This window comes from Bos mutus, chromosome 1, assembly GCF_027580195.1.
Source record: "Bos mutus isolate GX-2022 chromosome 1, NWIPB_WYAK_1.1, whole genome shotgun sequence".
NCBI classification, from domain to species: Eukaryota; Metazoa; Chordata; class Mammalia; order Artiodactyla; family Bovidae; genus Bos; species Bos mutus.
In genome coordinates, this window is record NC_091617.1 from 143176720 (window position 1) to 143248808 (window position 72089).

Below are 72089 nucleotides of genomic sequence, written 5' to 3' on the forward strand. Positions count from 1 at the left end.
GAAATGTCCTGCAGCTGATTCCAGAGAAATAAATTCCAAACACAGCCGACTTTCAAGAAGCCAACTGCCAAAGGTAAACTGTCCTCCCACCATTTAAGGGAAAAAAAAGAAGGTATAATCACACCAAACCTGCCCCACCAAACAAGACGCTCGGCATCCCTAATTGCTGCTGGAATGCCAATGAAAAGGAGACTGGGAAATCAAATCCCAACACTCACAATGGCCAGCATCACAAGTCTACAGACAATAAATGCAGGAGAAGGTCCAGAGGAAAAAGAATCCCCCTAGACTGCCAGTGGGAATATACATTGGTAGCAGGCACGAGAATGGACAGTCTGTGAATGCTTGGAAAAAGCCATCAAGTTGGGCTAAGCCTAGGATCTGACATTCCCTCACCTTGGCCTATATCCTGAGAACACCACCAACCAAAAGGCACAGGCACCCCATCATATACCTCCAGTACTACTTCCTTCCAGTAGCCAAGACACATAGTCTGCAAAATCCCCAACGAGAAATTAAAGCTTAAACAAGATGTGGTACATATATCTGGTAGACTATTTTTTACTCATAAAAAACAGACACTGAAATTAGGGAATCATAACACTGGGAGACACAAGTACGGACCCTGAAGGATCATAGGCAAAGGGAAGTCATCAGGCAGAGGAAGATCCTGGTATATGAGGTCTCATCCAGGTCAAATGAGAGCAGATATACCAGTCAACAAACTGACTACCCAAAAGAGACTCTCAGAACTCAAAGCCAAACAAATGGTATCGGGAAAAAAATAAATTAAGTGAAGGGTCTGGATTAGCACAAAAGTACCTAAAGCAACAACGAATCTGTACCTTTAATAAATAATCCACATGGACTATCCTCCTCCTTCCTTCCTTCCCTCCACAAATACACAGAAATCTGTAGTCCTAAGAAATGATCCTTAGAAATTTTCTCCTCTCATCCTGCTTTCTAGCACAGAAAAGTGTATCTGAGGTAGAAAAGGCATGAGGATCTGATGCTCAACACTCTGCTCCACCTTCAAAGGCAAAAAGTACCCCCGCCAAAACCATAGAGTACCCCACCGATGACTTAATGCCTGGATCAGGCAGCGATCTGGTGACAATTATCACAGTCTGGCAAATGGACTACACTGCTGGGAGTATTGGCAAGATGCTAAACAAAAGGGAGGGAAAGCAGGGCCTACTGTTCTATGTCCAACCTTCCTGACTTAAGATGCTATCCCATCCCTAGAGGCCGACCAGGCTTGAGTCCCACTGTCGAACTGGGGTGGGGTCGAAACAGCCTAGCAGGGTGTCCCTCGTTGAACACTATTTAAAGGCCTACTGTGTGCTACGTCTGGCTGGGACAAGTGTCCGGCGTGGCATCAAGGCCCTGAGGAATTTCAAGTCAAAATTCAGCTAGCCTCAACCTCTTCTGGTGCTGGGGATCCCAGCTCAAGCCTCCTTCCTGAGAGTGCAGCCTCCGAGCACCTAAGCACCCTTAGCGGTGTACCGTCGACCGGGCTGTTAGTAAGATGCTTTATGGGGAAGACGTAGTGAAACTCAAGCCCTTTCCTGCCTATTCAGGCACATTCCACTCTATTTCACAGCCCAGGAAGCCAACTTGTCCTAAGGCTCTGCTTGCCCCCAGGAACCAAAGGTGGGCATGAAAAACTGCTGCTGCCTGTGGACATTTTCTGTAATCACATGGTCACCGTTGCTAACAGGCACCTCAATTCAAGTGGCCTGGGGTTCCATTCATGACAGCTGCCCTCAGAAAATGACCTGTGGCCAGCACGGGAGGAAAACGTTCCAAAAAATCAACAATCAGGAAGTCAACAGTCTCTGAATGTCTGAAAAAATCTCTCAAGGGAGGCTAAGGCTAGAAATTGACATTCCCACAGCTGAATTTATATCCCAAAAAAAAAGTATCAGTAAAAGGTACATGAACCCAAACGAGCACTGCAGCACTAGTCTCGATAGCTAAGACAGAGAACCAGCAAAGATTCTGACAGATGAATTGCAAAACAGGTTGTGGTACATATCCATGAAAAACCGACACCAAAATTAAGAAATTATGACACTGGGAGCCACAGGGATGGACTTTAAATAATCATACACTAAGGGAATTCAGTCAGACAGAGGAAGCAATAATATACCATGTCCTTTCTAGGCAATATTTTTTAAAAAGAGAGAGAGAAAGATACAAAAGAATGAATGTACAACTCAACAAGAGACTCAGAATTCAAACAAAAGGATCCATGAAAAAAAATAAAACACAGTGAACAGCTGGGAATAAATTAGGAGTTTGGGATGAACATAGACACAGAAATCTGTATCTGTAGTTTATCATCAATAAGTAGTGTCCGACTCTTGCAACCCCATGGACCCGCCAGGCTTCTCTGTCCATGGGATCCTTCAGGCAAGAATACTGGAGTAGGTTGCCATTTACAAGGATTATCCACTTGGGTCCTTCCTGCTTCCCTGCTTGCCTGCCTTTCTCATATACACAGATACCTGTATCTCTAAGAGATTAAGCACAAGGGTTATCCCCTTCCTTCCTTCCTCACTTCCTTGTATACACAGAAAACTGTATCTGAGATTAGATAATCCGAAAGGGCCTGATGCTCAACACTCTGGCTCCACCTTCTATGGGAAACCGCCCCCCCAAAAAAAAAAAAAAGCCTAGAGATGCCTCACGGATATGTGACACCTGAACTGGGTGGCCACACACGGAGAACAAGAGCAACAGTACTCCAACACAGCACTGGCCTGGCGTGAAAGGAGAGGACAGAAAAGCAGTTCCGACTTGACTCCCTCTGATCTCCCTAACTGGGGCTGCTATCCCATCCCTGGAGCCCGAACAGGCTTGGGGCCCACTGCTGGCCTGGGGTGGGGTCCAGACTGCCTGGCAAGGTGCCCTTCATTGAGCCCTTTCTAAATCTCTGCTGTCTGCTTGGTTCTGCCGGGGACCAGAGTCCAGCGGTAGATCAAGTCCTCGAGGATACTGCAGGCAGTGGTCACCAAGCTTCCATTTTTCCTGGTGCTGGCATCCCCAGCTCAAGCCCCCTTACTCACGATGTAACCTCCTAGGCAGCTTAGCCCCCTCAGCTGGGAGCTGTGGCCCCCACTAGGATTAATCTGGGGGTTAAGGGTGTGAAGCTTTAGAGGGAAGAAGTACTGGGACAGAAGCCTTTCATGTTTGCCCAGGCACATTCCACTCTATTTCACAGTCCAGGAAGCCAGCTTTTCCTCAGGCTCTGTTTGCTGCAGGAACCAAGGGCAGGTGTGGAGAAGTACTGCTCTTTGTGGACACTTCCTGTGACTGCAGCGTGACACTGGTGCTTCCTGGCACATCTAACTCCCAAGGCCTGGGGCACAGCTGTGCAGCTGCCCTCAGCAAATGTCCTGTGGCAGAGATTGTCGAAATAAATTCCAAACATGCCTGACTGTCTAAAAGTCACTTGCCACTGGTGTCAGGGGACTTCCACTTTAAGGGATCCAATATGTTCTTCTTTTGTGTGCTGTTTCTCAAGGACACTCTATTCCTTATCAGTTCCTGGAAAACAAGAGCCAGCAGAGCTGCATGCAGTTCTCAGGACTGAGATCATGAGAAGGGGCACCTGCTTGGATTCCCTTCAGTGACCCTTCAGTGACCCTTCAGTGACTCCCTTCACTGACCTTACTTAAATTTAATCTATTCAGTTATGCCCCTCTTACTCAAGATATTGAATGCTTTCTGGCCCTTTGAAGATTGTTATTTGCTTGGCGTTGTTTTTGCTCCATTTTTTTTTTTACTGCCTAAAGCTGTCTTGTATGAAGATATATAAACATGCATTTCTGCAAATAAACCACCCTTGTTTCACTTGAGACTTGGGTCCCCTGTGTCCCTCTTCTCATCAACTCCAGTCCCCAGGTCCCGGTCTACAAAGACCATGACACACTGGTAAATTTTTCTCACACTCTTTAAAAAGAAATTAAGTAAAATACCACACAGCCTCATGGGACATGATGCTCAGCATTCCTAATTGCTGCAGGAATGCCGAACAAAATGACAACGAGAAATCAAATCCCACCATTCAAAATGGACATCCTCACAAGTTCACAAACAATAAAGGCAGGAAAGAGCCTGGAGGAAAGGGAACACACGCACACTGTCAGTGGGAATGTACATTGGCAACAGCCTCTATAAGGGACAGAATCTGCAGGAGAGAAAAAAAAAACTATCAAGAGCTAAACTAAAATCTGAACTCCTATTTTCATAAAGGAAATATAGAAAATAAAATTTCCACATACGGAAATACACACCCATATTTCACATAGAAAATACAAAAATCTGATTTTCTTGAATGGAAATATACACCCATATTTTCATATAGGAAACATAGAAATTTTGATTTTCATATATGGAAATAGTTCAGTCAATCAGTCATGTCTGACTCTTTGTGACCCCATGGACTGCAGCACCCCAGTTGTCCCTGGCCATCACCATCTCCCAGAGCTTGTTCAAACTCACGTCCATTGAGTCAGTGATGCCATCCAACCATCTCATCCTCTATCATCCCCTTCTCCTCCCGCCTTCAATCTTTCCCAGCATCAGGGTCTTTTCCAATGAGTCAGCTCTTCCTATCAGGTGCCCAAAGTATTGGAATTTCAGCTCCAGCATCAGTCCTTCCAATGAATATTTCAGGACTGATTTCCTTTAGAATTGGTTGGATCTCCTTGCAGTCCAAGGGACTCTCAAGAGTCTTCTCCAACACCACAGTTCAAAAGCATCAATTCTTTGGCACTCAGCTTTCTTTATAGTTCAACACTCACATCTACACATGACCACTGGAAAAACCATAGCCTTGACTAGACGGACCTTTGTTGGCAAAGTAATGTGTCTTCTTTTTAATATGCTGTCTAGGTTGGTCATAAACTTTTCTTCCAAGGAGTAAGTGTCTTTTTATTTCATGGCTACAGTCACCATCTGCAGTGATTTTGGAGCCCCCAAAAATAAAGTCGGCCACTGTTTCCACTGTTTCTCCATCTATTTGCCATAAAGTGATGGGACCGGATGCCATGATCTTCATTTTCTGAATGTTGAGCTTTAAGCCAACTTTTTCACTCTCCACTTTCACTTTCATCAAGAGGCTTTTTAGTTCCTCTTCACTTTCTGCCATAAGGGTGGTGTCACCTGCATATCTGAGGTTATTTATATTTCTCCCAGCAATCTTGATTCCAGCTTGTGCTTCATCCAGCCCAGCGTTTCTCATGATGTACTCTGCATAGAAGTTAAATAAGCAGGGTGACAATATACAGCCTTGACGTACTCCTTTTCCTATTTGGAACCAATCTGTTGTTGCATATCCAGTTCTAACTGTTGCTTCCTGACCTGCATACAGATTTCTCAAGAGGCAGGTCAGGTGGTCTGGTATTCCCATCTCTTGAATTTTCCACAGTTTATTGTGATCCATACAGTCAAAGGCTTTGGCATAGTCAATAAAGCAGAAATAGATGTTTTTCTGGAACTCTCTTGCTTTTTACATGAGCCAGCTGATGTTGGCAATTTGATCTCTGGTTCCTCTGCCTTTTCTAAAACCAGCTTGAACATCTGGAAGTTCATGATTTAGGTATTGTTGAAGCCTGGCTTGGAGAATTTTGAGCATTACTTTGCTAGCATGTGAGATGAGTGCAATTGTGTAGTAGTTTGAGCTTTCTTTGGCATTGCCTTTCTTTGGGATTGGAATGAAAACTGACCTTTTCCAGTCCTGTGGCCACTGCTGAGTTTTCCCAATTTGCTGGCATATTGAGTGCAGCACTTTCACAGCTTCCTCTTTCAGGATTTGAAATAGCTCAACTGGAATTCCATCACCTCCACTTAGCTTTGTTCATAGTGATGCTTCCTAAGGCCCACTTGACTTCACATCCAGGATGTCTGGCTTTAGGTGAGTGATCACACCATCATGATTATCTAGGTCATGAAGATCTTTTTCTGTACAGTTCTTCCATATATTCTTGCCACCTCTTCTTAATATCTTCTGCTTCTGTTAGGTCCATACAATTTCTGTCCTTTATTGTGCCTATCTTTGCATGAAATGTTCCCTTGGTATCTCTAATTTTCTTGCAGAGATCTATAATCTTTTCCATTCTATCATTTTCCTCTATTTCTTTGCATTGACCACTGAGGAAGGCTTTCTTATCTCTCCTTGCTATTCTTTGGAACTCTGCATTTAAATGGGTATATCTTTCCTTTTCTCTTTTGCCTTTTGCTTCTCTTCTTTTCACAGCGATTTGTAAGGCCTCCTCATACAACCATTTTGCCTTTTTGCATTTCTTTTTCTTGGGGATGGTCTTGATCCCTGCCTCCTGTACAAAGTCACAAACCTCCATCCACAGTTCTTCAGGCACTTAGTCTATCAGATCTAATCCCTAGAATTTATTTGTCACTTCCACTGTATAATTGTAAGGGATTTGATTTAGGTCATACCTGAACGGTCTAGTGGTTTTCCCTACTTTCTTCAATTTAAGTTTGAATTTTGCAATAAGGAGTTCATGATCTGAGCCACAGTCAGCTCCTGATCTTTCCCATTCTATTCAGCCCAATCTCTCTCACCCAATACAAAATCCCACTGTACTGGTTCCTTTACAAGTGTTGACACAGCCCACCCCAAAATAAAATCTTCTTTACTGTGCTTTGTTGAGGAAAATTCAATTAAGAATTAAGAAGAAAAGAGGGAATTTTTATTGGAGTCATACTAAAGATTATAAACTGGGAAGCAGATTCTCAGAAGCTCTGAGCCTGTTCTGCCTGTTAGAAATTGAGGGCATAGTCATATACATTTTTGAGACAAAGGATCATGCCTCAAAATGATACACTGATATTTTACAGAAAGTTCACCAAAGATACCTAGCCAGGTAAACTCAAACATAGCAAGCAGCAACTCATCATCGCCCCCTACAGAGCCAGAAAAGAACACTATTCTTTTAAATAGAATAAATTTAATTTAATAAAATTAAATTAATTAATAATTTATTAAATAATTAATAATTTATAATTACTTTTAATATATATTAATTTATATTTATATTAATATATAATATATATTTATTTTATATTAATATAAATTATAATAATTTATTAATAATTAATTAATTAATTTAAAGTTAAATCAACCCTTAAATATTCATTGGAAGGACTGATGCTGAAGCTGGCCATCTGATTCCAAGAGCCGACTCCTTGGAGAGGACCCTGATGCTGGGAAACACTGAGGGCAGAAGGAGACGCAAGCATCACAGGACTAGATGGTTGGATGGCATCACTGACTCAATGGACATGAGTTTGAGCAAACTCAAGGAGATAGTGTAGGACAAGGAAGCCTGGGGTGCTGCAGTCCATGGGGTCACAGTTAGACATGACTTAGTGACTGAAAGTGAAAGTGAAGTCGCTCAGTCGCGTCCGACTCTTTGCAACCCCAAGGACTGTAGCCTCCCAGGTTCCTCCATCCATGGGACTTTCCAGGCAAGAATACTGGAGTGGGTTGCCATTTCCTTCTCCAGGGGATCTTCCTGACCTAGGGATCAAACCTGGGTCTCCCGCATTGTAGGCAGATCTTTTACCGTCTGAGCCATCAGGAAAGTCCAACTTAGTGACTTAATAATAATTGCTAGCTTCAGAAGAAAAGGGAAAAAAGCAATATTGTGGTTGAGCAGGCACTCCTATCTTTGAGGAGCTCTGGCTAATGTGCATGCAAATTCACAGGCACATTATGGAGGGAGAAGGCCCAAACAAACACAGAGAATTTTATGTTTACAAATTTTATTTTATCAGCTTTAACAAATGTCACTGATGTTTCTTCTTTAACACTAACAGTATTTCCTGACAACTTTTTCTGACAACATTATTTTCCGACGTTTCCAACAAAGAAAGGTCCATCTAGTCAAAGCTATGGTTTATCCAGTGGTCATGTATGGATGTGAGAGTTGGACCATAAAGAAAGCTGAGCACCGAAGAATTGATATTTTTGAACTGCGGTGTTGGAGAAGACTCTTGAAAGTCCCTTGGACAACAAGGAGATCCAACCAATCCTAAAGGAAATCAGTCCTGAATATTCATTGGAAGGACTGATGTTGAAGCTGAAGCTCCAATACTTTGGTCACCTGATGCAAAGAACCGACTCACTGGAAAAGACCCTGATCCTGGGAAAGATTGAAGGCAGGAGAAGGGGACGACAAAGGATGAGATGGTTGGATGGCATCACCGACTCAATAAACAAGAGTTTGAGCAAGCTCCCAGAGTCGGTGATGGACAGGGAAGCCTGGCCTGCTGCAGTCCATGGGGTCGCAAAGAGTCGGACACAACTGAGCCACTGAACTGAACATTATTTCAGATAGCCGTGGGAATATAGATAAGGTCAATGTGAAAATACAATGTATTTATAAATCAATGACTTGAATTAGGAGATTGTCCACACTGTCATGGACATGACATGAAGTCCCCGGTGGTGAGCTCAGGGCTCGTGCTGCCTCCCTGGTGAATGGGGACAGAAAGGGAAACCCTGTTCTTTTTGGTTTCCATCGCCAGCGCAGACCACTTCCAGCGCAGGGAGGGCAGGAACCGCAGGGCCCAGCTGGGCCCAGCCACGTCCCCGCCGGAGGCCGAGTCCTGACAGGAGTCTCCAGGAGCGAGAGGTGATTTCAACTTAACCCGTTTTCCACACGGTAACAGGGAAACATCCCAGAATTTACTAGGAAAGGCCTCACAACTGTCAGCTCCGACCTGGAGTTGCTCGAAACACTTATCCCGAAGCCAGGAGGAAGCAGCCCCAGCGCCCGCACAGCCAAAGGCTGAGACTGAGATGTGCGAGCCCGCACCGGCCCGGCGGGAACCCGCGGAGGGCAGGGCGCGGGGAGTCTCCGGCCGCGCCCACAATGTCCACCGAGAGGACACGCCCCACACCGCTCCAGCCGCCCACCGCGCTCAGGACACGCCCATCCTGGGCGAGGCCTTCCGAGGCTCCGCCCAACCCCGGCCCCACCGCCCCCTACGGCCACGCCCCCCCTTACCCGGAAGCGGGTGTCGGGAGCACAGGGCCTCTGGGTGAGTGCAGTCCTGGGCACTTCTCGCGCTCCTCGGCCCCGCCCCACCCCTTCCTTCACACCGGGGCCCGAGTCCCTGCCGACGTCACAGACCCGCTCTCGCGCCGCTGGCCCGGGGCTCCCTGACACTCGCGAAGCCGGGAGCTCCGCTGCCGGGTTCGAGTCGCATCCGTTTCCGGATCCGAGGCCATCCTGGTCCGACCTTCCGGCCTATGGTCTCTTCACGGGGTCCCGCCCCGTGTCAGGTCCCCACTCGCAACGTGCGCTCTCGCCCTCTGTGCCTCTCGGGGCCGCACGGGACTCCGCGCCCTCCGGCTGCTCCAGGAATCCGCAGACCCCCGTCTTCTCCAGAAGCGGCCCGGCCCCGCCGCTCGCTCCCCTCGGCGGTCACCGCCTCAGTAAGGCCCCTGAGCCCCCTGGGGAAGGGTATCGGCCCTGTCCAGTGACGCCCCGTGACCTTCTGTCCCAAGTCCTATCCTTTGCCGGCACGGGTACCGCTCCCTCATGGGACAGTGTCCTCCTGGGCAGAGCATCTTTGCTCCATTCCATGGGTGTCGAGTGGGGCGGGCAGGCCGAGACTGAAGGAAGGAGTAAAGGAGAGTGAGGACTTGAAAAGCAAAATAGAGGAGGGAGGGAGGTGGGTGCAGTGGGACTGGAGAGACAAAATACCGGTAAAAAAGGAAAGTGACTGAATAAGTAGCATTGTGTGTGAGGTGTGAAAGTCGCTCGGTCGTGTCCGACTCTTGGCGACCCCATGGACTACAGTCTATGGGATTCTCCAGGCCAGAATACTGGAGTGGGTAACCTTTCCCTTCTCCAGGGGATCTTCCCAACCCAGGGATCGAACCCAAGTCTCCCGCATTGCAAGCAGATTCTTTACCAGCTAAGCCACCAGGGAAGCCATAAGAGGCATTATGGTACATGAAAACAGACAAAAAGGAGATCAATACGGAGATGGCCAAGGACAGAATGGAGGCGGGGACTTTCACCCGCAGTAGCAGTTGGGGAAAGTAGAAGGATAGATTCCAAATTCATTCAGTTCAGTTCAGGTCAGTTGCTAAGTCGTCTCGGACTCTTTGGACCCCATGGACTGCATGTGCTCAAACTCATGTCCATTGAGTCGGTGATGCCATCCAACCATCTCATCCTCTAAAATTTTCCAAATTACTTTGAGTGTATTGTGTCAGATTCAAATCATGAGACCTTGGTCCTTTTCTTGTCATTATTGTGTACTAAAAGTATTCTCTGGTGCTTAGTAAATAATTTGTACACTATTTCATGTGCAGTTGGTAGGGATATTAATGATTTTTGTCTTAAAAGTCAGTACCAGGTAGTTTAAACTAGTGGTCCAGTGTTCAACAGCATTCTTTCTTCTGTATGTGAGTTTTTAATTTATTGGTCTGTGATCTACAGTTTTCAACTAAGTATACGCTCTCTTCAAATTTCTTTAATTTTTTTGTTTGTTTTGCAAATATTGAATGATAGGCTGGATGATTCTAGAACTTGTTCTCACAGATCTCATTTGTTCGTGATGAGTACATTACTCAGAGCTGTTTCCATACCTGAACGTTTGTGTTTCCCAATGCCGTTATTTAAAAGTGTTCTTAATGTTATACTTTTTATATAGTCATAGAATTGTATATTTTGATATCTATTGTGGAAAATAGAAATTAAATGGTTTTAATCAAGATGATTACAACCATGAAAGACAACTTGCCCTTGCTCAGGAAAATGAAATGAGATCTGGAATCTTTAGGGGCAGGAGTGAGAATGATCCTGGACCACCCGGTGCCTGTGAGGCCAGTCATGGTTCCTCTTTCCTGTTCATGTGTCTTTCCACATGCCCCAGGACACATTCTCGCATAGTCAAAAGGCAACTGGTAGGGAAAGATCAAGAGTGTTTAAGCGCAAAACAGAGGTATTTCTCCAAGGAGGATGTGGCACTTGGTTCAGGAAAGGGAACTTGGAGGAGAAAGGGTGATCCACTTTGGATGTTAGAGAGTGAAAAAGAGCCTAGGAAGCTCAGCAACAGGAGAGGAGGAGACCTCTTCCCATCCTTATCTGGTGATGCTGTGCTCAGCAGGTGCTGGAAGACACTGTGAGGATTGACTTGAAAGGGAGGGTTGTACCAACTTGCCTTCCCATATCTGCTGTGTGATGTGTGGGCTTTACAGCATAGAGGGGCAGAGAAACTTAGCTGTTGATGCCCATGTAGGAGTTTATTGGCCCTGTTCCCTAATAGTTCAGCAGATGCAGAGGACCATTTTTTCCAAATGTTTAATTTCTCCCCTACATGTGTGGTTGTGGCCAGAAAGGGGAGAAGTTATTTGAAGACATGAATGGCACATTCCCAACACTAAAGAGTGACTTCTGGCCTGAGCAAGACACTCAGAGTAGGGGAAAGATGAGGAGTCAGGAGTAAATCTTTATCTGGGAAAGCTCATATTATCTGTTGCTTGATCTGCCCTCTCTTTCCTGTAATGCTGTTCTCAGGACTTGCTAAAATCTGACTCTCAGATGTCCTGCCTAAGACGTTTTCTCACTCATCTATGGCCTCTCCTATCTCCAGACCAATTCTATCTCACTGTCACCCAGTGACATGGAACTTGGGACGTGGTTCCATTTGGGGGATCATCATGAGCAATGCTGCATGCCCAGACATTGACTAGAGACAGGAACTGGACACCATGCAGTCAATAAGATTGCCAGTTGGGACTGCATAGGCACAAGAGGTGGATGTAGACCAAGATGAAAGAAAGTTGTGGAGAGGGGAAAAGTGTTCTACCTGGTTGTACAATGTAGCTAAAGCTTAACAACATAAATCTTTTTATTTGGCCTGTAATTAGAGACTTAGCCATGACAAATTAAGGTGGCATTTCATCCACATCATGTAGTATATTTTATTCTGTAATTGTTTAAAAACACAATCAACCCAAAATGTCTAATAGTAAGAGGATTTTAACATTGTTCACAGCACACCTGTCCCAGGGAGATGTTGGTGTTCATGGATTTGTAAAGAATTGACTTGTCTGCAGATACTGAGTGTTCCTCCTCTTTGGGTAAGTTGTGGTTTTGTTGCTGAGCCAATAGATGGCACATTTCATTTTGTAACAGGTTTTGGCACCGTTCTCTACACGAAGTACACAGTTGCCAAGAAATCCTCGTCTGTCTGTCCCCTCGTGCCTTAACCAGGATTCTTTTAAATATGTGTGTATAATTGTAGATTTGGATAAAATGACAACTCTTTGTTCCTAATTTCCATTTTACTAATGATTTAAGAGACTGAGTAAAGGTTATTCTTTATAGACATGTATATATAGAATGAATTTTCCTACTTATTTTTCTAATTTATGGTTTAGTTACATACACACAGACACTTTGATAATGTTGATGCAATGAAACCAAATCATGGCCTTTGCTTTTTTTCCCTTCGTAAGGTGTCACCTGTTTCATAGTATAAAATATTACGTTCATTTAGTCCCAATATATTGTTTAATATTGTTTATTTCAACTATTTAATTTGAGCTATTTTAAAGTTTCAAATAATATAGGTTCAAATGTAACTTGACTGATCTCCAGGTGTTTTTTTTGTTTTTTTTTTCTTTTCACAGTTATTTTGGCTATATCCTCATCCCAAATCAAAACTGAGACAAAAATCAACTTTTCGGATGTTTCTCATTTTTTATGTGAAATATTGCATATGATTTTTGGAGGGTATACTTGATTTACAATTTTGTTTTATATGTACAGCAAATTGGTTCAGTTATACATATATATACACGTTATTTTTCAGATTCTGCATATGACTTTTAAATTTGAGTTGCACCACATTTCTGCAGTCACAGATTTTTTTTGTCACCATGTCCTCTAGTCTAAGAATTTGGTTTGGCAGACTTTGTTCATGTCACATTTATGTCCTTAAAAAGTTTTAAAATTTCTTTGCATGAGTTTTCAAATTTATTTGAAGTTAGAGTCATAATATTTGGCTATTATACATACAGACTGGCTTTCATGTGTTTACTTAGGTTTTAAACTATTGTTACTAAATAGGAAACATTGATTTTAGTACATTAGGGTTGGATTTGTCCACTTTAAAAAGTATTATTAGGTATGATAGTTAAAATGGATTCTTATATATATTTTTTTAGTTTGAAATCGTATCTTCCAAAAATCATTACAATTTCAGCTCCTTGATACCATTTTTTAATTTCATCTTTTTCCTCTCTTTTCTGGGTTCTGACTCAAGCACCTGCACTGATTTCTAGGATACTTCTTACTTCTATTTTGGCACAGCCTGGTGGTTTCTTACTTCTATTTTGGCACAGCCTGGTGGTTTCCAGGCATTGGGAGGAGAGGGGAATGGGGACTGGTTGTTTAGTGGGTGCAGAGTTTCAGTTTTACAAGATGAAGAACATTGAAGATGGTTGCATAACACTATGAATGTATTTGACACCACTGAACTACACACTTAAAAATGGCTAAGATGATAAATGTTATGTGTATGTTTTATTTTACAATTTAAAAAATTAAATTCTGTGTACAATAAAAATCAGTCCTGAAACTAATCATTTATTCTGGAAATCCTTAAATTTTGTGGATTGCAGAGTTTTTCAGTTATTAGGATAACAACTAGGTCTGACTTGAAGAGACATACACTGAGCTTTTTCTTGCTTGGGAGTAAAAATGAAAGATATTTCTTTGGATAGAGATTTACTCAGCATAAATATTTACACTTATGCAGAGTCACCACTCTTCTGTCCTCAGTCTGTGAATATTGTTGTTAGATTACAGATCCTCTTACAAATAAAACTAAAGAGGAGGAAGGATTCATTTGCTGCAGATTCTCAGTGCTGCCCAGAACAACCAAAATCATAAAACACTGAAGTCTGAGAAAAGGCATAAAGTTTCCTTTTGAGACTTTTAGAGGACGCAAGAACTTAAGAATACAATTTGTTGTCCTTAATTTCATCTACAGGGTCTGCCTAATTTCCTGATTTTATCTTGATTGGGACCCACTTAGTCAGATACTGTCCTTTGGAGTAAAACACTGATGAGATTATCAACAGCATCAAAAGAGAATTCATCAATATGATGCATTTTCTGGAAAGAGAAAGATGCTCTGAACTCTGGAATGTTGTGGCAGTGTCCTCAGTGAATATTTGGCTTTACTGGGTTTTCCGTCTGTTTAGTTCTGGTGAGTACTGGAGACCATGTTCACCAAGAGTGAAGTATTCATTTTGGTGGGAATTCAATGAAGGGATCTCTGAGGACCTGACACTCAAACAGATTGAAGGAAATAAGTATGGGGTAGCAAGTTGTGTTTATGTATTTGAGTGGGAATGAAGGATGCTAGTGAACAGTGTAGAAGTAATAGCAATGCTAAACTGTATTTGTGATGTTCTGAGACAGCATCTAAAATGTTTACCCTTGGATGTCTGGTGGAGAAATTGAAAAGATTAGAGACTAGGTAAAGAGTAATATTTGGGGAGAATGAGAGATGATGTACTGAGATGTAGTTCATTTCTAGTATATATTAGTTTTGGGGGGGAAAAAGTGGTAAGCCCAGAAATGGAATTCAAACATGAGTTTTGTCACTTTCAATTTAGAAAAAGTAATGGAAGGAATCGAAGTAACTGTGTAAATATGTAGGCATACGTGGGCAATGCACATAAATAGAGAAAAATGAAGGAGGTAGGGTGGAGTCTTGAGATCTTCCAACAGTATCACTTGAGAAGTCCTTGGTAAGTGATACAGAGTTAGAGTGACAAGATTACTCTGAAGACTGTAGACTAAGAGAAAGTTAGGGAAAGTATGTTCCCCAAAAGAGCTTGACTTCCCATGCGGCTCAGCGGTAAAGAACCGCCTGCCAAGGCAGAAGACACAGCAGATTTGGGTTCAGTCCCTGGGTCAGGAAGGTCCCCTGGAGAAGGAAGTGGTAACCCACTCCAGTATTCTTGCCTGGAGAATCTCATGGACAGAGGAGCCTGGCAGGCTTCAGATCATGGAGTCACAAAGAATTGGACATGACTGAGCACACACACAAGTACCTAAAATAATTAACCCTGTCAAAATATATTCTTAATTCTCTTAGTTCACAACTAAATGCAGAAGAAATCTAAAAGTGAGTGTCACTGGAAATTCTTGGAAGAGACAGTGATTCCAGATGAGTGTATGAGGGGCTGAGAAAAGCAGGGATGTTTCAAGGAACTAGAGGGGTGGAATGGAGCTGGAGAAACAGTGCACAAAGTAAGAATAATTAAACCTGAGAAGTTCATGGTTGTTACTCAAGGTGGAGACACACGTGGCATGAGTCATTGATCCCTGTGATTTGGAGTTAGGAGGGAACTGGACACTTCTGAACATCGTGAGCGAATTAGCATACCAAACTCAGTGGTGTCCACATTCTACTCTAAACTGAGGGTGTTTCTACCTTCTTTGGGCTTCCCTGATAGCTCAGTTGGTAAAGAATCCACCTGTAATGCAGGAGACTCCTGTTTGATTCCTGGGTCAGGGTAATCTGCTGGAGAAGGGCTAGGCTACCCACTCCAGTATTCTGGCCTGGAGAATTCCATGGACTGTATAGTCCATGGAGTTGCAAAGAGTCGAACATGACTGAGTGACGTTCACTTTTATGCCTTCTTTACTAAGAACAATAGCCATGCCTTCTTACTTTTGATCCTAGGAGAGCTCTACCCGTATTTTGCGTGGAGCACACTGCATGTTTCTTTTGGTTGTCCTGGGAGCTACTTCCAGGTGAAGGGCTGGGGCTTCATGACAAGTGAATATGGAGGTTGCAGACAGCTGAGAGGCTCACGACTTTTTTCTTCTTCCTCAGCTCTGCTTCCTGTTGCCTGGACTGTGTGTAAGTGAAAACCCAGAAGACAGTTGGCAGCTGAACTAGTTACAATGGAATCTCAGGTGGGTAGGAAATTACTCTTTCTACTGAAATTGGCAGTAGAAATTGCTTTCTAATCTCTATCGCCATTGCTGGTGGTGGGGTATATGCTCAGATTTGTCCGGCTCTTTGGAACCCCACGGACTGTAGCCCACCAGGCTCCTCTGTCCATGGGATTTCCCAGGCAAGAATTCTGGAGTGGGTTGCCATTTCCTTCTCCAGGGGATCCTCCTGACCCAGGGGTCCAACCCGAGTCTCCCTCATTAGCAAACGGATTCTTCACCACTGAGCCTTCTGGGAAGCCCTATTGCCAGTGTATGGACATAATTCTCCTACAGGCACACATGTTCTAAGTGCACTTGAGAGGTTGTTCAAGGATCTGAGCTTCAGTTAAGTTCCCCGGAATTCTGGAATGGTCATGTTGGGTCAAGGACTCATCAAATGGTCATTCCTTCCCAACGTTATAGTAAGATATTCCAGTCTTTATTAATGCCATGTATTCAAGAAGAGATAAGAGAGGTTTTCTTTTCTTCATGCAGCCCATGGCCCACTTGGCAAAAAAAAAAAAAAGATTGTCATTAACCATTTTATTAACTGTGATGGGCTTAGGATTGAGGTGAATACAGGCAATGGAGATGAGTAAGAAGGAAAACGTTGCAACCCACCCACTGGAGAGACAGATGTTTCCACAGATGACATTGGTGAGTCCAGTGTTAGGTACTGAGGGAGTGCTGACTAGTGCTAAGAGAAAACAAATGATTATGCAGGAGAAGGCAATGAGGAGTCATTAACTTACATTTTTTCAAATTTAAACTTCTTAAAATTTTGATAAAGTATATTTGTGCTTTTCAAAATCTTCTAAAAAAGAAAACTAAATTTTCATTATTATCAATGTCCCAAGTCATAAATTTTTCCCTCTTTGTAATTTCTGCTTTTTCACATTTCATAACCGGAAACAGTGTATAGAGAATAGTGTTTTCTTAATTTGAGCTGTGATTCAGAAGAAAGAATATAGGAGGTAGAGTACTACTTTAAGCCCTGAGGAAGTTTTCCGTGAATGAAAGAGGCCAGAGCAATCAGGTGGCTTCAGATGTACTTGAGTAGAGAGACAAGACAAAGAAACAAAAGGACAATAATAACTGATATTTGGAGATCCCAGGGTAGTTGAGAAAGGGAGACCTCAGACATAGGAAGGTCGGGATAAGACTGTCCTTCCCTGCAGAAGTCTCAGACCTGTGGTGTGAGCTGCTGACTCATTTACCCTTAATAGCAAACACCTCAGCTTTGTAAGATGAAAGGGGTACCTGCTGATCCCAAGACCTGTATGAATGCTAATCAGTTAGGCAGAATTCTAGATGTTGCTTCAATATTCTCTACCATTTCCTGAATAATAAACCTAAAAGTTATATTTAAGAAATGGCTGCTAGATAGCACATCACACATTAAGTCATTAGATCTTTCAGAACTGATGACACATTATTAAAAACCATTTCACTGAGGAAGAAACTGAGGCCATATAGAGCAATAATCTAACCACAGTCATGTTTTAAAAGGGGCATATCATGGATACGTCATCCCTTGTGATGATTCTTAGATTTACTTGAAATTGAATTGAAGACTGTTCAGTTTTCAAGTGGAAATTTTATAATCATGATTTGGAAGTTGTAATTATAAATCTATTGGGAAATCTCCACGGTTTGTTACACCATGGAGATTAGTAACAAAAAGACTTGTATTGTCTTTTTATAATGAAGTTTTCTGTATTCAGAGTGTGTGTGTCTTCGTAGGTTGCTGAAAGTCAGAGGTTTGTGTCAACGATGAGAATGATTTGATTGGACCCAAAGTACTGTTTGAGATTCTGTACACTCACCTGCCACTTCCTTAGTGCCTTATACCTGTACTGTCCTCCCCTGGCAGAGATGGCCGTGTCTAAAACGATTTCTGTGATGTTTTAGGAATCAGTGACCTTCCAAGATGTAGCTGTGGACTTCACCCAGGAAGAGTGGGCCCTCCTGGACACCTCCCAGAGAACACTGTTCAGAGAGGTGATGCTGGAGAACATCAGTCATCTGGTCTCAGTTGGTTAGTCAGTTACTCTTTAATGATTGGTGTATGTATTCATTCAACAAGGATGGAGGAAAACTTTCCCATTTCTCACTCCAGATTCTGTTTTGACTCTTTATCATAACTCTTGGAACTACCTTATCAAAATTTTCTTTAATTTCTATATTTTTGGGGGCTTCCCTGGTGGCTCCCCTGGTAAGTAATCCACCTGAAATGCAGGAGACCTGGTTTGATCCCTGAGTCGGGAATATCCCCTGGAGAAGAGAAAGGCTACCCACTCCAGTATTCTGGCCTGGAGAATTCTATGTACTGTATAGTCCATGGGGTCACAAAGAGTCAGACATGACTGAGTGCTGCTGCTGCTGCTAAGTCGCTTCAGTCGTGTCTGACTCTGTGTGACCCCATAGACGGCAACCCACCAGGCTCCCCCATCCCTGGGATTCTCCAGGCAAGAACACTGGAGTGGGTTGCTATTTCCTTCTCCAGTGCATGAAAGTGAAAAGTGAAAGGGAAGTCACTCAGTCGTGTCTGACTCTTAGCAACCCCATGAACTGCAGCCCACCAGGCTCCTCCATCCAGGGGATTTTCCAGGCAAGAGCACTGGAGTGGGGTGCCAGTGCCTTCTCCACACGACTGAGTGACTTTCACTCATTTCACTACTTATGTATAGTTTGTCAATCCCACTACAATGTAATCTTCCTTACACAACTTTGAGTCTTCGTTGCTACTCAGTCTCTGATGCTCAAGCAATGGTGGGAACTCACTATTTTTGTATGGGTAAATAAATGTGATTTCTTAAAATTTATTTTACAGCAAGGACTGTGGTTTGATCAGATCACAGTGTTAAAAATAATAGATATATTGTTTTCCACATAGAACTTAGATTTTTCTGGTGGAAGTTGTATGTATTGGATTCTTTGGATATATAGTATTAAAGCACTGTGAAATGAAAATATTGCAGATTCCATAATCTGTCTTTGAACTTGGGCATGGGCATTAGTGGTGATAGGTCATTAATGTCTTTGGGAACAAGTTGAAGAGTTATCATTTTGCCAGTCAAAGCCTGTACATGTTGTTTTCAACATACTCTTCTCTGTTCTGACCTTTAGAGGTTACTGTATTCTTCCTCATTAGTCTGCTCTGTGATCATGCACTGTTATGAGCATGGAACTCAAAATCCACATATCTTTCTCCTACAAACAGGTAATCAGCTTTACAAATCAGATGTGATTTCCCATTTGGAGCAAGGAGAGCAACTTTCAAGAGAAGGGTTAGGCTTCCTGCAAGGTCAGAGTCCAGGTGAGTTCCAAGAACCTGTACTTCAATAGGAGGAGGAGCCTGGTCAGTGAGTGAATAGGCCCTAAGAAATCAAGTGAAAGTTGCTCAGTCGTGTCTGACTCTTTGTGACCCCATGGACTATAGCCTGCCAAGCTCCTCTGTCCATGGAATTCTCCAGGCAAGAATACTGGAGTGGGTAGCTGATCCCTTCTCCAGGGAATCTTTCGAACCCAGGTCTTCCACATTGCAGGTGAATTCTTTACTGTCTGAGCCACCAGGGAAGCCCAAGAAAACTGTTGGGTAGCCTGTCCCTTCTTCAGGGGATCTTTCTGACCCAAGGATCGAACTGGGGTCTCCCGCATTGTAGGCTGTTTTTAAAATTTAGACAGTGTCATGGGGAAGCATTTTTCAGATGTTATCATACATTGAAGGCATCAATTTTCTATTCACAAGGCTTTCTGCCATTGTCCTTGGCTTTACACAAGGTGAAATTTGTGTACCCACTGGAATTAATAAACATTCACAAAACATCCCTTTTCGTGGTCCTGTTCTATGAATAGGATCTTCTCTTTTCTTCCCCAACTTGCCATATTCATTTTATCTTCCTCATAATTCAGTCCTGAGAATGACAGTTGTTACATGTGTTTCTTCTCTCTTTACAGTATTCCCTAATTTGACATTCTTTCCCATCTGTGTGTTAGTATTTGAAACAGACACAAATGAGCATTGAGTCACTTCAACATTTTACTTCCACTGATATCATTATAGTAATTTATTTTTTTTCTAGTCATTTCAGATAGAGAAGATGATCCAAAAAAACAGGAAATGTTATCTATGCAACATATCTGCAAGAAGGACGCACCTCTAATTAGTGCAATGGTAAGCTTCACAAGTGTAAATATGTTCCTCCAGATGAAGACCTGGGACTTGAATAAGTTGGAAATTTGGCATACGTACCTGGTTTAACTAAAGTTGGCATCATGGACTTCCACAGGAGAAAATTTTAGTTAGTCTGGTTTTAAGGAAGAAAAGATTAACCAATAGTCAGAACTATAAACAGTTTATAGTCTTATAAACAGACAGTTATGTAATTATGGATTATATTCCTAAACACTGAAACGTAATAATGTCTTTAAAATTAAATAGGTATCTCTGCAGTTGGGATATTACAAAAGGTAAATCTATGCTTGCAAGAGAGTAATAGCTCATGTTTATGTAAATATTAAAAATACAGAAGCAATTTTAACTGGAGTCCATCACTGAATGATTACCCTAGAATTTATATGTAGAGAAAGGAAGGAATGAATAAATTGGGCAAATTTGTAACAATCTGTCATTTCATTTCAAAAAGCAGTGGTCTCACACTCAAGAGGATCCTTTGGAATGCAACAACTTCAGAGAAAAATTTACTGAAATCTTACCATTGACTCAGTATGTAATACCTCAAGTGGGAAAGAAACCCTTTATTAGCCAAGATGTTGGAAAAGCCATCAGTTACTTGCCATCCTTTAATATACAGAAGCAGATTCGTTCTAGAAGTAAATCATATGAATGTCATCAAAGAAGGAATACCTTTATTCAAAGTTCTGCCCATAGGCAACACAATAATACTCAGACTGGAGAGAAAACATTTGAATGTCATGTATGTAGGAAAGCCTTCAGTAAAAGTTCTAACCTTAGACGACATGAGATGATTCACACTGGAGTGAAACCACATGGATGTCATCTTTGTGGAAAATCCTTCACTCATTGTTCTGACCTTAGAAAACATGAAAGAATTCACACTGGAGAGAAATTATATGGATGTCATCTGTGTGGCAAAGCCTTCAGTAAAAGTTATAATCTTAGGCGACATGAGGTGATTCACACCAAAGAGAAACCAAATGAATGTCATCTGTGTGGGAAAGCCTTTGCTCATTGTTCTGACCTTAGAAAACATGAGAGAACTCATTTTGGGAGAAACCATATGGATGCCACCTGTGTGGGAAGACTTTCAGTAAAACGTCTTACCTTAGACAACATGAGAGAACTCACAATGGAGAGAAACCATATGGATGTCATCTATGTGGGAAGGCCTTCACTCATTGTTCTCACCTTAGAAAACATGAGAGAACTCACACTGGAGAGAAGCCATATGAATGCCATCTATGTGGAAAAGCCTTCACTGAATCTTCTGTCCTTAGACGACATGAGAGGACTCACACTGGGGAGAAGCCATATGAATGTCACCTGTGCTGGAAAGCCTTCACTGATTCTTCTGTCCTTAAGCGACACGAAAGAACTCACACTGGAGAGAAACCATATGAATGTCACCTATGTGGGAAAACCTTCAATCACTCTTCTGTCCTTAGACGACATGAAAGAACTCACACAGGTGAGAAACCATATGAATGCAATATATGTGGTAAAGCCTTCAATAGGAGTTATAACTTTAGATTGCATAAGAGAATTCACACTGGAGAGAAACCATATAAATGTTACCTATGTGGAAAAGCATTCAGTAAATATTTTAACCTCAGACAACACGAGAGAACTCATGCTATAAAGGTGATAAATGAAGATTCACCACCCATACCTTCAAAGTATAAACACTCTTGAGGACTCACACAATGAAGAAATACTATGTTTATTTTCAATGTGTAAGAGTCTTTATTCATCCTTATTAATTAACTAAAGTTAATTTACAGTAGACAGAATCCATATGTATGTCACCTGTGTAACAAAACCTTTAGCAGTGGACTCGTGGGAGAACAAACTGCAAATGGAATGAATGTGGAGGAATCTTCATCCTCAGCTGTAACTGTTAAATGGATAAATCACATTTCAGAGAAATTCCAATAATATATCTGTAATTAGTGTAGAAATACCTTTGGTTATGTTATCCTTTAAGTAAACCACAGAGGGGAGAAACTGGACCTGTAATCACTGTACTTGTTTACCTTAGCACCACTCCTGGCACGCATCTGAAGATTCGGTGTCAGGTAACTGCTAGTGGAAACAAACTAGGACATGAAAAATATGGAAGGCATTTGGAGTATCCCCTTCTGGAATGCCTGACATACATGTAATGAGAAAAGTGCTGCCCCTCCTAGTGATGCATGAAACACCCAGAAAGCAGGGAGAGCAGAAGCAGCCATGGTCCCCTGATCTTGCCCATATTGCCCTGTCAACAGCCATGAATCCACAGATCCCCAACTGGGAGTGAGATCCAGGAGTTCAGCCCCTCCCATACACAAACAGAAGGCTCAGAGAGGGGAAGGTGGAGCTTCCTTCCGCCAGGGTAACGAGAAGGCCTGGGCCTTGGTACCCATTTAAACATGTCTATTATCTATGTTTCACAGGTGGCAAAACTGAAAACACAGATGTTTGTAATCAGTTTATCCCATGTTTTTCTGGGACATACATATGGACTCAAAGGGATGGAAAACATACTCCACATAAATGGAAATCATAAGAACAGAGGTAGCCATGTTTACATCAGACGGACTAATTAAAAACTGAGTTCATCAAGAGGATATGTAACATTTGTAAATATGCCATACAATATAACACCCGGACTAAAGTGCAGAAAATACCTTATAGTGATCAAATAGAGGAAGCATTCCAAAATAAAGGGAGATAAGATGAAGGAAAGATTTGTATTTTATTGTATTGTATAAAAAATATAACTAAGATGAATCAGAGTGCACGTGTTCATGTATGTCTGTATGTGTGTGTGCACAATAAAACTACAGAATATAAAACAGTATGTGAAGTTACATGAAAAATTGGTCAAGTAGGAAAGTTAATTTACATGTCAAATAAAATGCATTAATCAGTCATCAGTGACATGGAAAGAGGAAAACCATATTCATCTTTTCACATGCATAAAAAGTAATGTAGTGTAAAGTCCTGTTGAAAGCTGAGTGAAAAGCCCACCTCCTGGTTGTGGATGAGAATAGCTTTAGGCAGTGGGTAGCTTACCGATTCAATGGACGTGAACTTGGGCCAACTCCAGGAGATGGCGAGGGGCAGGGAAACCTGGCATGCTGCAGTCCATGGGGTCCCAAAGAGTCTTGACACAACTTGGCGACTAACAACAAAGCTTGCCAAACTATCAAAATATGAATACAGCCTAGTTTGAATCAGCAAATGAACTCCAACTTGCCCAAAGCAGAGGAAAACTTAGACTTCTGCAGATAAATCATTCTGCTCAGAAATGGCCACTAAGAATTCCTTATGAAAAGAGTGTATCTTGAGATGGATGAGGGCTCAGGGAAGGCCATGAGTGACTGAGCAGATGTGTGAGGCAAGATACAGGAGAGAGATTAGCAGGCCCTGGGGAAAAAGGACACGTTAGGAAGAGAACACACCAACCAGAAGAGACGATGCTTCCTAAGAAGCACTCCTGACTCCTGCTCTTCTCATCTGAGCTCTCTAAGGCAAGATCAGCCTTAACTGGTCACTCTTGGGAATTGAAAATACATCTTTCAACATACCTCGTTCCTGTGACACAAGCATATACATAAGGACAAATTCTCCTTGTGGGTGTGATGGTCATCCGCTGTCCAGTAAAACACTGGGAACTCAAAGTCTATAAGCATGGAACCCACAGATCGGTTTTTCTGTCCTTCAGTTCCCTTTGCTAATGAAACCCACATGTTGCTTGGCAGCAGTGGGTATAAGAGAGGGACTGACCTACCTGTGAATTGGAGACACTGAAGATGCTTCTAATCCCTGATGAACAGCATATCCAGGAAAGGATGGGCAAAATTTTTCATTTGCCCTAATTCTCCCACCCAATCCTAGCTCCTTAATCCTCTACAGTGTTCTTTTCATTCTCCAAGCCCAGTTCACATAGCCATGTGGCCCCTCCAAATGGGAAAGGTAGTATTGTTCTCTGCTTAGTTTTAAAAGTCTTGGTCCAGATGACACCCGCACTGAGCACTTGCCTTGAAGCAGCTGAGGCATATTCTAGATAAAAGATATTCATCCTCAAGCAGCACCCTTTAATAACTAAACAGTGTCTCCCTTTGCAGGCACACTGTAAGTGAGAATCCTCATTCATAAGTAAGTAGGAGGATAAGAGAGAACCCAGACCCCGGGGTCAGAACCCAGACCCACACCCTGGGCATCTCTCTCGCAGTGTGAAATTTTGCTAGTTTGGACTCTTCCTCTGAGGTCACATTTGCAGGACAGAGAAACGTTTCTACTTCACTGGAGGTTGTCGTGGGGAATTACGGTTACTGTGCCACCAGGCAATTGTTTCATAAATAAAGACCTTCCCTTCTGGACAGGCCAAGCTCTGCCTTCACATCTGCAGTGGTGATGTCACCAAGCCTCTGCTGTGAGTGAACTCCTGCCATGGATGCTCTGCCCACTCTTGCTCTGACTGTCCTGGCCCCACTCTCCTCGGACACGCTGACCTCACAGCTCCTCATTAACTGTCTCCCTGACTTGGGCTCCTATTGTTGCCACATAATTAAACTATGATTTCCTTTTCCACTTCCATCTCTTCAAACTTGCTCCCCCACACCTCTGAGCTGTGGGTCAGAGCGAGCTTGGGCTGGGAAACAGGGCTACTGGGCTCTGAGGTCTGATCCAGGCTCCAAGCCTGTAAGTGGCTTCTGGCCACCCCTTTGTGCTCCAGTACTGTGCTCTGTCTCCTCTCATCACAGCAGAGATGGGCAACTGGGGGTGTCCCGGCTCCACACATTCTGAGGTGCTGGATGAGAGAGAAAGGACCTTGGCCTTCAACCCCTGCCAAGGGGTTTCCTCGGACCGCAGGGGGCCCTATAGCCAGAGGAGGCTGCTTATTGAAACCTGAATGGATGCAGTGGAGAAGGGGCTGCATGTGTCCCTGTGGCTGGTGGGGTGAAGGGGGTGGTCCTGACACTGTTAAAGAGCAGGCAGCCTGGTCCTGTTTACACTGTATGTGTCCTGGGATGGGACACAACCAGGCTGCAAGCCCCTCCCAGCCCTCCTCGTGGGGTCAGTACAAGGCTCTCTGGCCAGTTCTCTGAGGGGCAGAGAAGACCAAGGAAGACAGCGGGGTGTGGGGATGCTTGAACTCTAAGCAGTCCCCAATCCCCAAACCCTAGAAGACTAAAGGCAGATAGAAGAACTTCTAGAAGGATTGGAGGGAGTGGGGGGGTGGGCTGCATCTAGGGAGTGGGCGAGGAGGGAGATGGGGGAGGAGCTTGAGGGCTGCAGGGAGGGTGGGAACTTGATGGGCCCTGTTTGTGATTGATCGCCTGAGTGGACACAGGCCACGAGATCAGCAAGGGGACCCGCCCCTCTGGTCTTCCACCCGGTGGCCTCAGCGGTCACCAGGGGCAGGGCAGCAGCCCAGGTGCAGAACCCCTCCCCTGGGGAGGAGGCTCCCCACCCCCACCCTCCCGGTCGCCCCCGCCACACAGCACTGCTCTGACCAGGCACTGACGCGCTCCAGGTAACGCATCCCCAGACAGGCTTCGCTACGCTGGCCAAAGCCTAACCAGATGAAGAATTTAGTTCTCTTTGAAAACATTGTACTTTAGGCTAACATACTAATGTAATTTGTGGTTTAATAGCAGTTTATTTAGATTTTAAATACATCAAAGGCTAAAAACTACAACTTTTCCACCACTTTATACCCAGCACCCACAGCAATGCCTAGCACTGCCTCATTCATGGTCAGTAACATCAGAAAAAAAATCACTTTGTCGGTTCTACTTTCCTCTTTCTCGTCCATCCGTTGCCTCCCTAATATTGTCTGTCATGTGTTTCTTAAAATACAATAATACCCTGTTGAATTAATTCACAATTAATTAAACTCATCTCACAAACTAGCAAAGTAATGCTCAAAATTCTCCAAGCGAGGCTTCAACAATATGTGAACCAAGAACTTCCAGATTTAGGTGGATTTAGAATTGAAGCTGGACTTAGAAAAGGCAGAGGAACCAGACGTCAAATTGCCAACATCCGTTGGATCATTGAAAAAGCAAGAGAGTTCCAGAAAAACATCTACTTCTGCTTTTATTGACTACACCAAAGCCTTTGACTGTATGGATCACAATAAACTGTGGAAAATTCTTCAAGAGATGGGAATACCAGACCATCTGACTTGCCTCCGGAGAAACCTGTATGCAAAAAAAAAAGAAAGAAAGAAAGAAACCTGTATGCAGGTCAGGAAGCAACAGTTAGAACTGGGCATGGAGCAACAGACTGGTTCCAAATTGGGAAAGGAGTATGTCAAGGCTGTATATTGTCACCCTGCTTATTTAACTTATATGCAGAGTACATCATGAAAAATGCTGGGCTGGATGAAGCACAAGCTGGAATCAAGATTGCTGGGAGAAATATCAATAACCTCAGATATGCAGATAACACCACCCTTATGGCAAAAAGTGAAGAACTAAAGAGCCTCTTGATGAAAATTAAAGAGAGTGAAAAAGCTGGCTTAAAACTCAATATTCAGAAAACGAAGATTATGGCATCTGGTCCCATCATTTCATGGCAAATAGATGGGGAAACAGTGGAAACAGTGTCAGACTTTATTTTTCTGGGCTCCAAAATCACTGCAGATGGTGACTGAAGCCATGAAATTAAAAGACGTTTGCTCCTTGGAAGAAAAGCTATGACCAACCTAGACAGCATATTAGAAAGCAGAGACATTACTCTTCCAACAAAGGTCATATAGTCAAAGCTATGGTTTTTCCAGTGGTCACGTATGGATGTGAGATTTGGACTATAAAGAAAGCTGAGCACCAAAGAATTGATGATTTTGAACTGTGGTGTTGGAAAAGACTTGAGAGTCCCTTGGACTGCAAGGAAATCAATCCCAAAGGAAATCAGTCCTGAATATTCATTGGAAGGACTGATGCTGAAGCTGAAACTCCAATACTTTGGCCACCTGCTGTGAAGAGCTGACTCATTTGAAAAGACCCTGATGCTAGGAAAGATTGAAGGCGGGAGGAGAAGGGGATGATAGAGGATGAGATGGTTGGATGGCATTACCAACTCAATGGACATGAGTTTGAGCATGCTCAGGGAGTTGGTGATGGACAGAGAAGCCTGGTGTGCTGCAGTCCATGAGGTTGCAAAGAGTCGGACATGACTGAGTGACTGAACTGAACTGAAATAATTCACTCCATTCCAAAGGGAAAATCTCATTCACAAAACCAAATGCAGTTATATCATTAATTCACTCAGTGGTTTCCACATGCCTTTGACGGAGAACCTCTGGACCTGTCATGACTCTGGGCCCAGAACCCAGTCCTGCTGCCCTGCCCAGGCCAGCACCCCCACCTCTGCCCCACAGCCCCACCGCCAGCCTGCCCTCAGCTCCCGGGCACAGCGGTTCTGTTCACCACTGACACTTTACCCAAGTTCTGACACCATGGGGGGAAGAAACTGTAAAACTTTAGTCCTATTTCCAACTGCTGAAATAAAATTTTACTAATTTCACTACTGTGTGTTTATTATTTTATTCCCCAGCTCCACAAATGTTTTCCTTCAGAATCATGTCTAGAGGGTATTTTTGTTTCCTTAAATTTTCCCTTTTAAACTAGCCTTTAAACTCCAAAGTAGTTGAAAATATGTCCTTCCTATATTTCAGGCTAATTCTTCCTAAATGGCATGGGCCTTGTTCAGAGTCTTCTGGCTTATATATTAATTTCTAGGAAAAAAAAAAAATCATTTGCCTCACGAATGCTACAGCTTAAGTCAGGCTGTAAAGACACAGGAACGTAAAAGCGAACCATGTTTGTTGAGCATAGATGACACGAAATGGTTGCTATGAATACAATACACCCTACAGGGTTTTATAAAATGATCTGCCTGGAATCAAATATCTGTATCTAAAATGAAAACCGCTAGCAAGCTAGCAAGCACAGGCAGCTGCGACAGCGCACAAGAGTGGCCGAGAGGAGGTACCCCATGCCTGAGGTCAGGGGCCATGGCTGAGAGGAGCTACCCTATGTCCCAGGTAAGGAGCAGCAGCTGCACTTTGCTGGAGCAGCCGTGAAGAGATACCCCACATCCAAGGTAAGAGAAACCCAAGTAAGATGGTAGGTACTGCGAGAGGGCATCAGAGGGCAGACACACTGAAACCACAATCACAGACAACTAGCCAATCTGATCACATGGACGACAGCCTTGTCTAACTGAATGAAACTAAGCCATGCCATGTAGGGCCACCCAAGATGGACAGGTCTTGGTGGAGAGGTCTGACAGAATGTGGTCCACTGGAGAAGGGAATGGCAAACCACTTCAGTATTCTTGCCTTGAGAAACCCATGAACAGTATGAAAAGGCAAAAAGATAGGACACTGAAAGATGAACTCCCCAGGTCAGTAGATGCCCAATATGCTACTGGAGATCAGTGGGGAAATAACTCCAGAAAGAATGAAGGGATGGAGCCAAAATAAAAACAACACCCAGTTGTGGATGGGACTGGTAATAGAAGCAAGGTTCGATGCTGTAAAGAGCAATATTGCATAGGAACCTGGAATGTCAGGTCGATGAATCAAGGCAAATTGGAAGTGGTCAAACAGGAGATGACAAGAGTGAACATCGACATTCTAGGAATCAGCAAACTAAGATGGACTAAATGGGTGAATTTAACTCAGATGACCAATATATCTAATACTGTGGGCAGGAATCCCAGAGAAGAAATGGAGTAGCCATCATGGTGAACAAGAAAGTCCAAAATGCAGTACTTGGATGGAATCTCAAAAACAACAAAATGATCTCTGTTCATTCCCAAGGCAAACAATTCAATATCATGGTAATCCAAGTCTATGCCCCGACCAATAATGCTGAAGAAGCTGAAGTTGAACAGTTCTATGAAGACCTACAAGGTCTTCTAGAACTAACACCCCAAAAAGATGTCCTTTTCATTATAGGGGACTGGAATGCAAAAGTAGGAAGTCAAGGAACACCTGGAGTAACAGGCAAATTTGGCCTTGGAGTACAGAATGAAGCAGGGCAAAGGCTAATAGAGTTCTGCCAAGAGAACGCAATGGTCATAGCAAACACCCTCTTCCAACAACACAAGAGAAGACTCTACACATGGTCATCACCAGATGGTCAACACTGAAATAAGATCAATTATATTCTTTGCAGCGAAAGATGGAGAAGCTCTATACAGTCAGCAAAAACAAGACCTGGAGCTGACTGTGGCTCAGATCATGAACTCCTTATTGCCAAATTCAGACTGAAATTGAAGACAGTGGAGAAAACCACTAGCCCATTCAGGTATGACCTAAATCAAATCCCTTATGACTATACAGTGGAAGTGAGAAATAGATTTAAGGGACTAGATCTGATAGACAGAGTGCCTGATCAACTATGGAATGAGGTTCGTGACATTGTACAGGAGACAGGGATCAAGACCATCCCCATGGAAAAGAAATGCAAAAAAGCAAAATGGCTGTCTGAGGAGGCCTTACAAACAGCTGTGAAAAGAAGGGAAGTGAAAAGCAAAGGAGAAAAGGAAAGATATACCCATTTGAATGCAGAGTTCCAAAGAATAGCAAGAAGAGATAAGAAAGCCTTCCTTAGTGATCAATGCAAAGAAATATAGGAAAACAATAGAATGGTAAAGACTAGAGATCTCTTCAAGAAAATTAGAAATACCAAGGGAACATTTCACGCAAAGATGGGCTCGATAAAGGACAGAAATGATATGGACCTAACAGAAGCAGAAGATATTAAGAAGAGATGGCAAGAATACACAGAAGAACTGTACAAAAAAGAGCTTAATGACCCAGATAATCATGATGGTGTGGTCTCTCACCTAGAGCTAGACATCCTGGAATGTGAAGTCAAGTGGGCCTTAGGAAGCATCACTACAAATAAAGCTAGTGGAAGTGATGGAATTCCAGTTAAGCTATTTCAAATCCTGAAAGATGATGCTGTGAAAGTGCTGCATTCAATATGCCAGCAAATTGGGAAAATTCAGCAGTGGTCACAGGACTGGAAAAGGTCAGTTTTCATTCCAATGCCAAAGAAAGGCAATGCCAAAGAATGCTCAAACTACCGCACAATTGCACTCATCTCACACTCTAGTAAAGTAATGCTTCAAATTCTCCAAGCCAGGCTTCAGCAATACGTGAACCGTGAACTTCCAGATGTTCAAGCCGATTTTAGAAAAGACAGAGGAACCAGAACTCAAATTGCCAACATCCTCTGGATCATCAAAAAAGCAGGAGAATTCCAGAAAAACATCTATTTCTGCTTTATTGACTATGCCAAAGCCTTTGACTGTGTGGATCACAATCAACTGTGGAAAATTCTGAAAGAGATGGGAATACCAGACCACCTGACCTGCCTCTTGAGAAACCTATATGCAGGTCAGGAAGCAACAGTTAGAACTGGCCATGAAACAACAGACTGGTTCCAAATAGGAAAAGGAGTACGTCAAGGCTGTATATTGTCACCCTGCTTATTTAACTTCTATGCAGAGTACATCATGAGAAATGCTAGGCTGGATGAAGCACAAGCTGGAATCAAGATTGCCGGGAGAAATACCAATAACCTCAGATATGCAGATGACACCACCCTTATGGCAGAAAGTGAAGAAGAACTAAAGAATCCCTTGATGAAAGTGAGAGAGGAGAGTGTGCCGAGGTCCAGCCCCGGCTTATCCAGGGAGTTCGAAGCGGGGACGGCATCGGCGAGGATCAGGATACAATAGCTTCAATTAGATATTAATTAGAGATGTAAAGAGTAATAGAATGAGGATAGCTCAGTAGGAAAATTCAGTGGAGAAAAGAGGCTGAGTAGCTTGGTTTACGCGGGAGACCAATAAAACTTCAAGACAAGAAGTTTGCACCACTTACATAGGCTGCAGGCGTCCTTCCGTTCTCCCGAAGGAGAGGAGACACTGAGGCCTCCCCGGTCAGATCTTAGAAGCCCAGGCAAAATTAGTAAGCTTGGTGGGTTCCGTGCTCCAGATGGAGACTCGGCCAGAGTTTGAGAGAGAGAGCGACATGGGGAGACTGGTATTTCGAGAAACTGATCCCAATTCTTTATTTTCCATGGTCTACTTTTATACACTGAGATGTTATGCAAAAGTCACATGGGGTCAGCAGTCCTGACTTTTATCAAAGTCAGGTGCTTCATACAAATGTATACAGAGGTCTTAGGGGTATTACATCATCTTCTGGCCAGGGGGCCTGCAGACAATTTATGACCCTCTCCTTGTGACAGCGGTCAGTCAACCAGGACACTTATTTCTCCAGGGGTGATTATTCTTAAAAAAGACTCCACCTTCCGAAGGTACCAGATAAAGTTACATTCCTATAGGGTGAGGATGTAGTGGGTTTTAGTTAAGGAAAGAATTTACTTAACCTAAAGTCTAACGTGATGGTCCAACGTGATTAATATTGAAGGTTAATACTTATTTCTTCTATATATTCATTAATGTGTGTAAGGGCAGGGGATGTGGAGACTTAGCAACAAACATTGGCTCAACAAATGAAAAACCCTTCACCAATACAATTTCTAATCAGCCCACTACTTATACTAATGGTTTTCTAACTTTTCTAAGGAATCTGTTTTTAGAAGGTTTAAAGCATCTCGTGCCTCTCACGGTTGGGAGGCTGTGAGCAATCACATGTGGCCGGACAAGCCTGTCAGGCAGGCTAGAGAACCTTCAAAGGAGTTTGTAGGTTAAAACACTCTTGTCATGCCCAGGAGTTTTTATTAACTGGAGCTGTAAGTTAATTCCTTCTCCGAAAGAGGTGGTGGGGGACAGCCCCCCGTAAAGTCAGAGGTGTAGGTGAGAGCACAAAGTAGTAAAGTAGGCAGGCTCTGGTTATGGGGGTAGATGCTCGAGGATTTCCAGGGGGACTCCTGAGACTTGATCCCGCCTTTGCGTATGTCGAGCCTCCTTCCTCATGACCTTTGCCATGGGTGGAGGTCCTCACACCGGCTCCCAACAAGAGTGAAATAGTTGGCTTAAAGCTCAACATTCAGAAAATGAAGATCATGGCATCCAGTCCCATCACTTCATGGGAAATAGATGGGGAAACAGTGGAAACAGTGTCAGACTTTATTTTGGGGGGCTCCAAAATCACTGCAGATGGTGACTGCAGCCATGAAACTAAAAGATGCTTACTCCTTGGAAGGAAAGTTATGACCAACCTAGACAGCATATTCAAAAGCAGAGACATTACTTTGCCAACAAAGGTCTGTCTAGTTAAGGCTATGGTTTTTCCAATGGTCATGTATGGATGTGAGAGTTGGACTATAAAGAAAGCTGAGCATTTGACTGATGCTTTTGAACTGTGGTATTGGAGAAGACTCTTGAGAGTCCCTTGGACTGCGAGGAGATCCAATTGGAAGGATCTATGTTGGAGCTGAAACTCCAATACTTTGGCCACCTGATGCAAAGCGCTGACTCACTGGAAAAGACCCTGATGCTGGGAAAGATTGAGGGCAGGAGAAGAAGGGGACAACAGAGGATGAGATGATTGGATGGCATCACTGACTCAGTGGACATGGGTTTGGGTGGACTCTGGGAGTTGGTGATAGACAGGGAAATCTGGCGTGCTGGAGTGAGGTCGGACACGACTGAGCAACTGAACTGAACTGAAAATGAAAAGATCTAGCTTGATTTTTCTTCAAAGGTAATTTATGATTTATTATTTAACCTGTGTCCTATGATTGCCAAATTTTTTAATATTATTGGAAAATAAATGAGTTGAAAAATGACATTACAGGAAGATCAATTATACAACTAGATAATTTATTTCAGGATTCTGCAGTATTTTGAAGCTTGGAGAATATTCTGGTCCTTAGGTACAGCAGCTAAGTGTGATCTGAAGAGACCCACGCCGGATGGTTTTCTCAGACTTAGAGTACGACATGGGGTGCTCCAGAGCCCTGAAAACTGTATCTTTTTACAGCGCCAGCATTTCTCCTTTTGCCATCCTGGCTTGAGAGGATGCTGGTAGCTTAGGTGTTGTCTTGGGAATGAGGAGTAGGATGGTTCTGCTGCTAAGAACTAGTAACAGTCTCTAGCTGCATCAGGACAACACAACCTCACAAAGCAGTGAGGCCACTGGCCACTCACAAAACAGAGATGGCCACTCTGTCTGGCAGACTGAAGGAGCAGAATTCCAGGAAATGCCAGTTTTCCATAATTGTATCATTGCCATGTTCTGTGCCTGGGGGACATACTTTATTAAAGAGGTGGGGTCGATTAGATTTGTTCTGACTGGTATCCAGGTGGGTTACTCAGGTGGCTGCCCTGGATTACCTGCATGATGAGATTATGTGACCCAAAGGGTTCCATACCTGATGAGGTTATATCAATGATGGGGTTAAGCTGCATATAAGAGCTCACCATCTGAAAGGGGCTTAGTTTCTAGAGAGACACTCCATGGTGACAGTGACCCCAGCAGAGAACTGGCTTTGTCATCTTCTCTATAGATTTGGATCCTGGTAAGCATTCAAGACTCCCTGGTAGCTCAGCTGGTAAAGAATCCGCCTGCAGTGCAGGAGACCGCGGTTCAATTCCGGGGTTGGGAAGATCCCCTGGAAAAGGGATAGGCTACCTACTCCAGTATTCATGGACTTTCCTGATGGCTCAGATGGTAAAGAATCTGCCTGCAATGCGGGAAACCTGGTTTGATCCCTGGGTGGGGAAGATCCCCTGGAAGAGGGCATGGCGACCCACTCCAGTATTCTTGCCGGGAGGACAGAGGAGCCTGGGGGCTAAAGTTCATGGGGTTGCAAGGAGTTGGAAGACTGAGCCACTAAAACAATAACAGAATGGAGCTGATAGCTCTTCAGTCTAGCTGGAGTCCAGACGACAGTTCTTTCCCTGTCAGTTTAGAGACACAGGTAGGAGAAACTGAAGTAACTTGAGTCCTTCTTCTCCAGACCTGGGAACCAGGAGGTGTCCTGCAGAGCCGGCTGTCAGCAGCGGACAGGGACCTCACCCCCAGGCCTGAAAGATGGGGAACTGCATCGGCTCCAGCACCGGGGACGACCGGCCGGTCCCTCGGTTTCCGGCCCCCCTCCGCGAGCGCAGAGGCGGAGACGGCCCGGGGGCGGGGGGACCGCGGGGTCCGGAGCGGCGCGGGGCGGGGGCAGCCCCGCCGGGAGCGCCGCTGACCTTCCGTCGAAGGATCCGCCTCATTCAGAGCCCACCTCGAGACGTGTACGGAAGGGATGGATGCGAGACGAAGACCACCGAGTGCGCGGTCTGTCTGATGGACTTGGTGCCCAGGGACCTCATCCGGCCTCTGCCCTGCAAGCATGTGTATCACCTGGACTGCATCAACCAGTGGCTGACCCGGTCCTTCACCTGCCCGCTCTGCCGGGGGCCCGCGGACGCCGCGCAGCCTTTGTTTGAGGACGCTCTTGAGCCCAGACCCCTGGTGTGATTGCAAGGGACCCATCATTTTTACTGATTTCCATGTTCCGTACTGTGCCCAGATAGCCAGGGATTAGGAATTTAAATCGTGCACAAAGGTTTATTAAAAGTTCCTGGAATGTGGCAGATGTCCGGGAACCGTTTCTAATGTTTTAGAAAGATAGGGAGAAATAGCGGGTGAACCTTGACCAAGTGCTGAGAGGTATAATGACGTCTTAGCATTGTCCTCTTGCTAGAACTGTGCACCCTGTTTCAGCAGCTCTACGTGTTGCATTGCATCTGTTGAACCTCAGGGAAAGATAGTGGTTACTCTTCCTAAATGAAATCAGATTCTTCTCCCCCATCCAACTTAAAAGTTGCTGGCATTTAGGCCACAGTTTTATGAAAAGTTACAATTTATACAACTGAACTAAAATAAAATCTAAGTATGTATGAGTGAATACCTGAAGAATGTTATTCTCAATTGAGCCTTCTAAATGGTCTTATCCGTTTGTTCTCCATCATTTTGAGACCCTTAACCCTTTCCTCTTATAAATCCAATCCAGGTGAACAAAGTGTTCCAGGGAAGAACAGTCCTGAGCAGGTTTATTATCTGTGTAATCAGGGCGTGTCCAGGCACTTTAGCTGTGTTTGAAAGTGAAAGTGAAGTCGCTCAGTCGTGTCCAACTCTTTGTGACCCCATGGACTGTAGCCTATCAGGTTCCTCCATCCATGGGATTTTCCAGGCAAGAGTGCATTGCCGGTTCCTTCTCCAGGGGATCTTCCTGACCCAGAAATCAAACCCGGGTCTCTCACATTGCAGGCAGACGCTTTACCGTCTGAGCCACCAGGGAAGCCCAAGGGAAGATAGTTCTCCATTAAACTGGAAGTCAGCCAGCTTCACTCCAGTTCCACTTTACAAGCCTTATCAATTTACATTTTCCTACCAAAGCAAATACTTAAAGTTTGAACTTTCAAAATTTTCCTCTTTTTATTTGTCTTTATCTCTTATGGTTGTGAAGAGCTAATTCATTGGAGAAGACCCTGATGCTGGGAAAGATTGAGAGCAAGAGGAGAAGGGGGTGACAGAGGATGAGATGGTTGGATGGCATCACTGACTCAATGGACATGAGTCTGAGCAAACTCCAGGAGTTGGTGATGGACAGGGAGACCTGGCGTGCTGCAGTCCATGGGGTCGCAAAGAGTCAGACACGACTTAGGGACTAAACAACTCATGGTTGTAGCATCATAACTCACACCCATGTTACATTTTTGTGCAGGGGATTTTTTCTTTTCTTTTTCCCTGAGCTGCGTCTTTGTTGCAGCTGAAGGGCTCTCTCTAGCTGTGGCAAGCGGGGGCTACTCCCTTCTTCTGGTGCACAAGCTTCTCAGTGTGGTGGCTTCTCTTGTTGATGCTGGCTCATGGATTTAGTTGCCCCGAGGTATGTGGGATCTTAGTTCCCAGACCAGGGATCAAACCCATGTTTCCTGCATTGGCAGGCGGGTTCTTAACCACTGGATAAGTAGGGAAATCTCTGATGCAGTGGATTTTAAGAGGTAAATTTGCAGGTGGGTGCTGTTGTTCCCACTTAAGTCACTGAATATTGAATAAGTCATTGAAATAATTCTATGTAATAGATTCTGGTGACATTTGGTTGCTAAGAGAATCTACAAAAAAAAAAAACAAGGTAAAAGAGATGAGGGCGTGATACCGCTGGAGACCCCAGTGCAGGAGGGAGTCAAGACTGTTCAGAATGACCCCTGCAGAGGTTTGACTTGGATTTGCAATGATGATTTAGAACCATGGAGCAAACTGAAGCTTCTGATCGCTGTGAGCTAGCAAGCATATACACCTCCATATTTTCCTCATTTTTATCTCACATGAAGGTGTTCCTACATCATTCATCAGCAGTAATAGTCTTATTGAACAATTTGCTCTGGAAACGAACAGAGATCATTATGTTGTTTTTGAGATTGCACCCAAGTACTGCATTTCAGACTCTTGTTGACTGAGGGCTACTCCATTTCTTCTAAGGGAGTCTTGCCCACAGTAGTAGATATAATGGTCATCTGAGTTAAATTCACCCATTCCAGTCTATCTTAGTCCGCTGATTCCTAAAGTGTCGATGTTCACTCTTGCCATCTCCTGTTTAACCACTTCCAATTTACCTTGATTCAGGGACTTATCATTCCAGGTTCCTGTGCAATACTGTTCTTTACAGCATTGGATTTTACTTCCATCACCAGATACATCCACAGCTATTATTTTTCCTCACTAGGGTCTGACTCCTCTAGTCCTCACTGGGCCCTGATACAGGTCCTCACTACAGCCTGACCATTGTCTTTATATGACCTGACACAGCTCCTCACTAAGACCTGATTCTCATCCTCACTAGGGCCAAACACTTGTCTTCTCCACATCCTGACACTCGTCTTCTCTGGATGCTGACTCTGGTCCTCTCTGTGCCTTGAGTCCTCTCCTCACTGGGCCCTGACTCTGGTCCTCACTGGGGCCTGATCATTGTCATCACCATGGACTGACTCTGGCCCTCAACAGGGCCTGACTGTCAACGTCACCATGGACTGACCCTTGTCCTCACTAGGGCCAGACTCTCATCACTGTGGACTGACTCTGGTCCTCTCTATGGCCTCACTGATTCTCACTACAGCCTCACCCTGGTTCTCAGTAAGCCTGTCCCTGGCACTCACTACAGCCTAGCCCTTGTCCTCTCTATGGCCTAACCTTGGTCTGCTCTTTGAACTGACCTTTTCCAGCCAATGGCCTGACTCTTTGCCTCACAATTGCCTGAATCTTTGCCTCACTTTGGTCCGACTATTTACCTCACTGGGTCCTGACTCTTTCTTCACTGGGGACTGACAGAGATCCTCACAGGGCCCTGATTCTGGTCCCCAAAGGCCTGACTTTGGTCCTCACTATGACTCCTCACAAGCACCTGACCCTTCTGCTCACTAGGGCCTGACTCTGGTCCTCACTATGGATCACTCTGTGCTCACTATGGATCACATTGTCCTCTCTGTGGATCACTCTGTGCTCACTACTGATCACTCTGCTCATGGTGGATCACTCTGTCCTCTCTGTGGATCACTCTGTCCTCACTACAGATCACTCTGTGCTCACTATGGATCACTCTCTCCTCACTGTGGATCACTCTGTCCTCTCTATGGATCACTCTATGCTCACTATGGATCACTCTGTGCTCACTATGGATCACATTGTCCTCTCTGTGGATCACTCTGTGCTCACTACTGATCACTCTGCTCATGGTGGATCACTCTGTCCTCTCTGTGGATCACTCTCTCCTCACTGTGGATCACTCTATGCTCACTATGGATCTGTCCTCTCTGTCACCTCTCCTCACTGTGGATCACTCTGTCCTCACTGTGGATCACTCTCTCCTCACTGTGGATCACTCTGTCCTCTCTGTGGATCACTCTCTCCTCACTGTGGATCACTCTGTCCTCTCTGTGGATCACTCTCTCCTCACTGTGGATCACTCTGTCCTCTCTATGGATCACTCTCTCCTCACTGTGGATCACTCTCTCACTGTGGATCACTCTGTCCTCTCTGTGGATCACTCTCTCCTCACTGTGGATCACTCTGTCCTCTCTGTGGATCACTCTGTCCTCTCTGTGGATCACTCTCTCCTCACTGTGGATCACTCTGTCCTCTCTGTGGATCACTCTCTCCTCACTGTGGATCACTCTGTCCTCTCTGTGGATCACTCTCTCCTCACTGTGGATCACTCTGTCCTCTCTATGGATCACTCTCTCCTCACTGTGGATCACTCTCTCACTGTGGATCACTCTGTCCTCTCTGTGGACCACTCTCTCCTCACTGTGGATCACTCTGTCCTCTCTATGGATCACTCTGTCCTCATTACAGCCTCACTCTGTTCCTGTCTATTTCCTGACACTGCTTCTCGACGTGCTCTGACAGGCTCCTCACTGTGCACTGTCTCTGGTCTCCCTGGGCCCTGAGTATGGTCTGCACTGAGCTCTCACACCAGCTTTCTCTATGGCAACAGTAGTGCTCTCCTACCGACTCTGGTCCTCACTGCGCCTGACTGCCTCACTGGGCCCCGAGTCTGGTCCTCACTGGGTCCTGACTCTAGTCCTCTCTACGACCTGACCATGGTCCTCTCTATGACTTGACTCTGAACCCACTACTGCTTAACTCTTTCCCTCACTACGGCTTGACTCTTTGCCTCACTGGGCCCTGACTCTGGCCCTCACTGGGTCCCGAGCCTGGTCCTAACTGGGTCCTGATTCTAATTCTCTCTATGGCTGACTCTGGTCCTCCCAACGGCCTGACTCATGCCCTGTGTATGTCTTGACTCTCCTCTCTGCCTGACTCTTTTCCTCAGTGAGCCCTGACTCTGGTCCTCACTGGGCATGTCTCTGGTCCTCACTATGGCCTGACTCCGGTCCTCACTAGGGTGTGACTCTCACCCTCACTAGGGCCTGAATCTTGTCCTTCCTTCAGCCTGACTCTTTGCCACCCAGCTGCCTAATGTTGCCTCACTACGGCTTGACTCTTCACTTCACTCAGGCCTCACTCTTTGTCTCACTGGGGCCTGACTCTTTTCCTCACTGGAGCTTGACACTGGTCTTCACTGGGCCGTGGTTCTGTTTCTGACTATGGCCTGACTGTGCTCATTGCAGCATGACTTTCATCCTCATTAGGGCTGTCTCTCGTGTTAACTAGTGCCTCCTCTCGTCTTCATTAGGATCCATCTCCCACGGTCTTAGTGACTGACTCTCGCCCTCACTAGCCCTGGGTCTGATTCTCTCTGGGCCCTGATGCTGGCCGTCTTTACAGCCTGACTCTGCTCCTCTGTACGGCCTCAATCTTTCCCTCACTATGATCTGACACTTGGGCTCACTGGGCCTGTGGGACCACACTGACTGTGGTCCCCACTGGACCCTAATTATAGTGCTGACTACCGGCTGACTCTGATCCTCACAATGGCCTGAATTGACACTAGTCCTCACTAAGGCCTAATTATTTGCCTCACCATGTCTGACACTTTGCCTCACTGGGCCTGAATCTGGTCCTCACTGGGCCCTAACTCAGGCCCACACCCCTGACTCTGGTCTCAATGCAGCGTGACTCTCGTGAGGACACGACGTCATTACTGTGGTCCTCACTCTTTTCCTATTACCTGACACTGCTTCTCAAAATGCCCTGACTCTGGGCCTCACTGGGCCCTGACGCTGGTCCTCACTGTGTCTGACACTGGTCCTCACTGTGCCCTGACTCTGGGCCTCACTGTGGCCCTGACGCTGGTCCTCACTGGGCCCTGACTCTGGGCCTCACTGGGCCCTGACTCTGGGCCTCACTGGGCCCTGACGCTGGTCCTCACTGTGTCTGACACTGGTCCTCACTATGGCCCTGACTCTGGTCCTCACTGGGCCCTAACTCATGCCCACACCTCTGACTCTGGTCTCAATGCAGCATGACTCTCGTGAGGACACGACGTCATTACTGTGGTCCTCACTCTTTTATTACCTGACACTGCTTCTCAAAATGCCCTGACTCTGGGCCTCACTAAGCACTGACTCTGGACATCACTGGGCCCTGAGTCTGATCCCCTCTGTGGCTTGACTCTGGCCCTCTCTATGGCCTAAATCAGTTCCTCTCTACCACGTGACTCTGGTCCTTTCTGCAGTCAGACTCTTTGCCTCACGATGGCCTGATCCTCTGCCTCTATGGGTCCTGACTTGGGTCTTCACTGGGCCCTGAGTCTGGTCCTCGCTACCCCCTGACTCTGGTTCCCTCTGGCTTTGCACTATCCTCTGTATGGCCTGCCTCTTCACCTCAGTGGGACCTGACTCTGGTCCTCACTGGGCCCCTGAGTCTGATCCTAACTCATCCCTGACTCTGGTCTTCACTAGGGGTTGGCTCTCCTCCTCAATAGAGCCAGACTCTGGTCTTTTCTATGGCCTGATTCTTTGTCTCCCATCTTCCTGACTTTTTGCATCACTACGGCCTTACACTTCCTCACTCAGGCCTGTCACTTTGCCTCACTGGTGCCTGATTGCTGTCCTCAGTGGAGTCTGACATGATTCCTCACTGGGCCCTGACTCTCATCCTCACTAAGGCCTGTTTTTTGCTCACACTAGAGTCTGACTCTTGTCCTCACTACATCCTCATTCTCGTCCTCAATATAGTTTCCCTCTGGTCCTCCCTGCAGCCTCACTCTTTTCTTCTCTATTACCTGGCTCTTCTTCTCACTATGCCCTGACTCGGGTTCATACTCACTGACTCTGCTCACTTCAGCTGATTCTGGTCCACAACGGGCCCTGAGTCTGGTCCTCTCTATGGCCTGAATGTGGTTGTCTCTACGCCCTGACTCTGGTCCTCACTACATCTTGACTCTGGAACTCTCTGCAGCCTGACTCTGCCTCATTATGATCTGGGAACTGACTTGGGTCCTCACTGGGCCCTGAGTCTGGTCCTCTCTACAGCCTGACTCCGGCCCTCACTATGGCCTGAATCTGGTCCTCTCTACAGCCTGAGAGTGGTCCTCTCTAGGGCCTGACTCTTTGCCTCACCATGGCAGGCATTTTGTCTCACTGTGCCCTGACACCGGTGCTCACCATGGCCCTGCTGCTGGTCCTCACTGTGCCCTAACTCTGGTCCTCACTGTGCCCTGATGCCAGTCCTCACTGTGCCCTAACGCTGGTCCTCACCATGGCCCTGCTGCTGATCCTCACTGCGGCCCCGACCCCAGTCCTCACTGTGGCCCTGACCCCAGTCCTCAATGGGCCCTGACGCTGGTCCTCACTGTGACCCTGACACTGGTCCTCGCTGTGCCCTGACACTGCCTCTAATGTTCCCGGATGCCTTTCCTTTATGTTCGGACACTGCCGCTCACTACATCAAGATGCTACTCCTTCCCTATGCCCTGACAATGCCTCTCACTCAGCCCTTAAGCCTTACCTCTCTCTATGCTCAGACACTTCCTCTCACTATTCACTGATGCTTTAACTCTCTTTAGTCCCCAGCATTCAGGTTTTTGAATCCAGCATTCAAAAAACTAAGATCATGGCATCCAGTCCCATCACTTCATGAAAAATAGATGGCTCCAAACGCAGTGCAGATGGTGACTGCAGCCATCAAATTAAAAGACATTTGCTCCTTTGTCAGTTGTTTCATTTGCTATTATTTTCTCCCATTCTGAGGTTGTCTTTTCACCTTACTTATAGTTTCCTTTGCTGTGCAAAAGCTTTTAATTAGGTCCCACTTGTTTATTTTTATTTTCATTACTCTAGGAGGTGGATCATAGAGGATCTTGTGATTTATGTCATAGAATGTTCTGCCTATGTTTTTCTCTAAGAGTTTTATAGTTTCTGGTCTTACACTTAGGTCTTTAACCCATTTTGAGTTTATCTTTGTGTATGGTGTTATGAAGTGTTCTAATTTCATTCCTTACACATAGCTGTCCAGTTTTCCCATCACCACTTATTGAAGAGACTGTCTTTGCCCCATTGTATATTCTTGCCTCCTTTGTCAAGAATAAGGTGCCCACGGGTGTATGGGTTAATCTCTGGGCTTTCGAGCTTGTCCAATTGGTCCATATTTCTGTTTTTGTGCCAGTACCATACTATATTGATGACTGTGGTTCTGTAGTATATTCTGAAGTCAGGTCCATACCATTTCTGTCCTTTATCAAGCCCATCTTTGCATGAAATGTTCCTTTGGTACCTCTGATTTTCTTGACGAGATCTCTAGTCTTTCCCATTCTGTTGTTTTCCTCTATTTCTTTGCATTGATCGCTGAGGAAGGCTTTCTTATCTCTTCTTGCTATTCTTTGGAATTCTGCATTCAGATGTTTATATCTTTCCTTTTCTCCTTTGCTTTTCACTTCCCTTCTTTTCACAGCTATTTGTAAGGCCTCCCCAGACAGCCATTTTGCTTGTTTGCATTTCTTTTCCATGGGGATGGTCTTGATCCCTGTCTCCTGTACAATGTCACGAACCTCATTCCATAGTTCATCAGGCACTCTATCTATCAGATCTAGGCCCTTAAATCTATTTCTCACTTCCACTGTATAATCATAAGGGATTTGATTTAGGTCATACCTGAATGGGCTAGTGGTTTTCCCTACTTTCTTCAATTTCAGTCTGAATTTGGCAATAAGGAGTTCATGGTTTGAGCCACAGTCAGCTCCTGGTCTTGTTTTTGCTGACTGTATAGAGCTTCTCCATCTTTGGCTGCAAAGAATATAATCAATCTGATTTCGGTGTTGACCATCTGGTGATGTCCATGTATAGAGTCTTCTCTTGTGCTGTTGGAAGAGGGTGTTTGTTATGACCAGTGCATTTTCTTGGCAAAACTCTATTAGTCTTTGCCCTGCTTTATTCCATGTTCCAAGGCCAAATTTGCCTGTTACTCCAGGTGTTTCTTGACTTCCTATTTTTGTATTCCAGTCCCCTGTAATGAAAAGGACATCTTTTTTGGGTGTTAGTTCTAAAAGGTCTTGTAGGTCTTCATAGAACCGTTCACCTTCAGCTTCTTCAGCATTACTGGTTGGGTTAGGGTTAGGGTTAGCAGAAGATATTAAGAAGAGATGGCAAGAATACACAGAAGAACTGTACAAAAAAGAGCTTCATGACCCAGATAATCACGATGGTGTGATTACTCACCTAGAGCCAGACATCCTGGAATGTGAAGTCAAGTGGGCCTTGGAAAGCATCACTATGAACAAAGCTAGTGGAGGTGATGGAATTCCAGTTGAGCTATTTCAAATCCTGAAAGATGATGCTGTGAAAGTGCTGCATTCAATATGCCAGCAAATTGGGAAAACTCAGCAGTGGCCACAGGACTGGAAAAGGTCAGTTTTCATTCCAATGCCAAAGAAAGGCAATGCCAAAGAATGCTCAAACTACTGCACAATTGCACTCATCTCACACGCTAGTAAAGTAATGCTCAAAATTCTCCAAGCCAGGCTTCAGCAATATGTGAACCATGAACTTCCTGATGTTCAAGCTGGTTTTAGAAAAGGCAGAGGAACCAGACATCAAATTGCCAACATCTACTGGATCATCGAAAAAGCAAGAGAGTTCCAGAAAAGCATCTATTTCTGCTTTATTGACTATGCCAAAGCCTTTGACTGTGTGGATCACAATCAACTGTGGAAAATTCTGAAAGAGATGGGAATACCAGACCACCTGACCTGCCTCTTGAGAAACCTATATGCAGGTCAGGAAGCAACAGTTAGAACTGGCCATGAAACAACAGACTGGTTCCAAATAGGAAAAGGAGTACGTCAAGGCTGTATATTGTCACCCTGTTTATTTAACTTATATGCAGAGTACATCATGAGAAACGCTGGACTGGAAGAAACACAAGCTGGAATCAAGATTGCCAGGAGAAATATCAATAACCTCAGATATACAGATGACACCACCCTTATGGCAGAAAGTGAAGAGGAACTAAAAAGCCCCTTGATGAAAGTGAAAGTGGAGAGTGAAAAAGTTGGCTTAAAACTCAACATTCAGAAAACAAAGATCATGGCATCCGGTCCCATCACTTCATGGGAAATAGATGGGGAAACAGTGGAAACAGTGTCAGACTTTATTTTTCTGGGCTCCAAAATCACTGCAGATGGTGACTACAGCCATGAAATTAAAAGACGCTTACTCCTTGGAAGGAAAGTTATGACCAACCTAGATAGCATATTCAAAAGCAGAGACATTACTTTGCCAACAAAGGTCCTTCTAGTCAAGGCTATGGTTTTTCCAGTGGTCATGTATGGATGTGAGAATTGGATTGTGAAGAAGGCTGAGCACTGAAGAATTGATGCTTTTGAACTGTGGTGTTGGAGAAGACTCTCAAGAGTCCCTTGGACTGCAAGGAGATCCAACCAGTCCATTCTGAAGGAGATCAGCCCTGGGATTTCTTTGGAAGGAATGATGCTAAAGCTGAAACTCCAGTACTTTGGCCACTTCATGCGAAGAGTTGACTCATTGGAAAAGACTCTGATGCTGGGAGGGATTGGGGGCAAGAGGAGAAGGGGACAACAGAGGATGAGATGGCTGGATGGCATCACTGACTCGATGGACATGAGTCTGAGTGAACTCCGGGAGTTGGTGATGAACAGGGAGGCCTGGTGTGCTGCGATTTGGGGTCACAAAAAGTCGGACATGACTGAATGACTGATCTGATCTGATCTGAAGTCAGGAGAGTTGATTCCTCCAGTTCCATTCTTCTTTCTCAAGACTGCTTTGGCCATTTGGGGTCTTTTGTGTTTCCATATGAATTGTGGAAATTTTTGTTCTAGTTCTATGAAAAAATGCCTTTGGTAATTTGATAGGGATTGTCTTGAATATCTAGATTGCATTTGATAGTATACTCATTTTCACAATATTGATTCTTCCAACCCAGGAACATGGAATATTTCTCCATCTGTTTATGTTGTCTTTGATTTCTTTCATCAGTGTCTTATAGTTTCTGTACACAGCTTTTTTATCTCATTTTTTGGAGTTGGACTGTGAAGTTGTATTGTTGATGTGAAGAACTGTGAAGAAGGCTGAGCACTGAAGAATTGATGCTTTTGAACTGTGGTGTTGAGAAGACTCTCAAGAGTCCCTTGGACTGCAAGGAGATCCAACCAGTCCATTCTGAAGGAGATCAGCCCTGGGATTTCTTTGGAAGGAATGATGCTAAAGCTGAAACTCCAGTACTTTGGCCACTTCATGCGAAGAGTTGACTCATTGGAAAAGACTCTGATGCTGGGAGGGATTGGGGGCAAGAGGAGAAGGGGACAACAGAGGATGAGATGGCTGGATGGCATCACTGACTCGATGGACATGAGTCTGAGTGAACTCCGGGAGTTGGTGATGAACAGGAGGCCTGGTGTGCTGCGATTTGGGGTCACAAACAGTCGGACATGACTGAATGACTGATCTGATCTGATCTGAAGTCAGGAGAGTTGATTCCTCCAGTTCCATTCTTCTTTCTCAAGACTGCTTTGGCCATTTGGGGTCTTTTGTGTTTCCATATGAATTGTGGAAATTTTTGTTCTAGTTCTATGAAAAAATGCCTTTGGTAATTTGATAGGGATTGTCTTGAATATCTAGATTGCATTTGATAGTATACTCATTTTCACAATATTGATTCTTCCAACCCAGGAACATGGAATATTTCTCCATCTGTTTATGTTGTCTTTGATTTCTTTCATCAGTGTCTTATAGTTTCTGTACACAGCTTTTTTATCTCATTTTTTTAAGATATAATGTGAATTGTAATGTATATGTGATTTGAGGGCATCCCTGGTGGCTCAGTGGTAAAGAATCTGTTTGCAAAGCCAGGAGATGTGGGTTTGAACCCAAGATAGGAAGACCCCATAAAGAAGGAAATGGCCACCCACTCCAGTATTCTTGCCTGGGAAATCCCATGGACAGAGGAACCTGGTGGGCTACATTCCATGGGGTCGCAAGAGTCAGACATTGCTTAGTGAGTAAACCACCACCACATGTTGTGGGTTTTTCCCCTGCTATACAGCAACTACGGGGTTTCCCAGGTGGTGCTAGTGGTAAAGAACCCACCTGCCAATGCAGGAAACATAAGAGATGCAGGTTCGATCCCTGGGTTGGGAAGATCCCCTGGAGGAGGGCATCACAACCCACTCCAGCATTCTTGCCTAGAGAATCCCATGGACAGAGGAGCCTAGTGGGCTACAGTCCATGGGGTCGTAAACAGTCGGACACAACTGAAGCGACTTGGCCAGCTAGTTATACGGCAACTATATTCACTTATACATTGACGTTTATGTTTTGGGGGTTCTTTTCCTGTACAGGTTATACAGAGTGTTGAGTAGGGTGCCTTGTGCCACACAGTGGGTCCTTGTGGGCTGTTTTATAAATAGTGGTGTATATATGTTAATCTGAGCCAGCTAATTTCTCCCTGCTCCCCAGCTTCTTTTCTTGGTAACCGTAACCGTAACCGTAAGTTTTTTTCTAAATCTGTGAGGCTGTTTCTCATTGGAAAAGAAGTTTGTTTGTATCCATTTTCAGGTCCTTTCCAGAAGTGGTATCACACGATACTAGTCTTTCCTTGTCTTCCCTCTTCACTTAGCGTGGTCATCTCTGCTTTGATCTGTGGCTGCCAATGGCATTCTTACATCCTTCCTGATGGCTGAGTAATGTTTCACTGTGCTTGTGTACCCCATATTTTTTATCCATTCATCTGTCCGTCTACATTTAGGTTGCTTTCGTGTCTTGGCTATTGTATCTAGTGTGGCTGTGATTGTAGGGATGCAAGTGTCTCTTAAAATTTTGGTATTCTTCAGATCTACACCCAGGCATGAGATTGCAGGGTTCCATGGTTCTTGTGCTTGTGGACTGTGGTGTTGGGGAAGAATCTTGAGAGTCCCTTGGACTGCAAGGAGATCAAACCAATCAATCCTAAAGGAAATCAACCCTGAATATTCATCAGAAGGACTGATGTTGAAGCTGAAACTCCAATACTTTGGCCACCTGATGTGAAGAACTGACTCATTGGAAAAGACCCTGATGATTGATTGAAGGCAGGAGGAGAAGGGGATGACAGAGGATGAGATGGTTGGACAGAATCATCAACTCAATGGACATGAGTTTGTGCAAACTCTGGGAGATGGTGAAGATCAGCAAAGCCTGGTGTGCTGCGGTCCATGGGGTGGCAGCGAGCAGGACGCTGAGCGACTGAGCAGCAGCACGGTACTTGTTTGTTTAGTTCTTTAAGGGACCTTCATGCAATTCCCAACAGCAATGTAGGACAGTCCCCTTCTCTGCATAGCTGCTCCAGCATTTATCACTGGAGATTTTTTGAATGGCCATCTGAGTGGTGTGAGGCGATATTTTCTTGGCTGTTTTGTTGGTTGTCTTTCTCTAATAACTAGTGGTGTTGAGCATCTTCTCACGTTTAACGGCCTTTCTTGTTGTTGTATGAGCTCAGTCGTGTCTGATTCTCTGCGACTCCATGGACTTTAACCTACCAGTTTCCTCTGTCCTTGGAATTTTCCAGGCAAGAATACTGGAGTGGCTTGCCATTCCCTACTCTAGGAGATCTTCCCAACCCAGGGACTGAACCTGTGTCCCTTGCATATCCTGCATTGGCAGGCAGATTCTTTACCAACTGAGCCACCCGGGAATTACCCTTAATGGCCATGTGTATGCCTTATTTAGAAAAATGTCCATCTAGGTCTTTGGTTCACTTTTTTAATTGAGTTTGTGTTGCTTTTATTATTTTGATATTGAGTTATTCAAGCTCTTTGTATGTTTTGGAGATGAAATCTTGATCTCCAAATGAAGATCCTTGCATTGAAGAAGAAAACTTAAAACTTATAGCTAGGAGTAGCTTCATACTCATTCTGCTTCTGTGAGATATGCTTGCTGTGCCAAGAAAGGAACAAGCTGACATGGCGATCAGTTAGAACCGTAAATTGTTCTGAGAAGTCTGGAGTGTTCTGTTTCTGCTTCTATGAGTTTCTGTTTAGAAACCCCCTGCATGTGAGCAGCTCCCATGCTTTGTGACTGCCCGTAGCCCACAGTAACCAGGTAAACGATCAATCTGTGTGGAGAGTAACTGTGTGCACTGACCCTATGAGAGTGAAGCCCACTCTGAGCTCAGGCCCCAGAACTTCGGAGCTTAGCTCATCTGGGATGGCCAGCTTACTAAACCTGAGTTCTCCAGCCCTCCAAGTGTGGTGCTTGGTTTCCCGACGGTCCGACTTCTGCAACAGTATCTTCATTTGCAAATAATTTTTCCCATTCTGGGGGTTGCCTTTTTCTTTTATTTAGGTTTTCCTTTGCTGTGCAAATGCTGTTAAGGTTAATTAGGTCTGATTTCTTTTCTGTTTTTTCATTACTGTAAATGGTGGATGAAAAACACCTTGCTGTGATTTATGTCAAAGCATGTTCTGCCTTAGGAATTTTATAGTATCTGTCCTTTAGTTCATATGTTTAAACTGGAGTTTATTTTTGTGTATGGAGTCAGGGATTATTCTAATTTCATAGTCATTTTCATCACTTAAGGAAGCCCCACACTGTACTTGTTAGGGAAAGTAAAGAAATAGTCCTGCTTAGGCTTCAGAGACAAAGCGGAGCAGGCCTCTGACCTTACTTCTAACTGCCTGGACACTGCCCTGACTATGGGTGCCCTGATTGCCTGCTGTGAGTGCAAGACTTGCAGCACCACAGATCAGTTCAGTTCAGTTACTCAGTCGTGTCCAACTCTTTTCGACCCCATGGACTGCAGCACACCAGGCCTCCTTGTCCATCATCAGCTCCCGGAGTTCACTCAGACTCATGTCCATCGAGTCAGTGATGCCATCCAGCCATCTCATCCTCTGTCGCCCCCTTCTCCTCCTGCCCTCAATCTTTCCCAGCATCAGGGTCTTTTCCAATGAGTCAGTTCTTCGCATCAGGTGGCCAAAGGATTTGCATTTCAGCTTCAGCACCAGTCCTTCCAATGAACATTCAGGACTGATTTCCTTGAGGTTTGACTGGTTTGATCTTGCAGTCCAAGGGACTCTCAAGAGTCTGTAAAACACCACAGTTCAAAAGCATCAATTCTTCTGCACTCAGCTTTCTTTATAGTCCAACTCTTATATCTATACATGACTCCTGGAAAAAACCGTAGCTTTGACTAGATGGACCTTTGTCAGCAAAGTAATGTCTCTGCTTTTTAATATACTATCTAGGTTGGTCATAGCTTTTTTTCCAAGGAGCAAGCATCTTTTAAAATAGATAAAATAGGGGACAAATCTTGAGATTGTTGAGTCCCTGGATGGGGGCTGGCTGACTAAGCCCCAAGCTTAACAGCATTCCAAGTTTTACAAGACAAAACAAACAGCATTAACATGAAACCCGAGCTGAAATTTCCTCACAGATTGATGAAGATATCCCAGTTTGTATCCTGGGATTAATAGCAGGAACCCTGAACTTCGGTCTTTGAACTCTCACCCAGAGAGTGGACCTCCCGCCTGAGATCTTTTCCCAGTTGGGACTCCAAGTATGCTGTGACATGGGACTTCCCTGCCCTGTTTGAGTCTGGATGTTTGTCAAAATCTAATTTGGTGATGTATCCTCTGCTGTTTTTATTTCTCTTTTCTTTTAGTGTTGGTATGTTGAAAGTCGGCTAGATAATTATCTAATAAATATTGGTATTATTTATTTGTATAGAACAGGTGGCTTATTTTGTTTAACAAATTCTTTGAACCTGAAACGAAAGTGAAAACTTTCAGCAGAACAATAGCCCTTCATCTTCTTGCCCTCACCCCCCCACTGTGGGGAGGTTGTTTCTATTTTTGATGGAGCCACAGGAGCTGTTTGTGTGCACTGCAGACCAATTCGTTGTGGGTATCTCTGCCAATATTTTTATTCTGAGGGTTGTCTTTGTCTTTCCTTTAAGGTTTCCTTTGCTGTAAAAATGCTGTTGAGATTAATTAGGTCCTGTTTTCTCATTTCTGGTTTATTTTTCATTATTCTAAGAAGTGCTTGCAAAAAGTACTTGATGCCATTGATGGCAAAGTGAGCCCTTCTGAAATATTCCTCCGAATTTCCTAGGATCTGTGCTTGCACTTGGAACCTATACTCCTTGGAGTTTCTTTTGGTGTATGCTGTTAGCAAGTCTCGCATCTCACCCTGTTTTTCATGGTGGAGGAACCTCCACAGTGTCATCCGTCGTGACTCTTCCCAAGTTCCATCCTCAGCCTCAGTGGGGTGGCTCCCTTTTGTCCACACCTCCTCCACAACTCACTGTGCGGTTTTTGACAATGGCCTTTCTGACTGGTGTGAGGTGACACCTGGTGGTGCCTTGGATTTCCATTTCTCAGACAGTGATGTTGACAGCTTTTCATGGGACTTGTTAAGAACAGTGTGATTGAAACTTGCCTGTTGAAACTGGCCTGTTGAAGGTCTGCCCACGTTGACTCCCTCTCCGCTGACCAGCCCTGGGGCACGCTGTGAGGGGAGGTGTTTCTTAGGGCTGCCCTGCTGGCCTTGTGAATGTGGAGTGCACATCTCACAGCTTTGCAAGCGGTTTTAGGGCAGGAAACCAGAAGGCGACCGCGTGCCTTCAGGCCTCACGCTGCTTTTTTTCTGCTGTAACTCACTGCTATTGTGTTTGGAGTAGAGTTCATTCGCACTGTCCTGTCTGTTTCATCTCCAAGAACTTGACTCGGTTCCACTTACACGCTCACCTGTTCTCTTTTGGGTTCTTTTCTCCTATGAGGTGATCACAGTGTGTTCTCTAGCCTTTCCTGTGGTATTCAGTAGGTCCTTTTGGCTTCTCCATTTGATATCTATTAAAGTGAAGAGGTTCATTCCAACCTCTTAATTGCCTCCTCTGCCCCAACATTTTCTTTCTGAGAATCATAAGCTGGTTTCGTAAGTTTGTGAGACTGTTCGTCTTGTGTAAATGAGTTTGTTTGTATGATTTTTTAGATTCCACCAGTCGGGGGTATCTTATTTTAGCATAAACCATCAGGTGTATGCTATTTTTCGCTCTGACTCGCTCCCCTTAGCATTCCAGTCTCTGGATCCATCCTTGCTGTGGCCACTGGCATCATCTGTGCTGCTTTGCGACTTAGCTGGATTCTGGTGGAGAGGGGTACTTCTTAGACTTCAGTTTCTGTTTGTAGACAATTGGTTTGATTCTGATATCTTGGCTCTTGTAAATCATGCTGTCCTGAAAACAAAACAGGAGTGTGCCTGTCATCTCAAATTCTGGCTTTCTCTGGACCCAAGCCCAAGAGTGGGAGAGTAGGAAAGTCCGATCAGAAGTGTCAACTAAAATTTACAGTCACAACCTGGAGGGAGATTATTTTATTTGGTGGGAACGTTTAGGACGCTGAGCCCAGGAGATAGCATCAACAGCTCTGTGAAAACTGCTGCAAGGAGGCAGGAGGGCAAGTCAGGCTACATGCAAATTTGCAACAAAGGCAGTCTAAATATCAGAGATCAGGCATCAAATAGGAATTCGGCATTCTGTGTGGGAAGATGCAAGCCTGGGCTCACCTATCTCACACACACCTCAGCTATCTGGGGTGAATCCTGTTTCCTTGCTCACCTTGTTTCTTGCATTCCCCAGCTCCTCAGCAACCTCCCTGAAGGGTGCAGCCATTTGGGGAGCCCTCATTCACATTTGAAGGCCAGAAATCGCTGATGGCTGTGACATTTCTTCTTCATTAATATGGCCAGAGGTATTTTCATTTCACAGGAGGTTCTCCTATGCTTAGGTTTTTTTTGTTGTTGTTTGTTTTTAAAGAAATTCCTTTGCTACTTTGCATATTCCCTGTACCCAGTTACATCCCAGCAAAGAGGGAAAGAGGATTCCCTTTTTCTCTAAGCCCTCTATGGGACTTAGTTTCAGTAGATCTTTTTGATTCTGGTTTTTCTGAGTAGTATGAGGTGATTCCTCATGGTGGGTTTGATTGGCCTCGTTTTAGGAGGCAGTCATGTGGAGTATGTTTCCAAGTGCTCTTGGACTTTAGACAGTGTGAGTACAATGTACCTCTTGAAGTTGGGCCCTGTTTTGAATTCTTTTTTGATGATTTTCCCAGGGACATTACTTGAAGGGCAGGTGCCATTTACAGCATCTCAGGCCTTCTGAATAAAATTAGGCTTCCCTGGTGGCTCAGTCAGTAAAGAATCTGTCTGCTATGCAGGAGACCTGGGTTCTATCCCTGGGTTGGGAAGGTTCCCTGGGGAAGGAAATGAGAACCCCCTCCAGTACTCTTGCCTGGAAAACCCCATGGACAGAGGAGCCTGGCGGGCTACAGTCCTTGGGGTCACAAAGAGTCTGACACGACTGAGCCACGAAAACACCACAGGCCTTCTGAATAGTAAGACTCCTTGAGAACCGGTTTTAAAGTTGTTTTACTGGATGTAGCCACAAGGTGGCAGCAGTTCCTAATGCTCAACTCTGGTTCCTTGGACAAGCAGAGCCTCAGGCAGACTCCTGTGTGTGGATTGTCAGAGCTGAATACTTTGGCCACCTGATGCGAAGAGCGGACTCATTGGAAAAGACCATGATGCTGGAAAAGACTGAAGGTGGGAGGAGAAGGGGACGACAGAGGATGAGATGGTTGGATGGCATCAGCGACTCGATGGACATGGATTTGGGTGGACTCCAGGAGTTGGTGATGGACAGGGAGGCCTGGCATGCTGCAATCCATGGGGTCGCAAAGAGTCGGACATGTCCAAGCAACTGAACTGAACTGGGCCAGGAGAAACACCAAACGCCCAAAGGTTTGTATTTCATTGCTTCTTCCCCCTTACCCTTGATCCACAGAACACGTCCTAAGTCCTGTTCCCTGAGTTGGGAAGATCCCCTGGAAAAGGAAATGGCAACCCACTCCAGTATTCTTGCCTGGGAAACCCCACTGACAGCAGCCTGTCGGACTACAGTCCACGGGGTCACAAAGAGGCAAACGTGAGCACACATGGGCTATGGGGAACGAAAACCTGCTTCGGTAACACGTTACTCAGAATTAAAAGTCACAAAATCTGTGAATTCCTAATACCCAGCCTGCTGTGTGTTAAATGCAGAGAAAATGCTCCTATTTCTCATTCAACTTGGGGAGCTCACTGAAAGGGTTTGCTGCCCACACCTAGGGGCAGTTTAGATGCTCACCTTGGGGTGTAAATAAATAAAGCTCAGATGAATCCATGGTAAATGTTACAGTGTAGAGGGATTAAGTTTTATTATTCACTTGGTGGTTCCAGTAACTATTTGCTCCAGGAAAAACATAAACAATTCTGAATAATGAACACTGGGTTTCTGATCAGCTATATCTTCTGAAATTCAGTTTCTCTGATGGTTCCATGTGGCTTCTGAAGGGAGAAAATTGTGAGCACACAAAGAACCACTCCGACCCGCATCCTAGTGAACAGGCGAAGCCAGTGAGACTGTAAAGGAGAAAACAGACCACTGCAGGTCCTGGAGATGGGCCGGTCTTCCTCCTGTCCCCAGCAGCATGTTAAAGGGCACAGTTCAAGGGTGAGGTTAAGGGTTCCATCTCCCGGCTGTCTTCTTGGAAGCAGGAAATCAATCTCTCCTGTGAAGGTACACTCTGGGAGCTGAGGCCTGAAGGTGGAGGGCTGTAGGCCCGAACATCAAAGTGATTAATCTGACCAAGTTAATGCGATGATTTCACACTTGAGTCGGGTGTTGCGAGTATGTTGCCTATCTCCTACTGGTATAAAGCTGATTGTTGTCTGTTAATGTCTCTATTTGATCATGGTCAACTTCAACAGGTCTCCCCAAATGAAGAGCATCCTACAGCGAGAAATCCCCAGCATAAAACTTCACAGACCACTTTGGACACATTGAAACAGTGTTGGCTCCGGGGATTCCTGGAGCCGAAAAAACTGGAAGAGGCTGGAGCCTCTGGAGAGAGCTCGGTGCTGGGACACCCTGACCTCAGATGTCTGGTCTCCAGGACTGAGAGAGGACAGGCTTCTGTTGTTCAGAGCGTCCGCGTGGTCGTTTGTCACCGCTGCCCAGGAAGCCCATGCAGCTGGTGGGCGGCTCCCTGCCCCGATCTAAAGCCTCCAGCCCATTAGGGACAGCCCCCTGCACCTATGCCGTCTGCACGAATCCGTGAGGTTCATGCTGAGCGCTGGCGCTCCTGCTCGGCACAGGCATTTTGGAGGGTGTGGGCAGACACCACCACGTGCCCAGCCCCCAGCCAGGTGCCAAGTCTCTAGTGCGCTCCGTGGGGGGACGGGTAAGGGCTCTGCCCTTGGTTGCTGGGGGAAGAGACTCCCCAGACACCCTCGAGGGAGGAGGGGCAGGAAGGTGGTGAGTGGCCGGCTCAGGGCCCCGCCCACCCGGGCAGCCCCACTGCGCCTGAGGCGCGTCTCGGCAGTGAGCACCCAGCCTGTGCTGAGCCCAGGAGCCTCCCAGCAGGTCCCGAGGTGGCTCTGAGACCCCGCCCCTTCCTCCAGGTCTACTAGGGGGACACCCCTTCTCCCTGTCACTCCAGGAGGCCTGAGACCCCGCCCCTTCCTCCAGGGCTAGTAGGCAGTTCCGGAGCCGATCTGTGAGTGGTTCTGGAGTTTGCAGGCGGAGCCCTTGTTGCTGTGCTCCCCTCCCCACACGAGCATCCAGAGCAAGCTATCTGCCCTGCTGCTTGAGCGACTCCCCCCACCCCCACCCTTACCCCCCGTATTCTCGGGGTATGATCAGAGGATCTGTAGCAGCACCTGAAACCTCCTTTAGTAGGGGTGTCCTTGTTCACAACTCTCCAATCCCCACCTTTAGCAGGAGTTAACAGAAGTCTTTAAGTTACAGGGTCCAGAGAGAAGACAGGAAGCTACAAACAAAACCAGATGGAGCCAATTAGTGAAACGAGAATCCGGGTTCAGGCTGCGATGTCAACGAATGATCTTCCACGGACATGCAGAGACACACAGGGGCAGAGTTTCATTTCAGAGAATAGAAGTACAGGGCTCCCAGAAAAGACACTGGGAGGGGGAAAGAGTTCCCTAAAATGGTGAAAATCAAAACAGTTTGTATCTTTACCAATATTGACCCACCTGTTCGTTTTTGGTTGGCTTAGGGTCCTGATGTACGTAATCCCTGGCCAATCAGTTTAAGAATCATCATGTCAGTCTGTCAATTTTATGGCCCCCTTTTTTTTAATCTCCCAGTTCTTGAATTTTCTTATGATATTGAGTCTCCATCCCCCGATCTAAATTTCTTGTGACATCAGGCCATTATCTCAGGACCAGATGTTTGTTCTAAACGTAATGGACCACCTGGTGTTTTTCTCCTTGGTCAGTTTCCACTTGTCGTGTCATGGGTTTGGGTGTTTGATGGCCTTCACATCAAGGGGACATGGAGGCATTCTCTTTGAATCTCAAGAAACTGGAACAGCCAGTATGGTTATAGATTACTGGAGCAAAGTGCTTACGTGAAACATAAGTGGAGATTGGAAACAGATTTTTAGAAGAAACTGAGGCTTTTTTTCCTTTTGACCCTATACTACACTGATTACCTAATATTTTTCTACTTCACTAGGACCCAGATGAATCTGACCTCCAGCAGACCCCGGTCTCACTGTGTGTTCATTTTAGTGTATTATTGATGTAGGAGATAGATGGGCTCCAGGCTAGACATTTATAACTGGCCTCCTGTTTGCATTTCATGGGGCATGAAAAAGTGGGCTTCAGGCTGGATGCTTACAACTGTTAGCATTTCTGAGAGAAGAAATAGGTGGGCTTCAGTCTAGGTATTTACAGTCAGCCTCCTGTTTGCCCTCTGAAATGGAAATAACAACAGAGAGTAAATAGCCAGTGTTTGTCTCTTGTAAACACCTTAAGGTAATAGTCACAGCAAGGATGAAAAGAGGGCATAAGCCTGTATGATTAAAGAATTCAGACTTTTGGGACAAGGGAGACACTGCACATGCACAGAAAGGCTTCTTGGGTCAGAACTCAAGAGAGAATGCCAGGCCATACGAGTCTTGCTCCTCCCAGGAGGCTTCACTTCGAGATCCATCTTGGCTAAGGGGCAAGTGTGCACCCAGGGGAGGCTCCCAGGGTAGGTCAGGTGTGGGAAAAGAAACCAGGTAACTGGCCTGAAGGAAGACAAATACCCGGAAGAACTGCCCTAAATGACTGCTATAAATGACTTGACCACGCCTCTTTACTGAGCTCCCCCTCACTGGGGGGATGCCCACACCCTTTCCCTGCCTTGCTTCTATCTTAACAAACTATCTCTCCATGTGCTCTCCCACCTGTTGTTACTTTGTGTCTCTAATAATAAATTTCATACTCCATTTACAGTTTCTGCCATCATGGTAAAAACATTTTTCACTGGGGGCAAAGATCCAGGGAAAAACAGCTTCTAGCCTCTAGCCCTTGCTGGTCTGGTGGCTAGGATTCCTGGTTCTCATCCAGGCTCCCCAGGTTCAGTCCCTGGGCAGGGAACTAATACCTCACTTCACGCCACCACTCACTGCTTACATGATTATATTAAAAGTGACACACCTGCCTGTGGCCATGACCCAACATGAAGAACCAAAAAAAGGTAAAAAGGAGGTTCGGTGGAGTTCAGTCACTCAGTCATGTCTGACTCTTTGCATCCCCATGGACTGCAGCACACCAGGCCTCCCTGTCCATCACCAACTCCCAGAGCCAACTCAAACTCAAATCCATTGACTCGGTGATGTCATCCAGCCATCTCATCCTGTTGTCTTCTTCTCCTCCCACCTTCAATCTTTCCCAGCATCAGGGGCTTTTCCAATGAGGCAGTTCTTCGCATCATGTGGCCAAAAGATTGGAGTTTCAGCTTCAGCACTAGGCCTTCCAGTGAGTATTCAGGACTGATTTCCTTTAGGATGGACTGGTTGGATCTCCTTGCAGTCCAAGGGACTCTCAAGAGTCTTCGCCAACACCACAGTTCAAAAGCATCAATTCTTCAGCACTCAGCTTTCTTTATAGTCCAACTGTCACATCCACACATGACCACTGGAAAAACCATAGCTTTGACTAGATGGACTTTGTTGGCAAAGTAATATCCCTGCTTTTTAATGTGCTGTCTAGGTTGGTCATAACTTTTCTTCCAAGGAGCAAGCATCTTTTAATTTCATGGCTGCAGTCACCATCTGCAGTGATTTTCGAGCCCAAGAAAATACAGTCAGTCACTGTTTCCATTGTTTCCCCATCTATTTCCCATGAAGTGATGGGACCAGATGTCCTGATCTTAGTTTTCTGAATGTTGAGCTTTAAGCCAACTTTTTCACTCTCCTCTTTCATCAAAAGGCTCTTTAGTTCCTCTTCACTTTCTGCCATAAGGGTGGTGTCTTCTGCATATCTGACGTTATTGACATTTCTCTCAGCAATCTTGATTCCAGCTTGTGCTTCATCCAGCCCAGCTGGAAGTTTCTCATGATGTACTCTGCATATAAGTTAAATAAGCAGGGTGATAGTATACAGCCTTGACGTACTCCTTTTCCGATTTGGAACCAGTCTGTTGTTCCATCTCCAGTTCTAACTGTTGCTTCCTGACCTGAATACAGATCAAGGAGGTGGCACCCCACTAACCTGGAAAAGCCCTGCCCTTCCCCTAAATGTACCTGCCTCCCCAGTATTAGCCTCACTCCTCCTCCCTTTGTCTTTACTTTTAAAACCAAACCACTCTCTCCAGGTGGGTGAGAAGTTGAGCTGTGAGCTTTGTTCCCACTTCACCATTCTTTGGCCTCTGAACAAAGCCTGTGCTGTGTTGGTCTCAGCTTTGGTTTCATAATCGACTGCTACTAAGCTGCTAAGTCACTTCAGTCGTGTCGGACTCTGTGCGACCCCAGAGACAGCAACCCACCAGGCTCCCCCGTCCCTGGGATTCTCCAGGCAAGAACACTGGAGTGGGTTGCCATTTCCTTCTGCAATGCATGAAAGTGAAAAGTGAAAGTGAAGTCGCTCAGTTGTGTCCGACTCTTCGCGACCCCATGGACTGCAGCCTACCAGGCTCCTCCATCCATGGGATTTTCCAGGCAAGAGTACTGGAGTGGGGTGCCATTGCCTTCTCCATAATCGCCTACTTGAGCCCAAATGGAAGAAGTAAACCTTCCCTGTTGAGGCAAAGAGCTCCAGCCAGGCTAGGGCGCGAGCAGGGTCCACAGGACTGACCTCGTGATAGTCTGTAGGGGGCGGTGGTCTCTGCCTGGGGGGCGGGTGGAGGGCGCACCTACAGCTGCCCCCACCACCACCCCCCACCCCACCCCCATCCCCCGCCACCTGGGGCCTGGACTGCGCTCTCGTCCCGGCCCCGACGCCACCTGATGGCCTGACTCGGTGATGCGGCCGCCGGGCACACAGTCAGGAGAGACCCAGAAGCGGCACCTGGAGCCCAGCAGCACCTGACACCCAGTCCTCAAGGGCGGTGGGCGTACTGGGTGTCAGGACTTGGTGTGTCAGGAAACAGAGCCGCTAGAAGCTCATGTCTGCTGTGGGCTTGAAACCCATGTGCAGGGCAAGCGCTCCCGCAGGACCCTGGCTCCGAAGCGCCTGCCCAGGTGAAGGCCACACCGGTGCCTCCTCACCAAGTCCTCCAGGCCTCCCTGGTGGGCACAGTGGGACCCACACCCCACGAGCTCCCCAACCCGGAGCCTGAGGGGCCAATGCGGGCAGGGCCTGGGGACAGGAGCGGTCACTGCACCCACATTGCTCCATGCCTCCTCCCCAGGGGCAGAGGCAAGGCCAAGCTCGTGCACGTCTCCACTGGACCCCCAGGCCCCGCCCCAGGCCCTAACCCCTTTCTGCCCTGTTCTGAGCAAATGACTCATCAGCCCACGCTACCATCAACCCACCAGCAGACTGGGGGGCCGAAGGCCTGAGAAGCCAAGTGACCCCCCCAGAGGGACAGCCTGGGCCACGGAGGCGGTCCGTGCCCACTGCCCCCGGGATGACAGCCCGCCCTCAGCAGGCCCCACATCAGCCCCTCCACAGAGCCTCCTCTCAGGGGATTCACTCACCTTTCACCAGGGCTCGTCCCACATCCCGTGTCTGAGGGCATCTGTAAGGCTGGTCACCCTGAAGCAGGGTCAGTCCTGCCTAGTCCTGCCCCCGGTCCCGTGCAGGAGGCCTCACACCGAGGCCACGGAAGCGGAGCCCAGAACCAATTGGCCGCTGGCGCTGACTGAGCCCTCTCACAGCCCAGGACTGCGAGCAGATGGACTCCAGTCACTCTGCAGCGCCCTTGGGGGTGAACTGGCCACAGGCATGGTTCCCCCATTTTTCATAAAGAGGAAGTGAAGCCCAGAAAGTGTAAGGGGCAGACTTCCAGAAAGCTTTCCAAAAAACAAGAAGCAAACCTTCCAAAGCCAGACTCCTCTGTTGAGGTGAAAACTCCTTTATCAAGTGCAAGTATTTCTTGTTGAGACTTGCTGAAAATTCTTTTGAGATTTGTGGATGAAACATTATTCAGGTCTCATGAGGGAAAAAGTTACAATTTATAACTGTGACATTTTGCAAATGTTTCAACCTCTGCATAGCTAATTATGTCTCCTAGGACTTTTCCTAGATTTCTCTTGACTCTTTGAATTAGTGATGAATTACTTAGAATATTTCTTCTGATTACATATAAAATTAAATCTTACTTCTACTGGGCTCCCCCTCCTGCCCACTTCTTTTTCTAATTATCTGGACTACTCAAAAGAACACTGATAATCTACTCTAATTTCACACAAATGTATTATATACTTTTTAATGCAAAAATGCCAGACTTACTAAATTCATCTTCCAACTCTAGAAAAGATAATCTTGTAGTCTATTTTATGTTCAAGTTATTTTTATATAGTCGTTGAGTTGTGTCTGACTCTTGCGACCCCCTGACTGTAGCCCACCAGGCTCTTCTGACCATGGAATTTTCCAGACAAGAATACTGGAGTGAGGGGCCATTTCCTACTCCAGGGGATCTTCCCAACCCTGGGATCGAAGCCACGTCTCTTTAGTCTCCTGCATTGGCAGCTGAATCACCACTAGCGCCGCCTGGGAAGCCCTCACTGTTAGTACACACGCATCGTATTCCTGATTTCTATTTACCCTGTCTCCCTGGGCTTGGTCTCTATTCTTTCCTCCTCATATGTATTTCTTAAAACAGGACTTCTCAGAAATTTAAGGCAGGCTGAAAGATGTAATACAGTTTCTAAAGAATGATGACAAATACACAACACAGAAAAGATAAAGAGAAAAAACGGACGTGACAGCGACAATAGACGCCTCTTCGGTTATTAAATCTGTAAGAAAATCTTGCTACACTTTCATCTGGCCTCTCAATTGAAGTTCATCCAGCATGCAAGGCTTCTAGAAACTTTTCCTCGATGTAGTAACCTGGATTGAGGAAGACGTACGTGCTGCTCATTATGCTCTCGATACAATAAAATTAGCCAGAGGGCTTGCGGGACTTCCCCGGTGGTACAGTGAGTAAGAATCCCCCACCCAGCGCAGGGGACGCGGGTTCAGTCCCTGCTCTGGGCAGATGCCACAGGCCGCGCAGCAACTGGCCCGCGGGCCACAGCTACTGCAGCGCACAGGCCTACAGCGTACGCTCTGCAACGAGAGAAGCCGCCGCGGTGAAAAGCCGGGCCCGCGGCCACAGGGAGCGGCCTCCGCTCACCGCACCTAGACAACGCCCCCGAGCGGCAAGGAGGACCCGGTGCGGACAAAGAACAGTTTTTTAAAAACTCAGCCTTGCAGAGAAATTCCCATCAGGCACTACTGCCATGACGCTTCTGCTCGAGGCTAAAGAGAGACAAAAATCCCTCTTCTCCTCAGGAAGGTGGAGCTGGCCTGAAAATCAGCAGATAAGACCCTCAAATCCCTTCCTTCCCAATGAACATCTGCGCCTTCATTTCTGCTGTATGCATACTCACCCCAGCCTCCTGCTCTCCCCTTGAGAGCGTACTATCTCTTAAGTAAATAAATCCTCATTTTGCTTTCTTGACCTTCCTGTCTCGGAATACTTCCTGCATTGAGACGGGAACCTTCCACTGGGAACGTCTTTGGTGGATCCAGCCAGGAGAATTCGGCGAGCCCGGCCTGCCTTGTGCGAGAGAGGAGCTCGCCGCCTGACTCCCTACTGCTTGAGGGGGACGTTACAGCAGGATTTGAGCAGAGAAGGGGACAAGGGTCACACGGCAGGAAGCCACACATCCACAAACAGCAGGGTCCTTGGGCAAAGAAAAGCAGGAGCCTCCAGACGGACAGGAAACCACACATTTTGGGGTTAAATGTCCTGCTGCTGCTGCTGCGGCTGCTAAGTCGCTTCAGTCGTGTCTGACTCTGTGCGACCCCATAGACGGCAGCCCACCAGGCTCCCCCGTCCCTGGGATTCTCCAGGCAAGAACACTGGAGTGGGTTGCCATTTCCTTCTCCAATGCATGAAAGTGAAAAGTCAAAGTGAAGTCGCTCAGCCGTGTCCGACTCCTAGCGACCCCATGGACTGCAGCCCACCAGGCTCCTCCGTCCATGGAATTTGCCAGGCAAGAGTACTGGAGTGGGGTGCCATTGCCTTCTCCGTAAGTGTCCTAGAGGCAGACAAAGAAAAGTGGAGAAAGGCAGGAATCTCCAATGTCTGAATGTAACTTTTTGCTCATTCTGCCCTCATTACAATAAAATCAGCCTTACAGATAAGTTCCCATCATGCACCACTGCTATGACACTTCCAGTCAAGGCTAAATAAGGACAGAAATCTCTCTTGCCCTCAGAAGGTGGAGCAAGCTGACGAGAAAATCAGGGAAGACAATCCCCAAACCGTTCTCCCCAATGAATATTTCACACATTCATTTCTAACCCCCACATAACCAGCTTGCTAAAGAACTCAGCCAGCTACTCACTCGAGCCTTCCCCCTCTCGCCTTGAGAGCATCCTATCACTATCATCAATAAGAAGGCCCCATGGTGAGCTTTTGAAGCTTTCGACAATGTCACCATTATAATAAGAAAGAGTAATTAAAACAATGCAAATACCAAAGAACAATATGAAAGGCTAGCCATTTCCCCAGTCTGAGTTATAGTTTCTTATGTCTCTGCTGGCATTTGGAGGGTGTGAACCGGGCTGAAAAACAGATGAAAAAGCCACAGGTTGTCACAGTCACGACAGTCAGCAGCGTAACAATGGAGAAGGGAGAAGAAGCCGTACCAAGGAACAAAGGCAGGGACCAGAAGCAAAAGGAGTTCCTTCCACGAATCAAAGGAGTCTTTGCTTCCTCTTTCCCGTGGCACACAATCCCCCCTAAATCTGAAAATGATGCTGAAGACTAAAGGGTGCCTCTCAGTCTGTAGTCATGTGTCTGTCACCAGAGGGCCCTCCACACGTGGAACCAGGGGCAGAGGCAGGAGGAGAGGAGCTGCCGGTTCTGTGCAGAAGGCTCAGTGGCTGACACGGACACCTCCAGGGCCACTCTGAGGGAGGTGACCCCAAGCAGAGATAGAGAAGACTTCTCCCCAGCGATGGGGAGAAATAGTTAAGTCACACATGGCCTCTGCCAGAGCTAGAGAGGACTTCTCCCCAGCGACAAGGAGAGAGTTAAGTCATATATGGCTTCTGTCTGCAAGAATGTCATTTCAGTATACAACTAGAATTTTTATTCCCTCAGCTTCTCCACCACCATTTTTTCATAAGATATTACTAGCATATATACATTTATATATATGTATATATACACACCACACACACAGGTAGGTATCAGAGGAGGCAATGGTTAGAAAGCATCACCAAATCAATGGGCATGAATCTGAGCAAACTCCAGGAGACAGTGAAGGACAGAAAAGCCTGGAATGCTGCAGTCCATGGAGTCTCAGAGTCAGACACAACTTAGCGACTGAACAGCAACACAGGCACAGGGTGAGTGACATTTACTGTAAGTAATGTATCAGTTTTCTTACTGTTTTATAACTTCATTTTCAAAGAATTACATACATACAGTTATGTTAACATACAGTAGTTGTTAACATACAGTATGCCTCTCTCTTGTAATTGGAGAAACTGTATTATCAGCCTATCATAACAGGTAAGTGTTTTTGTGGGGTTTTTTCAAATATAACGGTGTTTCAACACTATATTATGAAATGACTGTAGAACTGTATGCCGTACAAATTGTATAATGACTCTTTCATTACTGTGCAGGTGAGGCTACCATGAAGCGACTGATTACACTAGGCCACCATAAAAAGATACGCAGATGACACCACCCTTATGGCAGAAAGCAAAGAAGAACCAAATCCTCTTGATGAAAGTGAAAGACGAGAGTGAAAAGGCTGGCTTAAAACTCAACATTCAAGAAACTAAGATCATGGCATCCAGTCCCATCACTTCATAGCAAGTAAATGGAAAAACAATGGAAACAGTGGCAGACTTTATTTTCTTGGGCTCCAAAATCTCTACAGATAGTGACTGCACCCTTGAAATTAAAAGATGCTTGCTCCTTCGTAAGAAAAGCTATGACCAACCTAAACAGCATATTTAAAAACAAAGACATTACTTTGCTGACAAAGGTCTATCTAGTCAAATCTATGGTTTTTCCAGTAGTCATGTAGGGATGTGAGAGTTGGACCATAAAGAAAGCTGAGCACTGAAGAATTGATGCTTTTGAACTGTGGTGTTGGAGAAGACTCTTAAAAAGTCCCTTGGACAACAAGGAGATCCAACCAGTCAATCCTAAAGGAAATCAGTCCTGAATATTCATTGGAAGGACTGATGCTGAAGCTGAAATTCCAATACTTTGGCCACCTGATGCAAATAACTTACTCAGTAGAAGAGATCCTGATGGTGGGAAAGATTGAAGGCAGGAGGACAAGGGGACGGCAGAGGATGAGATGGTTGGATGGCATCACCGACTCAATGGACATGAGTTTGAGCAAGCTCTGGGAGTTGGTGATGGACAGGGAGGCCTGGCATGCTACAGTCCACGGGGTTGCAAAGAGTCGGATGTGACTGAGTGACTGAACTGAACTGATCTTCTTACAAACATTTTATTTTCTCTAGCTTACCTTATTGTAAGAATACAGGATATAATAAGTACAACATACAAAATATGTGTTTATCAACTGTTTAGGTTATTGGTTAAGCTTCTGGTGAACAGTAGGCTACTAGTAAAATTTGTAAGGAGTCAAAAGTTACACTTAGATTCTCCATGCGAGGAGGGTGGGTAGGCACCCCTAACCCTGCATTATTCAAAGGGTCAACCATGTATCACACAGCACTGTCAACCACAGTCGTCATGCTGAACAGGACACCCTACTGCTTATTTGTCTTGTAACTGGAAGTTTGCACTTTTTAACCACCTTCCTCCAATTGTGCTTCTTTGTGTACTGGTTTTACAATTAGGAAAATAAACTTATCATGGAAATAATTTTAATAAGATCATAGAAGAAACCCAAGCTATCCTCACTCCTCATTCTCTGCATGTTACCAGGGAAGCTTATGAGGGAGATACCTACAGAATTCAGATTCCTCCTCTAGCTATGAGCACACACCTTGCAAGCCACAGTCTCCTTCGCCACAGCAAAGATAAAAGAAAATCAATAGCCTCATGCAGCCTGTGGTCAGACCTCATCACATCAGGGGCTACTGCTGTTAGAGCCAGAATCCTCAGTAGTTTGATCTCACAGACCTAGGTCCTTACCATGTACACCTATGAGTCCCACCTGGCTGACGTCCACCTTAGCCACTCAATTCAACAAACACTGAGCAACTACTATCAGCAATGTTGCCCCTCCCACTGTGGGTAAAATCGAGAAGACTAGTGGCTGAGCCAAAAGTCACAGTTAGGGCATCCCTTGAAGACCAGCCTGAGTATGTAGGGGGAAGGATGAGGAAGGTTTCCAGGAGAGGGATACCTAAGACCAATCAAGGAGGTGGGAATGAGCCAGCAGGATGGGGGTGGGGGGTGCAGGCATGATGGAGAAGACAGCTTCGGCAGAGACAGATATGGTGCTGCCCAGATGTTACTGTGAGCATAAATCCCTGGAAGAGCTGGTTAAAATGTGGGATCTGATTCAAGAGGGCTGCTGAGATCTCCCTCTCCAACAAGCTCTCAAGTGATGCCAGTGCTGCTGCTGGAAGGACCACGTTTGCTGCGTGAGAACTGCACTTAAAGCAGACAGGGGCTTCAGCAGTCTGTTTCCAAATTTTGCTACACATTGGAATCACGTGGAGATTTAAAAAGTACTGAAGCCTGAAGGGACCAGACAACCTACAGAATGAGAAAAAATATTTGCGAACTCTATTGTTCATATGGTATATATCAGATATATATCTGATGAGGGGTTGATATCCAAAATATATAAAGAAGACATACAGCTCACTAATAAAAAAGCAAATAACCCAATTAAAAATGGGCAAAGAATCTAAATAAACAATGTTCCAAAGAATGTATATAAAAGGGCAATAGGTACATAAAAGAGATGTTCTACATCACTAGTCATTTGGGAGATGCAAATTAAAACCACAGTGAGATATCACCTCACTTCTTGAGAAATTTGTATGCAGGTCAGGAAGCAACAGTTAGAACTGGACATGGAACAACAGACTGTTTCCAAATAGGAAAAGGAGTACGTCAAGGCAGTATATTGTCCCCTGCTTATTCAATTTATATGCAGAGTACATCATGAGAAACGCTGGACTGGAAGAAACACAAGCTGGAATCAAGATTGCCAGGAGAAATCTCAATAACCTCAGATATGCAGATGACACCACCCTTATGGCAGAAAGTGAAGAGGAACTAAAAAGCCTCATGATGAAAGTGAAAGTGGAGAGTGAAAAAGTTGGCTTAAAGCTCAACATTCAGAAAACGAAGATCATGGCATCTGGTCCCATCACTTCATAGGAAATAGATGGGGAAACAGTGGAAACAGTGTCAGACTTTATTTTGGGGGGCTCCAAAATCACTGCAGATGGTGACTACAGCCATGAAATTAAAAGACGCTTACTCCTTGGAAGGAAAGTTATGACCAACCTAGATAGCATATTCAAAAGCAGAGACATTACTTTGCCAACAAAGGTTCGTCTAGGCAAGGCTATGGTTTTTCCTGTGGTCATGTATGGATGTGAGAGTTGGACTGTGAAGAAGGCTGAGCACTGAAGAATTGATGCTTTTGAACTGTGGTGTTGGAGAAGACTCTTGAGAGTCCCTTGGACTGCAAGGAGATCCAACCAGTCCATTCTGAAGGAGATCAGCCCTGGGATTTCTTTGGAAGGAATGATGCTGAAGCTGAAACTCCAGTACTTTGGCCACCTCATGTGAAGAGTTGACTCATTGGAAAAGACTCTGATGCTGGGAGGGATTGGGGGCAGGAGGAGAAGGGGACGACAGAGGATGAGATGGCTGGATGGCATCACTGACTCGATGGACGTGAGTCTGAGTGAACTCCAGGAGTTGGTGATGGACAGGGAGGCCTGGCGTGCTGTGATTCATGGGGTCGCAGAGTTGGACACGACTGAGTGACTGATCTGATCTGATCTGATCTATTAGAATAGCCATCATCAATAAGAGAAGAAATAACAATGCTAGTATAGATGTGGAGAGGACGGAACCCTTGTGCAATGTTGGTGGGAATGTAAATTGGTACGGCAACTATGGAAAACAGTGTGGAGGAACCCACAAGATTCCTCAAAAAATTAAAGTAGAACTACAACAGATCTTATAATTCCATTTCTGGGAATATATCCAAAAGAAAATGAAAACACTAACTCAAAAAGTTATCTGCAACTCCATGTTCCGAGCCCGGGCACACACGGAGCCTGTGCTCTGCACCTGCTGAGCCCGAGCGCCACCGCTGCTGAAGCCGGGGCACAGAAGCCCATGCTCTGCAGCCAGAGAAGCCCAACGGGAAGAGAGGGCCCCACCTGCATCCCGCAACTAGAGGAAGCCCATGCACAGCAAGAGACCCAGGAGCAGCCATATGAAGTAAATAAATACACACATTTCCCCAGTCCGGTGGCTCAGAGGGTAAAGTGTCTGCCTGCAATGGAGGAGACCCGAGTTCGATCCCTGGGTCCGGAAGATCCCCTGGAGAAGGAAATGGCAACCCACTCCAGTACTCTTACCTAGAAAATGCCATGGATGGAGGAGCCTGGTAGGCCACAGTCCACGGTGTCGCAAAGAGTTGGACACGACTGAGCGACTTCACTTCACACATTTCTGCTGCTGCTGCTGCTAAGTCGCTTCAGTCGTGTCCGACTCTGTGCGACCCCATAGACGGCAGCCCACCAGGCTCCGCTGTCCCTGGGATTCTCCAGGCAAGAACACTGGAGTGGGTTGCCATTTCCTTCTCCATCACACATTTCTAGCTATACGCTAAATAAGTACTGGAACATGATGTACATGATGACCACAGCAAACATTGCTCTATGATAGGAAGGCTGTGAAGAGAGAACCTCCTAAGTGTTCTCCCCTCAAGGAGAAAATCACTTGCCTCCTTTCTCTTCTTTCTTTTTATACTGTATCTATGTGAGATGATGGACGTTAGCTACACGTACTGCCACGAACATTTTACAATACATGTAAATCAAACCATCATGTTCTATGCCTTAAACTCATGCAGCATTGTGTGTCAATTATTTCTCAACAAAACTGGAGACAAAAAATGTTTAAGGTACTGATGCCTGGCTCCACCCCCAACAGGCTGATATAACAGGATGCAACCCAGGCACCCAGGCATCAGGATTTTTAAGATCTCCCCCAGGTAGTTCCAGATGCAACAATAGTTGAGAATCCTTGGCATTCAAAGGGCCAAAAGGGGCCTCATGCCTGTGGGGAGCTGGAGGGAATTGTAATGGGAGAAGTCAGCAGAGGCCAACCACAGGCCAAATGTCCATACTCAGAAGTCTAGATGTATATACAGAGAGATACAGAAGAGAGTTAGAGATAGTTAATAGGTAAATGGACAGATGGGTGGATGGATGGATACATAGATAGATCCAGCTGCCTGTAAAGGTCTCATTTCTTAAATAGCTAGTAGATACCTCAGAATTATGATGTAAAAATCCAAAATCCTGATTTATGCCCCCACAAAAAATGTTCTTTTCCTGCTTTAGTCTTTCCCGTCTCAGTAAGTTTCAGCACCACCCTTCCAAAAGCTCTAGGAGTCACCCTTGAGTCTCACTGATTTAGGCATCCGTATTTGATTTTGACTCCTCAGTAGTTCTCTAATCTGAAGCTCTTGAGCAGATAACTGCAGCTCCCTGAGGACACTGACTCAACCGGTGTTAAGTCTTTCCTCACATGCTTTGTAACTTTGTACTGTCAGCTCTCCAGCACTCTCAGAACTCGAGGAGGGCTCTCCTCCTGAGAGGTTTACACTTACTTCGCCAGAAGCCCAGGATTTTCAGAGGCTTGGATCTCTGTTAGTTTATTGACTTGGAGTTTCCTAGAACCATACTGATGGAAAGATTTCAATCCCAGCTCTGGGTGAAGATAGTGACCTGGTTATGGATTTTCAGGAAAATTTTTTTCTATCCAAAATCTAAATAAAGACATACAAAAGTCCTTCAGACACTATTCTGCACCAGTGGGTAAGTTTTCTAGTGTGAATCTTCAAAGGCCCCAGCTTTCTGTGGGAGTCTCAAATGCAGCCTTTAGACTCGTAAGAGTCCCAAGGTATTATCCCCTATTCTCGTGTAGGTCCTGAGGTCTAAACCTCTATGCGACTGAGACAAAGATTCCCTGTAGCGATCTTCTGATCACACGCCCCAGGCTGTCAAAGCCCCTTCCAGTGTGCTTTTGGCTCTGGTTTTCCGTTCATACTTCATTTTTAGTCCACTGGAAATGTTCTTACATGCTTTCTGCCTCAGTTACACATTTTAAAATGATACTTTTTTATATTTTCACTAATATGTGAGAGCATTTTATAACAGGAAGCTTTCTGGGTAATCTAGTTTACCATATTGCCAGAAACAGACATAGCAAATGGGAGCATGATGCCATAAAGATGAACGGAATAGGTTAAAACGAAGCATCTCAGACTTGAGGAAAAACGCTTACAGTTTTTCAGGGATTTCTACAATCATGCAACAGCACACACAGAACTCTACAGTGTCATGAGATGTGGTAATATACATGCTGAGAAGCTTCTTTTGAGGTTTCTCACGTAAATCGAAGGCATTTTACAAAAGCACAGCCACATCCAGTGAGGAAATAGTTGTTCTGTCACAGTTAAGGTGGCTGAAATAATACCCAAAAAAGCATACGGCGAAACCCAAAATGTGTATCTTTGTTAGTCAAATCTTGTTGCATGACATGTGAAAGCATTATAGAAGACTAAAGGAACAACTGTTGGAACAAATTACATAGTGTTGAACGTTTGCTATGTATTTGTATGAAGCACTGATATTTCTAACACATTTCAGCTTATGGTATTTTCTGGATTCTGTTTCCAATAACAAAATACATGAAGAACTATTTTTTATGAACCACACACAAAAAAAGAACCAAATAATATTTTCCCTCAGCTAAAAATAACATCTTTTAGAAAACCTATAATACATAGAAAAGTTCAGAAAACTACTTCAACTGAATTGTAGAAATTCCCAAGCAAAGGTACAGATAAAGTATTGATACCCCACATGGAATGTATTCCCTCCATCATTCACAGGCAAGGTATTGGTAGCAAAGACAATGCATAAGACAGCAATGGATGTGGTAGGTGATGTTAGATTTATAAAAACAAGACATTTTAAAACATAGGGGACTCTTTGCACTCTTTTTTAGAGGGTAACTTTCTTAGATCAGGTTCCCTGGGATGCAGATTCTGACAGGAACAGTCACATATAGAAATGCTACTGGGGAGCGCCCTTAGGGTTAACTGCAGGGACGTGACGGAGGCAGGAAGAGGGACTGAACTGAGATGCAGTTCCCACGAGGTCCTTAACCAATGCCCTGCACAGTTCAGGGCCTGTGATGGCCATTCAGTGCGGTCTCGGCTCTCAGCGAGTCAGCCCGCCTTTAATCCAGCACCAGCCGTTTGCTGACGGAGCGCCGCCCCGGGAGGGGATGCACCTTGGGTGAGGTGTCCCTCTTCCGCTGAGTGCTGTACCTAGAATGGCCTGCCAGCCACCAACATGGCGCAAAGGACTGGGAGAAGCGCGCCAGCGTCCACAGAGGTAACCACGTAGAGGACTGCAGGAGAGACTGTGGGCCTGAAAGAACAGACTGACTGAAAGATGAAGTCTTCACTTTTCTCTTACAAAGAAATTAAGTGATCCAAATGTGTTGACTTCGGCTATAGTGACAATTAGTGGACAGTTCAGTTGCTCAGTCGTGTCCAACTATCTGTGACCCCATGGACTGCAGCACACCAGGCCTCCCTGTCCATCACCGACTTCCAGAGCTTGCTCAAACTCATGTCCATCACATTGGTGATGCCATCCAACCATCTCATCCTCTGTCGTCCCCTTCTCCTCCTACCATCAGTCTTTCCCAGCATCAGGGTCTTTTCAAATGAGTCAGTTCTTCACATCAGGTGGCCAAAGTATTGGAGTTTCAGCTTCAGCATCAGTCCTTCCAATGAGTATTCAGAACTGATTTCCTTTAGGATGGACTGGTTGGATCTCCTCACAGTCCAAGGGACTCTCAAGAGTCTTATCCAACACCACAATTCAAAAGCATCAATTCTTCGGCACTCAGCTTTCTTTATGGTCCAACTCTCACATACATACATGACTGGATGTGATGACTGGAAAAACTATAGCTTTGACTAGACAGACGTTTGTTGGCAAAGTAATGTCTCTGCTTTTTCATATGCTGTCTAGGTTGGTCATAGTTTTTCTTCCAAGGAGCAAGCGACTTGTAATTTCATGGCTACAGTCACCATCTGCAGTGATTTTGGAGCCCAAGGATATAAAGTTTGTCACGGTTTCCATTGTTTCCCCATCTATTTGCGACGAAGTGATGGGACCAGATGCCATGATCCTCATTTTTTGAATGTTGAGTTTTAAGCCAGCTTTTTCACTCTTCTCTTTCACTTTCGTCAACAGGCTTTAGTTCCTCTTCACTTTCTGCCATTGGGTGGTGTCATCTGCATATCTGAGATTATTGATATTTCTCCCGACAATCTTGATTCCAACTTGAGCTTCTTCCAGCCCAGCGTTTCTCATGATGTACTCTGCATATAAGTTAAATAAGCAGGGTGACAATATACTGCCTTGACATACTCCTTTCCCGATTTGGAACCAGTCTGTTGTTCCATGTCCAGTTCTAACCGTTGCTTCTTGACCTGCATACAGATTTCTCAGGAGGCAGGTATGGTGGTCTGGTCCACAGTTTGTTGTGATCTACACAGTCAAAGGCTTTAGCATAGTCAATAAAGCAGAAGTAGATGTTTTCCTGTAATTCTCTTGCTTTTTCTATGGTCCAACGGATGTTGGCAATTTGATCTCTGGTTCCTCTGCCTTTTCCAAATCCAGCTTGAACATCTGGAAGTTCTCGGTTCACATACTGTTGAAGCTGAGCTTGGAGAATTTTGAGTATTACTTTGCTAGCGTGTGAAATGAGTGCAATTGTGAGGTAGTCTGAGCATTCTTTGACATTGCCTTTCTTTGGGATTGGAATGAAAACTGATCTTTTCCAGTCCTGTGGCCACTGCTGAGTTTTCCAAATTTGCTGGCATATTGAGTGCAGCACTTTCACAGCATCATCTTTTAGAATTTGAAACAGCTCAACTGGAATTCCATCACCTCCACTAGCTTTGTTGGTAGAGGCCCACTTGACTTCACACTCCAGGATGTCTGACTTTAAATAATGACAGTTACAATTTTGAAAGCACAGTGAAAGATATACTTTTTCCATTTGGGTTAGCATATTGTTGGAAGAACTTTTTCAGCCATGACAGCCAAAAAAAAATCAAGTATCTAAATAAATTGAAAACATATGCTTTTGAATTGCTACATTACCAAATGCTAAACCAAGTTTTTTCATTACAGTAAAGCATCTGATCCGG

General features: G+C 45.3%; 1 protein-coding gene and 1 pseudogene across 1 annotated transcript; both read left to right on the forward strand.

The window, feature by feature from the left end:
* Positions 1-9056: 9056 nt before the first annotated feature.
* On the forward strand, positions 9057-22794 carry LOC102283118 (zinc finger protein 596). The gene is given in 8 exon segments (XM_070376930.1): positions 9057-9472; positions 12049-12133; positions 15910-15992; positions 17925-18051; positions 19237-19332; positions 20099-20190; positions 20663-21266; positions 21269-22794. Coding segments are annotated over 6 exon segments (1572 nt in total). The 5' UTR covers positions 9057-9472; positions 12049-12133; positions 15910-15980; the 3' UTR covers positions 21910-22794.
* Positions 22795-34237: 11443 nt separating this feature from the next.
* LOC102283690 (RING finger protein 11 pseudogene) lies at positions 34238-34669 on the forward strand (annotated as a pseudogene).
* The last annotated feature ends 37420 nt before the right edge of the window (positions 34670-72089 follow it).